Genomic DNA, 60,201 nt, shown 5'->3' with positions numbered 1-60,201 from the left:
GAAAGAATAATAAAAAATACACCATTGCGTTCAGGGGGCATGTCAGCCTTTCATCCCATAAGTTTTCCTAATACTTTTTGTCTCGTGACTGTTTGTTTTAAGTTCCTCCCTTTTACCTCTTGATTTTCCATCATGCTTGCGATGTTTTTTGTGTCTTCTCCTGTGACTTTTTCAAAGTCTATGCCATTTCCTTCTTTCCCATAATTCCTCAGTCTCCTCTAAGGTACCAATGCTTACTTTAGCTATTCTTTTCCGTTTTTATGTATTCGTAGAAGCTTTTACTGTCTATTTTTATACTTCTTGCTACTTTACTATCATAGTCTAATTTCTCCTTCTATTCTTTTTATAGCCGCCCTTGCTGGTTTCTAAAATTTTCCCAATCTTCTGGCCTACTGCTTACCTTTGCAGCATTGTATGCCTTTTCTTTCAATTTGATGTTCTCCTTAACTTCCTTAATTAGCCAGATGGTGCATCTTTCTCAGAATCTTTCTATCTCAATGGAATACATCTTTGTTGAGTGTTATGGAATATCTCCTGAAATGTCTGCCACTGCTTCTCTGTTGTCTTTCCTTTTCACCTATTTTCCCAGTCCACTTTCGCCAACTCTGTCGTCTTATCCTTGTAATTGCTTTTATTTAAGTTTAAGACACTAGTTTCAGACCCAAATTTCTCACCCTCAAACTGAAAGTGAAATTCTGTCATGTTATGATCACTTTTGTCTCGAGGATCTTTTACTCTGAGGTCATTAATTAATCCTATTTAATTGCATGTTACGAGGTCTGAAATAGCCTGCTGCCTGGTTGGTTCCAGAACATATTGTTCCAAAAGACTGTCCTGAATGCACTTTATGAACTCATCCCCAAGGCAAACTTTGCCAATTTGATTTGTCCAATCTATCTGAAGAGTAAAATCGTCCACAATTATTTCAGTATCTTTCTTAAAAGCCCCCATTAATTCTTGATTTGTACTCCGTTCTGCAGTTTAACAACTATTAGGGAAGTGGACTGATAAACTCCTCCAATCAGTGACTTATTTCCTTTGCTTTTTCAGAAGATATTTCTAGGCACTGATATGATGAGCCAAATGAAGAATGCCTTGCATTTTTGTGTGCCTTTCATGACCTTTAATGTCCCAAAGCACTTTACAGGCAATGAAGCACTTTGAAAGTTTTGTGATGTAGAAATGTGTCAGCCAATTTATGCACAGCAAACTTCTACAAACAGCAATGTGGAATGACCAATTTTGTTGTAGTGATATTAATAGAGGGATAGATAATGGCCAGGACATACAGGATAACTCCCCTGCTCCTTTTCAAAATAGTGCCATGGGATCTTTTACGTCCGAGAGAGTAGCTGTGGCCTCGGTTTTATTTCTCATCCAAAAAGTGGATTGCTAAGAGGTTGGAGGCGATTCCATGGAAAGGAGTGAGTAAAGAGGAAAATAAAGGTAGGATACTAACGCGTCAGAGCTGAAAAGAGGGAGAGAATTAAATTTAAAATTCAACTTTCTTTCAAGAAAGGGGAACGGGAACTTTTGAAGTCCCAACAGAATGGTGAAGTCCAAATAGAGTGTGACACAGAGCAAGTTTAAGATTTTGCTTGTAACATCAAGATTTGGCACCGACTTGTAATATATAACACGGATGAAAGACGGAGTTTTTTTTGAGGCTGGGGGGTAGGCTGATTGAGAATGTGTCCTTAGTAAGTGAGAATTGGGAGTTCAGATGTTGCACTTTCCATTTGTTTTTGATTGTATAAAGCTTTTTGACATCGGAAAAGGAGTAGGCCATTTAGCCCCTCTATCAAGTTCCATGGCTGATCTGTATTCTAACTCCATTTACCCGCCTTAATACATTTTTGTTAGCTAGGGATAGGGAGAAATCTGAAAGATTTAAGCCTCCCTGCCACCGAAGAAAGGATGTTAGCCGTGGTGTCTGGTGATCATGCAGTAATAAGAGTTTATACAGGAAAAGTCCTCGGCTCAAGTCCCAGGATAGGCCTAAAATAGGACATTACAGGAGCAGTTATTTAACAATTTAATTTGGGGTGTGTAAGCTCAAAGATCTGTTTGTCTGATAAAAACTTGAAGACAACTGTAAAGAATGCTACCAGGTACTGCGGGCTTTACGACTATATACTAACTATAATACTAATATAGCAAATACCTTGTGGGATTTGTACCTGCAAAAGCTCCATTTCAAAGCCTGTACCCCACCTGGCCATTAAGTTTTCACTAACCTCTCACTCCGGAACTTAATTTATCCTGCAGCTATCCAATATCCAAACCCAAACACTGATCACGCGTGTACAGGTCAATGTCTAACTACGTATAGCCTTAGGTTCAAATCTGAGGACAGTTTTTCTTCAATTTTATTTAATAAGAACTTAATGGTGCTTCAGCAAAATATCAGAATGTTGGAGACTGCAGTCCAAGCACTTCCATGTCAAATACTCAACAATTAACAAATAAAAATAAAAAGAGAAAATGCTGGAAATACGCAGCAAGTTAATGTTTCAGGTCCTTTGTTTTTCTCGTCACACACGCAGCCAGACTTGCTGAGTATTTGCAGCATTTTCTATTTTTATTAAAGATTTCCAGCATCTGCAGTATTTAGCTTTTGTACTCAAAAAAAATTAATGTTTGGAAGTCAGACTTTGTATTCCTATGGCTCTTTCATGACCTGAGGATGTTCCAATACACTTCACATCAAACGAAGTATTTTTGCAATGTTGTGACTTGTCATGAAACTTGGAAGCCATTTTGTGCACAGCAATGCTGTACAAAGAGAAACGTGCTTAGTGATCTGATATTCTGTAAAGCTGTTTGAGGATAACTATTGGCCAGAACACTAGGAGAACTCCCCTGCTCTTCGAATCGAGCTTTTATGTTCACCTGAGAGGAAAATAAGGCCCTTGCTCCTACTTTCATTCAAAAGATGTTAAATGATGTCCCATCTGCTTTCTCAAGTGGTTGACGGATAATATTCATGGTGTGTGAAACTGGATGCTATCACAATGTAGAAGTCGACTGCATCTGCTCCAACTATTTTTCTTCAAAATATCTAGATCAGTAATGGCTTTCTTTTATTAAAAGGAAACCTAGATGGGAATTAGGAATTTAGATTTATGAAAGCTTCATGTACACAGCAAAAGAAGGTTTAACAAGTTAGCACCTCATTTATCATGCATTGTTAATCTTTAAGTGACATGATTTTTAATGTATCCTGTGCTGAACCATGCACTTCAGTGAGAAATCAAATAGTCAGTGTGCTTCTTCATACAAGAGTTCCATCGCAAGTTATCAACCTCTATTTCCTCCCATGTTCTAGCCACAGACCACAGAAAGTTGCTCCATCTCGCCAGATAAATCGGCCTGTAAAACAGAGGCGTTTAGTTTAAATTTGTGTTGCAATTTTTTCGTGCAGCATGGTTTATGGTTGTGTGCTTTGAGCAGTTTGCAATTGAGCAGATCTTCACCTCCATTTTTACTGTGGATTTTTGTTCCATTCTTTAAATCTTCAACCATTTAAAATATTTTATTAAAATACATAATAAATATCCTTGACCTAATTATTTAAATCAAGCTAACCATTATTTTTAGATTTATCCGTTTGATGCAATGTGGCAGAACATGCTTTATATTTCTGACACCCAGAGCGTTGCTGCGCCCCATGGAACCACCATGATGTTGGTTAATCTAATCCCATTTGTCAGCTACATCTTTAATTAATGCAGATGCATTGAAATTTACATATCATACGACAGAGCATCACAGTTTCGCACTCTGAACCACCTAAATATGCTTGAATAATGACTGTTGAGTTTGGAGCACCTTGCAATGTTTCGGCCCATTATCCTAACATTTCTTGGACTTTTTCACCAGCTTTTTCTTGCAACAACCAAGCGCAACCAACCTTGGATTGTTGTGGCAATTCCCCTCGTGCGAGCAAAATGGGCAATAAACTAGGCCCAAATTGCAGCAATTCTGGCTTAGAATCTGAAGTCAACCTGGCATGAGAAAAGGCCATTCAGCTCACAAAGGCCATTTCTCTCTGTCTGTGTGAACTCTGCTCCACCCATTAATCTGAGGGAAAATTCTGCATAAAAAATTCTCAAAGACAATGAGGAAATAATCCAGAAGCTTCTTCCATCTACACATATCATTATTTAACCCTGGTTGACTGTCATCCAGACACTCCCTGTCCCCTCCAGCACTCTTGGGTATTACTCAAATATCTCTCATTGAAAATAATTTGATACCTTCTGTTAATACATCGGAAAACCTAAATGATAACGTTCCTTAAGGTTCCAATTTCATCTATTTCACATTCCACAGTGTCTCCATGCTGCAAAGAAATGCAAATAAAATGAATAGCAGTTTATCCATTGAAATTAGTGACACTTGACAGAGCTGATGAATATTACAAAATTAAACAAACTGACTAATTACGAACATGGATTGTAAAGGTGACGAGTTTGCACATTATCATTATTTTGTAGAATCTGGATAATTTTTTTAACATTAAGGGTCAGTCCCCACTGACCTTTCAATTAGTAATTCCAGACTTCACTATCACCAAACAAATGGCACTGTGATCCTTTCAATAAGCAAATTTGTGAGGACTCATTCCAAACATGCTTTTTCAGAGGCATTTCAGATTGGTCACTGCTGTTTCAGTCACTTACCTTGCTCCTCTCGGCTGATGGAAAGGCTTCTCTGAATAAACTCCAAAGTAAACTGAAATCTTGCTCCATCAGAGTTCATCTTTCACTTACTGGAGGCATAAGTAGGTTTTTCCAGAAACACTCGGTGATATCATCACTTCCTATATATTTACGATGGAAACTCTACCCAACACATCGTTCCTGCACTCACCACCTCAAGCCCCGAGATACTTGTGAATGAAGAGTAAAATGATAGGTCGTATTGATACTCCTCCGCAACAAACCATTTACTCAACTGTTCTTAGATCTTGCTCTGTGTTTCTGCTCGGGTATTTCTTGTGCTTTCGATGTCAGTATTCCACATCCTGGAGCTAAACGTGGGTTTCTGTTTTATATATTACGAGTCTCTTGCCCTGTATGTGGACAACCAGCCAGCTTTCTAAGACTGTACCTTCTTATATCCCATGTGGACAAGTAGTCTCAGGTGTGCTATTTTTAAACAGGGTTTGATGCAGGAGTTCTTAATGGAGGTATTATTAAGAACATAAGAAATGGGAGCAGGAGTAGACCATACGGCCCCTCCAGCCTGCTCCACCATTCAATACAATAATGGCTTGGCCTTAATTGCTTGGCCTTAATTGCACTTTGCTGCCTGCTTCCTCCATCCTTTGATTTCTGGAGAGACCAAAAATGTGTCCATCTCAGCCTTAAAATATATTCAATGATGGAGCATCCACTACCCTCTGCATTAGAGAATTACAAAGATTCACAACCATTAAGTGATGAAATTTCTTCATCTCAGTTCCAAATGATCAGCCCCTTCGCTTGAGATTGTGCCCCCATGTTCTAGATTCCCCAGCCAGGGAAACAGGCTCTCAATGTCGTCCCTCTCAAGTCTCCTCAGAAGCTTGTATGTTTCAAAGAGATCACCTTCTGTTCTAAATTCGAGAGTATAGAACCAGTTTACTGAGCCTCGGATCATTGGACAAGACTCTCATCCCAGCTCCGAATGCAGTGAAACTTCGCTGTACAGGCTCCAATGCAAGTAAATACTTCCTTAAATATGGAGAGCAAAGTTGTGCACAATACTCCAGGTGTGGTCTCACCAAAGCCCTGCAGAATTGCAGCAAGACTTCCAATCCCCTTGGGATAATGGCCAACAAGCCATTTGTCTTCTTAATTGCTTGCTGTATCTGCATGCTAACTTTGTGTTCCTTGTACTGGTATCCCAAGTCATCAACATTTGGAAGTTTCATGCCTTTTAAAGAATATTCTCCTTTCTATTCTTAGTACCAAAATGAATAAGGTCACACTTTCCCACACTGTACTCCATCTGCCACCTTGTTGCCCACTCACTTAGCTTGTCTACAATTCATCTTCAACTTAAGCTGCTTCATCAATGACCCACCCTCCATAATAACGTCTGGAGATCATAGGATCGCATCCTTGTCCACATCCCCTCCAAGTCGCAAAATATACTGACTTGCTGCCCATTCCTTCATTGCGGCTGTACAAAATCCTGATTCCCTGCCTAATAGTTTAATGGGAGCACTATCAACATAAGGACTGGAGCAGTTCAAGGAGAAGGCTCATCACCTCGTTTGGGCAATAAAAGTGTGGCTCTGCATGTGTCAGCTGCATTCGGAGAACAATTTTTTTTTTAAAAAAGGCCAGGGTAGCAAAAGGGCATTATAATTGGCTTCTGCTCTCCTTGGCAAAAGAGAAAAATGTTAGCCAGGGTTTTGAGACTCATCACTTTCCAGGGACACTTGCTGGAAAATGCCCACATGGACATCAGATGAGGATAGAATTGAACTCTGCTGTGTGGCTCCCTTTTGTCAAATATAGCATTGTTATTCAGCTTCAAAGCTCATAGATGATTATTAGTCTTTTGGATGAGACAGCAGAGGTAGTTGGTGCTCGTGGAACATTGTCCACTTTTCACTACATATGTAACAGATTTTATTGGTGTTGAAATGGAGAGATACTTGAATTTGCTCTTGTATTATGCTTCATGGCATTTATCAGAAATGTCTCAAAGCACTTCATGAACAATTAATAACTTAAAGGTGAACTCATTATTGAGGAGAGGCAAGAATCAACACCACTTACTTTTAGGAAAACAGGTGGTTTCCTGAATACTCCGACTCCAGATGGTGTTCCAGTTAAGAAAACATCTCCTGGATACAGGGTCACAAACCTGAAAAAATAATTGGCAACAAGTGGAAACAGAGAAAATGGTGTTCTGGTTACAAAAAAGCAAGACAACGCAATTGGCTTTTTAGCCTTCACTGCTAATAGTGATCAAATCCCATTAGCCAAAACCCACTCTGATAGGGTACATTATTAAACTACAAAAGCAAAATACTGCAGATGCTGGAAAATCTTAAATAAAAGAAGAAAATGCTGGAAACAGTCAACAGGTCTGGCAGCAACTGTGGAGAGACAAACAGTTCACGTTTCAGGTCAGTGACCTATCAGAACTGCGAAAAGTTAGAAATGTAATAGGTTTTGAACAAGTGAGAAAGGGGGTAGGATGGGAAAAACAACAAAAGGAAAAGTCTCTGGTAGGGTGGAGGGAAGAAAAAATTAAATCAGAAAAGGTTTCATGGTACAAAGCCAAAGGAAGTGGTGATGGAGCATAAATGATAGGATAGCAACCGTCCAAATGCAAAGTAAAGAGATTATGAAAGAAATGAGAAAAAAACCGAGCCAGCAAATAAACGTGAAACAAAATGGGGGCAGAGGTTATGATCTAAAATTGTTGAACTCAAGGCAAAGTGGCAAGTTAGATCCAAAATAGGCTAAGGGAAGGAAGCAAATGGTAATGGTCGAGGCGTATTTTGTGAGTGGAAGGCTGTTTCCAGTGGGGTTCTGCAGGACTCAGTCCCTTGCTTTTTGTGGTATTTATCAATGAATTTGACTTGAATATTGTGGGTATGATTAAGAAGTTTGCATACAATATAAAACTGGCCATGAGGTTAATTATGAAAAAGAAAGCTGGAGACTGCAGGAAGATATCAATGGACTAGCCAGGTGGGCAGAACAGTTGCAAATGGAGTTCAATCCGGAGAAATGTGAGGTAATGAATTTGAGAAAGGCGAACAAGGCAAGGGAATACTTGGGGATGCTGAGAAGTAGAGGAACAGAGGGACCTTGGAGTGCATGTCCTCAGAACCCTGAAGGTAGCTGGACAGGTAATTAAGCTGGTCAAGAGGACGTACGGGATACTTTATTAACCAAGGCTGGGATGTTATGCTAGAACTGTAGAAAACACTGGTTAGGCCACAGCTGGAGTACCATGTGCATTTCTGGTCACGGCACGAAAGGAAAGATGTGATTGCAATGGAGAGGTACAGAGGGGATTTACGAGGATGTTAGCTGGACTGGAGAATTTCAGTTATGAAAAAATATTGGATACACTAGGTTTATTTTCTTTGGAACAAAGGAGGTTGAGGGGAGACATAATTGAAGTGTATAATATTAAGAGTGGGTAGGAAAGTCCTATTCCCCTTGGTCGAGGGGTCCATAACCAAAGGGCACAGATTTAGGTTGAAGTACGAGGTTTAGAGGGGATTCAAAGGAAAACTTCTTCACCCAGAGGGTGGTGGGGATCTGGAACTCACTGATTGAAAGGGTGGTAGAGGCAGAAACCCTCATAACATTTAAAAAGAACTTAGATATGGACAAAGAGCTGGAAAGTGGGATGAGGCCGGATGGCTATTTGTCAGCTGGCACGGACACGATGGGCTTCCATGCTGTAAATTTCTATGATTCTGTTACAGATATCTCCAGGATATTTGGTGTTCCTTCAGTGCTCTCACCGCCACAGACAAGCCCTCTGTCCCTGGTTCCAACATGAAGCAAGACTTCTGGATGTTCCCCTTCCCCAAGCAGAATGTTCTGCACCCATTCCTCAGTATGCTTTATCCTGATGCCAGGGAGGCAACACACCAACCAAGACTCAGATTCGCAGTAACAGAAACATCTATCGATCCCCCTAACGATTAAATTTCCACCTTTTTCTGTGCCCACTATGCAGGCACTTGCCACATAATATTATGCATGTGCTCTAGTCTGCTCTCCTTTGCAGTATTGAAAACTGTTTTTTGAGTGCCACATTCACGGAGGATTCCTGCATTGCTTCCGGAAAGACATTCACTTACTATCCTGGATTCTGACTGTAGTGTAACCGCTTCCTAACACATGCAATCCAGAAAGTTGCATATGCCCTGCAATGACTCCAGCCGCATCTCAGGTTCAGAAATGTTGACCTTGAGCTCTTGCAGCTGGAGTCACTTTCTGCACACATGGTTATACAGGGCACATAAGGCTTCCTGGAGTTCCCACATAACAGAAATTGCAGGCAACAGGTCCCAGGTCCCCCGCTATTTTGTGTAGATTTACTGTCTGTTTATCTGAAGTTTAGTTTTTAGGTGATATATTTAGTTTCGTAGTCTCTTAACTCGCATATAGTTAAATATAAAGAAAAATAAATAGATCAGTTTTCCAGCAAATTTTTAACATCATTGGAGGATTGGATATTTATGCCATTCATTGCAAGTGTTGCCAGTGCAGGTTATTTTAGGCCATTATCTGTCACAGGTTTATATCTGCCATATAAATACCGTGGCTACAAGAGCAGGTCAGAGGCTAGGAATCCTGAGGCGAGTAACTCACCTCCTGACTCCCCAAAGCCTGTCCACCATCTACAAGGCACAAGTCAAGAGTGTGATGGAATACTCTCCAATTGCCTGGATGGGTGCAGCTCCAACAACACTCAAGAAGCTCGACACCATCCAGGACAAAGCAGCCCGCTTGATTGGCACCCCATCTACAAACATTCACTCCCTCCACCACCGACGCACAGTGGCAGCAGTGTGTACCATCTACAAGATGCACTGCAGCAATGCACCAAGGCTCCTTGCTGGGTCAAAATCCGAGAACTCCCTTCCTAACAGCACTGTGGGTCAACCTACCCCAAATGGACTGCAGTGGTTCAAGAAGGCAGCTCATCACCACCTTCTCAAGGGCAATTAGCGATAGGCAATAAATGCTGGCCTGGCCAGCATCGCCCACATCCCATGAATGAATTTTAAAAAAAGGTTTCGCTGTACGTCTTTATCTGGTCTCACTGGTGATAGTCTCAGGTACAAAAATTGTTGAAATAAACTTTAAACTGTTGCTTGGGGGAGTTGGTAATGTTTTTCTCTTGCTCAGGCTGGTTGCCTCGAACCTTCCCTCTGCATCCCAATCTTGTCACAAAATTTCTTAGCGGTCTTGATCCCATTATGGTGACTGCTGACTTCATGTTCTTCCCAATCTACCTCTGTAAAAATGTTATGATTTTCCTTTTCTTTCTCATAGGCAGGAAAGGATTTAAGGGATGATGATTCCACTTTCTGAAACTTGTCTATACATCACCACAAGAGAGGCAATACTGGATCACCATGCCCTCTTGCTGTGAGGAGGAAGGCAGGGAACTGTGATCTTTTCACGCATGTGATTGGGGAGAAGTACAGCACCAAATACGTATCAATGTAAGTAGTTCTTTAAAGGTCGATAATATGTTTGTGTTTTATTGGCACATTGATTTTCCCTAGTTTAGCACTCTCTTCATCCTGTACAACTCCATAGTAATGTAGAAGAACTTCGAACTATAAGACTCTGTTTTAGGGCCTGTGGTCTATTCCTTTAGCTCCTCTGGGAGTTTCTCCCAGCACGGGTCCCTCCTCTCTCTTCAACAGCTGCCTAAAAATTCTTCTCTCCAACGGCAACCGTGGTCTTCCCTCTAATTTTTTTTCCCCGTTGGACGTCTACCTTATTCCACCTTGTAAAGTGCTCCAAAATGTTTGCAGTATAAATGCATGTTGTTTTATGTGACATTGAAAGCATGTCTATCAAATCAATTCCAATACATTTTATAATCGTAAATAGGGACATTGCATAATAACACTCACTGTGACACCCAAGCGACAAGTGCTTCCGTTTTAAAGATCAGCTGATTGGTATTGCTGTCTTGCATCACTTCTTTATTCACCCGGCAACGAATCCCCAGGTTGTGGGGGTCTGTAACACAAAGTATTTAGCTGAACTGCAAGATCAAGTTGGACATGAAAGACTACATTTTTCTTTCACCTACCTGAGAATGAGGAAATGTTGGAGAGAATAATACACAGAACTAATTGCAGCAGCACAAAATATTTATTTTCAGTCAGCTTCCTTCACTGACCAGTTATAACTTGCCCAGTCATGGCCTCAACCTAACTATACAATAAAAATAATCCAGCCGCCTGGAATTTTAAGTCCGAATTTTCTGATTCAGTTATGCTTCCAGTTAGAATTCAGTGGGTTGACTTAACCTACGCACCATTCCATTAGTGATGCAGAACTGAAGACCTACTCTCCTATTTTGAATTTATTATCTTGCTTTCAATTTCCCCTGCTTGTTGTTACTTTGTCAGATTTCTATCAAACATCATTTGGATTTTTGAAAAAAACATTTATTCAAGGTAAAGCATAACACAGGGACAAGGAGTAGGTTCAATTCAGGACAGATGTCAGATTAAATTGATTAACATGCTGGCCTTCTGGCTGGTGGAGATGAAAATTTCAGACTCATTCAAGAAATAGTTTGATAAATTATTTCTATGTCCTGGATGAGCTGCAATAGTCACATGGCCCCCTCATTCCCATTTATCTTGTAATCTCATAATGCACTCCTTCTGGTCGGCTCCCTCAGATGGATGAAGCAGGCACTACGCTAGTACATTTCACAGGAAGATGACACTAAAGAAAGAGTTGCATTTATCTCGCGCCTTTCACGACCACCAGGCGTCTCAAAGCGCTTTACCGCTAATGAATTGCTTTTGAAGTGTAGCTCCTGTTGTGATGTAGGTGTCAGGCAAGGAAAGAGCTGTGATGAAATGAACAATGAATTGAAGGAATTATGAAAAATAAGTCAACTGTTGAACTAAACCACAAGAACATGGGCACTTGCACCACAGTCAAAATGAAGTAGTAGTCACGTGACCCCTCCTGTACAGTAAATCAACAAACCTGTCTGCAAAGACGCAACTTATTAACTGCGTCTGAATAGCTCTGGGGAGAATCTACTGAAATTGAAATGAGCACCATTGCATATTGATGACCCCTGTCTACATGAACGAACTAACAAAGGGTTCTGGAGACAAGTCGACTCTCAGCCCAAAACAAAATGTATCGGTGTAGAGTAGCACCATTCTAACAGAATGGTCCCCATTGCGACATCAACAGACATGGTTTGCATATCCTGGCCATGTGTCACCCAACAGAAAATCCAAGGTGATGGAGTTTCACCTTAAAATGTAGCCCTCTGAAGACAGAGGAAAGATCGAGAAAAAAAACAACAAAAGAAAGTCCAGCCAAAGACTGTGAGATCAGACCAGCACCAAGAAGCCCTGTTGTTAATTCTACACTTCAACCTGCCTGCAGCAGAGAACTTAAAGTGATAACCTGTCCAATCTGATATTTTAACCAGCAGAAATCTTCAACATCTCAGCAAGTTCATAACTACAAACATCCAGGCCTGCACCTTTGAAAATACTTGTCCTCCAGAGAAGATACAGCAGGGTTTCTGTTAAATTATGAACTCTTACCTCCCTTTGAACTTAAATTGCAACCTACCTTTTCTCTCACTATCTATCTGTTCTTGTGTATGCATATGTGTGTGAATGTGTGAGTGGGTAATGGTTGTGAAATTAGTTTTTTTTGCTGTTGAAATAAATTTTTTTTTAAAAAACCTACAAGAAAACCTGTTGTTTGTCTGTTTATTTGACCTAAACACACCATTTTTAACAAAGCACGATTGCGGTCAGTTGGGAAGCGAGGCATGGAAGTGACCATACCGCTTACCACCTGTCCGGCACCTAATTTGGGCACAGCAAATACTCACAAACAGCAACATTCTAATGACTAGACAATCTGTTTCTATGATTAAAGCACAATACTGCAGATGCTGGAAATCTGAAATAAAAACAAGAAATGCTGGAACCACTCAGCAGGTCTGGCAGCATCCGTGGAAAGAGAAGCAAAGTTATCGTTTCGGGTCAGTGACCCTTCTTCGGAACTCCGAAAATCTGTTTCTATGATGTTGATTGAGGGATAAATATTCCAGGACACCAAGGATAACTCCCCTGCTCTTCAAAATAGTGCCATGGGGTCTTATGTCCACCTGAGAGCACAGATGGGGCCTTGGTTTAATGTCTCATCCGAAAGATGGCACCTCCGACAGTGTCGCACTCCTCTAGTTCTGTATTGGAGTGTCTGCTGGAAAGATTTGCTTTTATATAACATATTTCAGAACCATATCAAAGTGCTTCATGTGCAATTAAGTATCTAGAAGTCTGGCCACTGCTGTTGTGCAGGTAAACATGGCACTCATTTTTTACACATTCCACAACCAATGATAAGAATAGTAGCATTAGAAAAAAACAAGCAAATGCTAAAAATATGCAATCAGTTAGTCAGCATTTGTAAAGAGAAAAGACAGGTTCTGAGATTTTATCAGAAAAGAGATGGATTATTTGATGAGATTGTAATTGGGTGTAGAGGGGGAAGGAGGTACTAAGTAATGTTAACTGAGGGACAATACCAAGAGTAATACTTTAAGAAAGCACAGAGCAGCAGAGAGGTGAAAGAAATTCATCTCTACACTCTTAGCTTTAACTTGATAAAGGGGCTGATAGCACATACAAGGCAAGGGTAAAATCCAAACCATTTATTTAAATAAAGAAGTAGATCTAACAGGATAAATTTATTAAGCTGCATGGTGGAAAAATAATAACCATTATGGGATTCACTTAGCATGAAAGATAAACAGCTGCTATATAATTAAATAGAAAATAGCAGCACAGGTCATATGTCGGGACTGCAGAGTAGGGGAATTTATGGACAGCAAATCTGTCCCGGCCAACCACGTCAGTAGGAAATAACCCTACCTCTGCCTTGAGTCGCTCTGCCTCGAGTCGCTCTACCTCAGTGTCAGTGAGCTAGAATGTGAATTCGAGACATTCTAACACGTAAAGCGGGGAGAGGACTATCCGGATAGTTCACTCCAGAACTTGTTCACACCATATGGAGAGGTGCAGGATCAGGAATCAGCGTGTTTGACAGTTCGCAGAAATCTAGCTGAGGTAAGGAAAGAGGAAACGCAGAATCTGATCCTGTCAACTGGTATGATGTACTTGCCAAATGTGAGAGGAAAGGCTGTGGGAAGGGCAGCCACAATGTTGTTCAAGGTTCTAAAGAGCAGGAAGCCGTTTGGAATGGTGGTGGGGTGTGGGAGCAGAACAGAAAGGTTGTGGTAAAAACAGGAAGTGCTGGAAACACTCAGCAGGTCAGGCAGCATCTGTGGAGAGAGAAGCAGAGTTAACGTTTCAGGTCTGTGACCTTTGATCAGAATTGGCAAAGGTTAGAAAATAATTAGGTTTTCAGCAAGTGGTGGTGGGGGGTTTGGTGGGGAAGAGAAGAAAATGGAAAGTGTGTGATAGGGCAGAGGGCAGGAGAGATTAAATACAAAGCTGTCATGGGACAAAGGCAAAGAACGTGTTAATGCTTGTGGTGAAAGACAAAGCATTGGTCCAGAGTGAGTGTTCATGGCAGAATAATGAGCAGCTCTGGCTACATGAGAAACAGGTGAAAACATGGTTGAAAAATAAAATAATAAAAAAATGGAAAAATATAAATCAAGGACAGTCATGCTCTGAAATTATTGAACTCAAGGTTGAGTCCGCAAGGCTGTAGAGTGCCGAATCGAAAGATCAGGTGCTGCTCCTCCAGCTTGCGTTGAGGTTCACTGGCACACTGCAGCAGGCCAAGGACAGAAATGTGGGCATGAGAGAAAGAGGGTGTGTTGAAATGGCAAGCAACCGGAAGTTCGGGGTTATGCTTTTGGACAGAGCAGAGGTGTTCCTCAAAGCGGTCACCCAATCTGCGTTTGGACTCCCCGATGTAGAGGAGACCGCATTGTGAGCGGCGAATACAGTATACTAAATTGAAGGAAGTACAAGTAAATTGCTGCTTCACCTGGAAGCAGTGTTTGGGGCTTTGGATTTCAGATTTCCAGCATCTGCAATATTTTGCTTTCATTTATAGCAAGGTTGTAGTTATCGATAATAGGGCATTTGCTAATTTAGGGAGTAGCATCCCCTACATGATTGAGAGTCCTGAAACGTGTTCTGCCTCCCTGATGCTAGAGTTGGGGATATTGCAAAGCAGCTAGAAAAGACCTGAAAAGAGAGGGTGAAGACTGGGAATCATGGTCCATGTTATCGACCACATAGCAATGAACAGGGAGACGATCCTGCTGAGGGAGTATCGGGAACTCGGAATTAAATTACAAAGCGGCACATGAACCGAAATGGACTGAGGTCCTCATGGAAAGAATAAATAAGGCTGTAGATAAGTCTTTAAACAAGACAGACGGAAGAAAGGATATATTGCAAATAATGGCAACTTAAAGGTAAGAGAAATAGGAGATGAGTTTAATGGTCAAACAGAGGAAATTAAAGGAATGAGGGTATCATGAGCAGATAGGGATCAGATAAAGTAATAGAACATAAGTATAAAACTGTTATAACTATATAAACTGTAAAAATAAAGGGAGAAGAATAATTAATAAAAACAAATTAAGTTGCCTGTACAGCATCTGATGCAAAACAGGGGAACAGGTTGCAATAATTTGTAGAATGACCCAGACATAATAGGGATAATTGAAATGTGGCTACATACAGAACAAGTTTGTCAGTTAAATATTACAGTAAACATATTCAGGAAGGATAGATGAGGAAAGCATGATGGAGTATGAATTAAAGATAACAATGGTAGTGGAAAAACAAGATATAACTAAACAGAATCCATTTGGATTGAGATTAAGGACAGGAAGGGATCGATTACTGCAAATAGATGTATACCATCGACCACATAATAGTAGAATGTAAGTTGAGGGAGAAATATGCAGGACAATCTATGTTACTCTATATCTTTTATTTATTTCAGTCATGGGAGATTTCAACTCACTCCAAATCAACTAAGAGGTAGTGAAAGGGAAAAAGGAACTTAAGTTTTTAGGTGTGCACGATCACGATGACTTTCTTAAGTAGTATGTAAAACACAAAAAGAAAGCTACCACTGCTAGATATAGTAATGGAAATGAACCAGAGCAGTTAAGAGTTGTAAGCATAGGGGAGCATCGAGGCAATATCGATATGCTTTAAGACAATGATGAAGAGAGACATAAAGCTTGGAGGAAAAGCCATTTATGTGGATATTTTAGAAGTGGATAGAGCGCAGAAGTACATTCTGTTAAAAATCAAGAAAAAATAACAGACAAGATGGATGGTAAAAGATGATGAAAGAGATAAGGGTAAAATTAATCTAAACAGAAAGGCTTACACTGTACCAACTCAATGAAGGAGAATGACAACAAACGGGAATAGCAACAGCTTAGGAAAGAAGCTAATAAAACAATTACGAAGGCCATGAGGAATTTCAAAATGAAATTATCAAAGAATATAAGAAGAAATGGAAAAGCATACGACATACACATAATTGAAAGGAAAATTAAGATGGGAATAAGGCCACAAAGGGGAGGCACAGGATAAATTCACAGATATGAAATTTCAGAAATATTGAATAGTTACTTTGTCTTAAAATTTATCAGGTAGACTAACAACAACTTGCATTTATAGAACCCCTTTCACATATTAAAAATTAACCAGAATACTTCATAGGAGGATTAAAAAGACAAAAATTGACACGAGTCACAAAAAGAAATATTAGGACAGGTGTCCATAAGTTTGGTTAGCAAAGTAGGTTTAAAGGACAGTCTTAAAAGGAGGGAGGTGGAAAAGCAGAGAGATTTAGGGAGGGAATTCCAGAGCTTACGGTCTCGGCATCTGAAGGCATGGATGCCTGGTGGGGCAAAGGAAATCGGTATACGCAAGAGGCTAGAATTGGAGAAACACAAGAGCTTTCTGAGTTCTGATGAAAAGTCATGTTAACTCTGCTTCTCTCTCCACAGATGCTGCCAGACCTGCTGAGTATTTCAGCACTTTCTGTTTTTATTTCAGATTTCCAGCATCCGCAGTATTTTGCTTTTATTTTAGATCTTGAGGGTTGTAAGGATGGAGGAGGCTAGAGATAGGGGGGACGAGGCCATGTAGAGATCTGAACACAAGGTGGATATGACATTCGAAGAAAAGGTCAAAAATTATAGCAACACATTTGAAATAGAAATAAGGGAGATAGTTAATAAATTAGCTAAATGTAGAGAAGATAAAATCAGGTCCAGATGGATTGCATCCACACAGACTCAAAGAAAATAGGGAAAAGATATCAGGGACATTATTATATATTCGAAAAAACAAGAGAAAAGATTGTAGTGCAGAAGATTGGTGGCCAGCTACTGTTATTCCTATAGTATACAGGAACTTAAAACAGACCAGAGCTGGAGGAATGCAGAGACCTCTGAAGGCTAAAGGGCTGGAGGAGGTTACAGAACTATGTGGAATGAGCTGTAAAGGGGTTTTGAAAACAAGGATGAGAACTTGAAAGTCAAATTGTTTGGTGACTGAGTGCCATTATAGGTTGATGGGTCAGGCAGCAGTTCCGTTCTTATTCCATGGTAGCACTATCTGGTCTCAAATGCAGTGCTTTATTAGTACCTGAGAGAGCATCTCTGGTGACTATGGCTGGTCCCAGTGGACAGAATGTGTCAAACGTTTTACCCAACAGCCACTGCTTGCCATTTCGCTTCATCTGCCAGTCCCGTGCACTGACATCATGTGCTACTGTGAACCCAGCCACATAGTCCATTGCTTCTTCTTTCTGTGAAAAGGGTATGACATATTTATTGCCAGCTTCATATTCAATTCACATTACTCATTGTCTGAATATCCTCAGTCACCAACTGGTCACTTAGGACCTTAGAATCTTGAAATATTGAACTCTAAGGGGACTGGTGATACATGTCGAGGTACTGAAATTTCTGCTCCATGCTGCCCTACTTTGTAGTCACCACTTCATAGCAGAGACTCCCAACCTTTTATGACATTAACTTCTGATGCTTTCCTAAATCTGACCCCAGTTAGTCTGCTTCGCTGTGAATTATGCAGAAGCTGGTTCCCCAAAGTACTCTTCAGAGGTGGTCTGCTATTCTCCTGGCTATTCTCTCTGTCTCACACCCACTGAACGTGCCAAATTTGGAATGGAAACAATCAATGCCATTCTTTTAGTACTCGACTCATTCCTGAATCTAGCAATTAGGGATACAGAGCTGAGAACAGATATTATTGCTGCTTAACTCGCAAATTCGAATGGATGAATTCTAGGCGATAGGAGTACCGTGCTGACCAGGAATTGCAATGAGAAAAGTGGGAAGCGAGAAGACCAGTGCTGGAGGCTTCAAAATTCTCAACTCCTTCATAGAAACGTCAGGTTTTCAAAAGCCAAACTTGGTGCACCTAATTGCGACTCTGATTGAACTCATATTCTCTCCTTGCTCTTTCCACCCTTGCTGGTGTCCTGCATTGAAGCCTTGTCCATTGACTTGGTTGCTGAATATAAAAATGGTTCATTAACACACCAGGTATTGCATTGACGCGCTAAGCTATCTAAGAGGCTCCCATTCTTTTCGGCTCTGTGCTGCACCCACCATTTTCCACCATATCACTGACCTACTGCCTCATTCAGCAGGAGTTCCTGGCCACTACGAACAGCCCTGATAGTGTTCTTTCTTTGTAATCAGAAGCCCAACAATCCAAGCCCCAATGAGCATAACCTCGGCTGACATGCATGCCAATACAATACTGGAAAAAGTGCTGATTCCCTTCAAATGAGAAGTTAGTCAAGATCCCATCTGCCTCTTAAGGGGATATGAAAGATCTCATGCACCATCCAAAGAGTAGCAGGAAGCTCCCAATGTCTTGATTAATCTGTTTTTGGATGAGAAAGGAATGTTAATGGGTCATTCATCTACTTTACTATTTCCAGGATCTTGCTTTGTGCAAATTGACTGCCATATTTGTCTAAATAACAACAGTATAATCATTTAAAAATAATTAATTGGACTTTGCACAGTCTTGAAATACAGCAAAGCATATAGTTGCAATCTTTATTTTTTTCCCACATATGTACAAAGCAACTGTCTAGCTGCTGCATTTCAATTAGAAAGTCCTGCTTCTCCTATGGGCTGCATCCCTACCAGTCCTGCAATGGCTCTTTCCCTCCAACAGTCGTATATCAACTCAGAAGAATATAGCATTGGATTCATTGTGAATTTTGCCAGATCCCAGTGTTCTCTCCTTCCACTAAAGGTAGCATTGGAGAAGGTGAGCATCCATGGTAGAAATTAGTTAGGATAATGATTGTTCCAGGCATTCTTTAGGCTCTGGCTGCTGGCCAGTTTGTATTCTGGGAAGAAAATTAACACATCAATACAGACAAACCTTGATATGCTTCCCTTTCTTTCCAATGACAAATGCGAGTTCCACCTCCCAGTCCACTTCCTACAAGACACAAATGAGAACTATTTTTTTTATTTTTAGAGATACAGCACTGAAACAGGCCCTTCGGCCCACTGAGTCTGTGCCGACCAACAACCACCCATTTATACTAACCCTGCAGTAATCCCATATTCCCTATCACCAACCTATACTAGGGGCAATTTACAATAAATGTATTGTTTATGAATAATGTAATAGGCAAAGAACCACTGCCATTTGACTAATATCTGCAGTCAGCTCCACTCAAATGAAGAGGAACTGAAAATCACAAACCATTTTCTGTCTACATGCACTAAGAAAACAGAACACGCTGCAAATAAGTAACAGCTGGGTCAGCAACTGAAAGAGAAAGACATCTTAACATTTCAGGTGGATCACCAGACTTCAGTCAAGGTTCTGGCATAAATGTAAAGCTATCTATGTCATATGTACCACACCTCAGACTATAAGTACTAATTTTCTGTGAGGGTGCACTCTAAGTGAACCAAGTTTAAAGCAAGAACACTTTCCATCATTGTAAATTATTGATCCTTCTGTAACGTACCCAATAGGGCCTTGACCTCTTCCTCCTATGAAACTCCTTCCAGTCATGTCAGATCCACCCACCACGCCACAACTGCAGAAGAAAAACACTCACATTGCTCTCTGCTGGATGGACGATGTCACTATAGGGCCCCACTATGGAACTACCAAACTTGCTAAATATAACTGGCTCCTTTGGGACTGCCACATTCTGCTCCAGGCAGTGATCCATATAGTTCATCCCAACACACACCACTTTGTCTGGATTAGTTACAGGTGACAGAAGCATTATTTCTGAGTGACACACGGTATGCTTTCCACAATCCAGGGCTCTGTAAACATAAGAACAAAGACTGGAGGGTCACTGTCAAATTATAGGAGTAACAGAGTTATTCACACTGAACAAAAGCAGAATAATTTGTGTGAATATGTCAACATCTATTCACATAGCACCAATACTTAGACAAACAGAACAATTCAAGACATTATCAACACAATGATCGTATACTGACACTCACTACAAACATTTATCTGTTCGATTCATGGAGCGAGGGAGATCACTGCATTCAGGAACTATGTATTTGCACAGTTGTAACTGGAATGAGAAACTCTGACACAGGAGATAGCCAGGTCAGTGTAGTCACTTTATGATTTTATAGAATCATAGAATGGTGACAGCACAGAAGGAGGCAATTCGGCTGCCGTTTCCATGCTGGCTGTCTGCAAGAGCAATTCACCTAGTCCCACTCCTCTGCCTTTTCCCCATAGCCCTGCAAATTTTTTTCTCTTCAGATAATTATTCAGTTCTCTTTTGAAGGCCTCGATTGAATCTGCCTCCATCAAACACTCCCAACTTGGGACAGATACAGATTCAAGTTCCCTCTATTCCAGTGGTGTCAAACTCATTTTATATGATGGGCCTGATCAGGCATCCTGGAACTTGGTAAGAGTCACATTCAGAAAATATTATTAAAATAGAAATAAAGATAAAACATAATAATCCTTAATTGTTTTCACCTAATTTTTCAATTCAGTTTTTCAGATGTAACTCAATATGTTTTGTGTATTTTTTCAGAGCTCTTTGCCTTCTTTTCCCTATTGCATTTGTGCAATATATTTTCTTCCTTAGAACTATTTTAATTATCTACTTTTCCCTTGTGAAGACAGCTTGTATCATTTTTTTTGTCTGTTCAATATTAAAATCAATCCTCCTCTTATGTGGATATCTGTCGTTCCACAGCCACAGTGACACAGTTTTTTTCACATCTCTTATATATACTTCTGATTCGAGCAAAATATTACAGTAGCATGACCATATTTTCTAAATGAAATCCAGGGACACATAACCTGACACTCACCCACACAATCCACCAAACAGGCTCTCATTGGCTCCATACAGTCCAGTTCCAGCCACTGCTCATTCATCCAGTTACCAGTGGGCCCATTACTCAGATGTTTTCACTCTGGGGCCATTTTCCCTTCAATTGACTTTCACAGGAAAATTTCATGCAAGCTGGGGACTACCAGGAATTTGGTGGGAGGTAGGGGGCAGTGGTTGGTGAGGGCAGAGCATGCACACTACAGCCATAGAGAGTGATCGCAACATAAATGAAAGTCCCCCAATGAATCCACCCCTTCTGCTAGTTAAAAACAGGAGATTGACATCCTTCCTACCAATTTGAACCAGGTTCACCGCACAGCCCCACCCACTTTATTGACTGATCACAGGTCATCTCAGTGTCACATGTATCCTGATTTGAATCTGCACAATTGTTCATAGGGTATTCATTTGGGGAAGAGTTTTGTGAACAGAGGACTCTTCTGGGGACATTGTTTGCCCGGGGAAGGTTCCTGGGAAACGGGGACGTATGGCAAATTACAGCTTCTGGAAAAACACAACTTAAATGCAGTGAATTATGTTGGTTACATTTTGCCTTTTTAAATACATACAATGTGTTTTATCTTCTTCCAATTGACCATTTTTGTATTTCTGCTTTTGAAGTTATCGTCTAATTCCCACTTCCTTCAATTTTTAAAAGTTTTAACTTAATCCTGTATTATTATTTTTGGAGGGACAGATCTTAAATCAGTCAACTGTTTTAATAATAAAGAATTATGAAGCTGCTGGTAGAATGTAATAACTTAAATAATTGTTGACTGGGCTTTTAAAGCGATTTCTATGCTGATTTTGCAATGATCGCTACTTATTCATTTAAAAATAAAATGCAGAATTTAAGCTATGTCTTTTTGAAAATGTGTTACAATGTCAATGAGCTATGGACAATATAGTTTGTCAAGAATGGAAAAATTGGATGTTTTTTTATTTGCTATGTTCCTGCCAACCCATGCATCATTACTTTCTGTTCTGAGTGTTATGATCCCCACTGGCTCAATCTACTGCTGCTGTTCCAGATTATTGACGACTGGTTTCTCTTCAGTCTGTGTGTGGATGAAACAGGCCATACGTTTGACACCCCTGCTCTAGACTGCTCCATCAAATACACCCAGGTCAGTTACGGCATGGATTAGATATAGATTCGAGCTCCCCAAGTCTAAACTCAGACTGCCATTAATAGAAACTCAGAGTTACATGTAATCTCCAGCAATTAAACAGGCCATTCAACCCAACCCTCCTTTTAAATGAATCTATACTATTTGCCTCAACTACTCCCTGTGTCGCGGGTAGCGGGTTCCAAATTCTCATCACTCTTTAGGTGAAGATGTTTCTTCTGAATTCGCTATTTGATTTTTTGATGACTGTTACATTGATGGCCTCCATTTTTGCTCTTGCCTACAAGTGGAAATACTCTGTGTCCGTTCTATCAAAAGTTTTCATAAGTTTAAAAATCTCTATGATGTGACCCCTCAGCCGCCTTGCAACAGAAAACAGACTCAGTCCGTTTGTCCCTTCCTTATAGGTATAACGGTGCATTCCTGATATCAGCCTTGTAAATCTCTTTTGCACCTTCTCCAGTGCCTCTATACCTTTTCCTAATCAGGCGACCAGTAATGTACACAGTGTTCCAAGTGTAGTTTAACCAAAGTTCTATATAAATTTAGTATAGCCTCTCTACTTTTCAATTCTCTTAATCTAGAAGAAATCACTGGATTTTCTTTGGCCTTATTAACCTGGTTCACTCCTTTCAGTGATTTGAGTATTTGTACTTACATATCTTTTTGCTCCTCTACCCCAGTTAGATTCTTATTTTCCAAGTTATATCAAATTTCCTTATTTTTCTCACCAAAGTAAAGCTCACACTTCGGTGTTGAAATTCATTTGCAAGTCTATTAATGTCTTGTAATTCGTTGCAGTCCTCGTCAGTATTGACTTCCTCCCACAATTTGCTGTGATCTGTGAATTTACACTGCCATTAACTGACTAGTTGCATATTGCCATGAACACAGGCATTCAAACTTCACGTCCATGAACCAGCAGTAATACTTATTATAATTTAGGAGAGAATACATAAGAGGAGCAGGGTTTACAAAGCTTTCCAGTGGATTTCAGTCCCACACCTGTGATCATAAAAATTAAACATCAAAATGAGCTTATGAGATGCTCCAGTTAATTTTATGACTAAAGTCACAGTTTACAGTGACATGAAAAGTGTATTTACAGATTCAGGTCATTTATGTAACCCAAGTGTTTCCTGAGAACTGAACACAATATTTGTTTTTGTTCTCCCCTTCAGCTTTTAAGTTAATTTGGAAATCAGAAACTTCCTTTCAACCATTTTGACATCAGCAAACATAAGATAGGGAAGTTCTTGTTGACATCACTTCCCAGTATTTACTGTCTGATGTCACCATACAGAAATTACTGGTTATGGTTATTTAGCCAATCATATATCCCATCTTTTGTAAAAAAAAGTGTACAACAGCAAGAGGACTTTTCATCCAACTACTGAATATGATACATATAAAAACAATTTTAACCATTGAATGATGAACAAATGATCAAATACCTTCTTGCAGTTTCCATGGCAGTCTCTCCCTTTTCCAGAAACTCCTTCATGGTTCTGGGTAGAGAGCTGTCAAATAAATTCAGATCAAGAACATTCCCTCCATCCTTCTCCTCTACTCCAATTCTCACTCCATTCGGACCGCCAACAGTCAGGAACTGGACAAGTCTCATCCTGCAACTCTTAGATCCAGACAGATGCCTCACTTGGGAACAGTAATTGTTCTTTGACCAAGTGCTCCAAGGTTTTGCTCGGACCAAGTGTAGAAATGCAGTTGCTTTCGCGAGAGCCTGCATTATAAAACTGAATATGGTAATTTAATCAACTTTGTCAGAACTTCATTACAGAAAAATAGCTCTTTAATAAAGTTTCAGAGTCATTTTTAAGACACTAAGTTAGAGCTGTGCGAGCAATTCCAGATAATAAGAAAGATATCACAGCGATGTATAGGATTTTTTTTTATTCGTTCATGGGATGTGGGTGTCACTGACTCAGACAACATTTATTGCCCATCCCTAATTGCCCTTAACAAGGTAGTGGTGAGCCACCTTCTTGAACTGCTGTGGTCCATGTGGGGTAGGTGCACACACACTGCTGTTAGTTCCAGGATTTTGACCCAATGAAAGTGAAGGAATGGTGATATAGTTCCAAGTCAGGATGCTGTGTGGCTTGGAGGGGAACTTGCAGTAGTGGTGTTCCCATTGCATCTGCTGCCCTTTTCCTAGGTGGCAGAGGTCGCGGGTTTGGAAGGTGCTGTCGAAGGAGCCTTCGTGCGTTGCTACAGTGCATCTTGTAGATGGTACACATTGCCGCCACTGTGTGTTGGTGGTGGAGGGACTCAATGTTTGTGCATGGTGTGCCAATCGAGTGGGAAATATAGGAAAGGTTTGTTTCTGCATTAGAGATTTTTTTTTTATCAATTGGAGTTTATTTTCACCAGGGCGGCACAGTGGCGCAGTGGTTAGCACTGCAGCCTCACAGCTCCAGGGACCCGGGTTCGATTCTGGGTACTGCCTGTGTGGAGTTTGCAAGTTCTCCCTGTGTCTGCGTGGGTTTTCTCCGGGTGCTCCGGTTTCCTCCCACAAGCCAAAAGACTTGCAGGTTGGTAGGTAAATTGGCCGTTATAAATTGTCACTAGTATAGGTAGGTGGTAGGGAAATATAGGGACAGATGGGGATGTTTGGTAGGAATATGGGATTAGTGTAGGATTAGTATAAAATGGGTGGTTGATGGTCGGCACAGACTCGGTGGGCCGAAGGGCCTGTTTCAGTGCTGTATCTCAAAAAAAAAAGAATCTAACTGGAGTTTTCACGCTGAAGTAAGCTGATCACAATCTTGTCTTCCCATTTCACCCAAAGCTAAGCTTCCAACACCACATGCTGTCTTCCACCTACTTCCATCTCTCACATCACCTGCTTTCACCCTACCTGAGTCCATCTGCTGCTAAAACCCTCATCTATGTCTTTGTGGCTTATGGACTTGGCTATTTCAATGCTTTCTTGGTTGGATTCCCAACCTCTACACTCATAACTTAGAAACATAGAATATTTACGGTACAGAAGGAGGCTATCAGCCCATCGCGTCCTCTCATCTGAGGCACTGCAGTCTGTATCCAATTTTCAACAAAGTCCTACTCACACAACACCCCTGTTTCACTGACCCATGTTAGTTCTTTGTCCCCGTCGTTCCATTTCTCTGACTGCAGCTTCTTAGATATCTCTCTACCCTTTGCCTCCTTATCGGTAGTTACTTAAGCCCGACGCTCTGGAGTTCCCTTCTTGAAACCCCTTCACCTCTTCACATCCCATTCATCCTTTAAGACCACCCTTAAAACAAACCTCTAACTGAGTTTAGGGTCATTCCTCCTCATATCTCCATCTGTGGCTCAGTGTCCATTTTTTTGCCTTGACATCTCTGTGAGATACCCTGAACTTTTCTACCGTAAAAGTGCTATTTAAATACATGTTGCTAATCGAAAAAGGCTGTTTTCATTGAATCATAGAGTATACCACAGAAGGAGGTCGTTCGACTCATCGAGTCTGCGCCAGCTCTTTAGAAGAGCAATCTAGTTAGTTCCACTGTCTTGCTCTTTCCCCATATCCTTGCATTTTTTTCTCCTTTGAGGATTTATTCAATTCCCTTTTGAAGGACACTATTGAATCTGTTTTCACTATCCTGTCAGACATTGCATTCTAAATCCTAGCCACTCATTTTGAAAAAATGTTTTTCTGAAGTTACCTCTGGTTCCTTTTCCAGTCACCCTGAATCTGTGCCCTCTGGTTACCAATCCTTCAGACATTGGAAACATTTTGTTTACTCTTATCGAAACCCTTCATTGTTTTGAACACCTCCATCAAATTTCCTCTTGGCCTTCTCTGTTCAAGGAACAACTTCAACTTATCCAGTTTGTCAACATAACTGTCATCCCTCGTCCCTGGAACCATTATGGAAATCTCTTTGCTCTGTCCAAAACCTTCATGTTCTTCTCAAAGTGTGGAGCCTAGAATTGGACACAATGCAGCAGCTGGATGGTCGATTCATAAAATCCAGGATCCAATATGCTTCATTAACTGCTTTGTAAACTTGTCCTACCACATTCAAACAACGCCCAGATTTCCCTATTCTTGCACTCCCTTTAAAATTGTACCATTTAGCAGATATTGTCTGTCCTCATTCTTCCTCACGTATTTCTGCATTGAATCTCATAAGTTATGTGTCCTCCCATTCCACCAGCCTGTCCATGTCCTCTTAAAATCTATTACAATCATCCTTGCTGTTCACTACACTTGCATGTCATCTGCAAATTTCGGAATTGTGCCATGTACCCTCAAGTCTAAGTCATTGTGTATATCAAAAACACCAGTGGTCCTAGTACTGAATATTGAAAAACTCAACTGTATGCCTCGCTCCAGTCCAAACACTAGGTATTCACCACAACTCTCTTTTCTGATCCCTCAGACAATTATGTATGCATGTTGCTACTACCCCTTTTATCCCATGAGCTTATTTCCTTTTTTACTTCTCTGTACTTTTTATATTCAGTCTGATTCTCCCTTGCATTATCAAGCTGTCATATGTCATCTTTTTCTGCTTCATCTTACTCACTAACTCCTTTGTCATCCGGGGAACTCTGTCTTTGGTTGCTCTCCCTTTTCCCTTTGTGTGAATGTACCTAAACTGGACTCGAATCATCTCCGCTTTTAAGGCTGCTCATTGCTCCATTGATATTTTTATCTGCCAGTATTTGACTCCAATTTAACCCAACCCAATTCCTCTTCAATTCTTTTAGATTGCTCCTTGCCCTTCGCCAGACTCATCTAAACTTTACGATACTACTGCGATCACCATTTCTGAGATGCTTCCTGGCTGTAACATTTTGCACTTGAATAATTTCATTTTGCAAGAAAAGATCCAGCAGTGCCTTCTTCCTCATTGGCAGGAAAACACATATTGATGAAGAAAATTCTCCTGAACACATCGAAGAAATGCCTCCCCTACTCTCCCCTTAATCCAGTCATTGTCCCATTCAGTATTGGGGTTGTTGGTCCCCCATTATCACTGCTCTAACAGGTCTTGCACCTTTCAGTAGTTCTGTTGCAAATCTGCACTTCTATCTCCTTCCCACTATTTGGTGGCCTATAAAATACACCACGTCATATAATAGCTCCTTCATTGATTCTTAACTATTCCTATTTTCCTGAAACAAAACTGCAACCCCTCCTCCTTTTTTCCTTTTCTGTCTTTCCTGAATACCCTGGAATATTAAGCATCCGATCCTCTTTTTTTTGAGCCAGATCTCAGTTATTGCCATTATATTATATTCCCATGTAGCTGTTCGTGCCTCCAGTTCACCAACATCATTAACCATACTTAATCCATTTACTGTTTTAACCTTATCAACCATACTTAATTCATATTCACTCCAAATGTCTTTGTATTTTCTATGACCCCACCTAATTCAATGTCAATTCTAATTGGTCCTCCCCGTCCTCTCTGCACCTTCTTTCTATTTTTTAATATGACATCTTAGTGCCCAACCCATTGCTAAATTAGTTTAAACCCTTCCCCACTGCACTCGATATCCTGCCCTTAAGAGTATTTGTCCCAGTTCTGTTCAGATGCAACCATTCATCTTGATCAGGTCTCTCCTACCACAGAGGTGATCCCAGTGTCCCAGGAATCTGAACCTCTCTCTCTTGCACCATGTCTTTAGCCACACTTTAACCTGTCATGTCTTTCTATTTCTACTCTCACCTGTAAGCAGTTAGTCAATCAGTAATAAGGGGGTGCAGACTCAGGACTATCACTCGAAGAGTAAAGGAGGACGTTTGGAGAAATTACTTCCAAGAGTTATTTAGAAGATAGATTTCTGTACTGCAGTATTGACTGAAGCAGAGACTAGAACATCTTTTTAAACAGGTAAGTCTTTGAAAAGAGAGAATTTTTTTTAAAATGGAGAATTGGCAAGGAAATGAAAGACATTTCTAGCTGCAGTTATCACAGACATATTGGATGAATGAACTCCTTCTGTACATTCAATAGGATAGAATGTATTTTGTTGATTTGACTGAATCAACTGGGCTGTTAAATACGAGAAATGCTAGAACATAAAGTTAAAAATAAAAGATGGAGATAAAAACATGTACCCCAAATTAAAATTTTAAATCACTTGACATCTTGTTGCTACTACTTGACCTATTGGAGGTCTTCAAAATTATGAAGGGGTACGTTTCCACTTGTAGCACAGTCCAAAACTAGGAGCTTTTAATACAAGGTAGTCACTCATAAATCCAGTTAGGACTTCAAGAGATACTTCTTTACATAGAGAGTGATTAAAATGTGGAACTTGCTACCACAAGAAGTGGTTGAGGTGAATAGTGTTGATGCATTCAAGGCGAAGCTAGATAACTATGAGGGAGATAGGAATAAAAGATTATGCAGATAGGGTTAGATGACATAGGATGGGAGGAGGCTTGTGTGAAGTATGAATACCAGTTTGGACTAGATGGCCTGAATAACCGGTTTATGTGCTGCACATTCTATGTAATTCTATGAAACTGATATTTATGATCAGCAAGAATGAAACAAGGAAGCTGCCAAATGAAGTAAAAATGTACGGAATTGTGTTTATTTTTAAAAGCAGTGACCACCCTGACGTGGCATTTCAAAAATCTGATAAGTCATTGCCACTCCCAGTAAGTAACAATTCACAGGTTGGTGTCAACTGTAATAATAATAAAACAATGTGCATTTAGATAGTACTCGTTATGTCAGAAAGTTGTTCTGGAGTAAGTTACAGATCAAAATACACTGATCAGGAGGGAAAAATCTTAGGTGGAATGGAGTGAAAGGTTTTCAGCTGGCTTTTAAAAGTAGGAGGAAGCTCCAGAATACAAATTATGGAGGCTGAAAGAGTGGACACCAAAGTTTGAGGGAGTGAGAAGTTGACCTATCACAGAGAAAAAAAAGCGTGCTTGCAGAGGCATAGAGCGAAAGAATGTCACTGATTTCTTTGGGGTGAATGTGTGGGGGCATTTGAAGGTGAGAGTTAAGATCCCCAAATATGAATTAAACAGACATACCAAACCCTTAGAGCCAAGTGAGTACCAAGGTTTTGAGCAGATAAACATTTGGGCGATGTCAATCTGAACAAAGTGGTTGGTTTGGAGAAATCACGACACATGAAGAGTTGTTAGAAGGTACTTCCTGTACCAGAGTGGTGATTGAAGCAGAGGATAAAGCATAATTTGAAAGGGATAAAATAAGTTTTTGAAAAGGAAAAACATGGAGAAATGGCATTAGAGAATTAGTGTTTATCTTCAGCTGAGGGACTATCACTGGCACAGGCACATTGGGATGAATGAACTCCTTCTGTGCTGTACTTGATTTTTTCATAAGTTGGTATGAACCATAATAATTTAAAAATGTGCATTACGATAGCACTTGGCATGTCAAAAAGATGTTCAGCATTTTACAGATCAAAAGACACAGATCAGGCGAAAAAATTTTCAGGTGGAATACAATTAAGTGGGGTTGAAAAGTCATCAGTGTCTTTTAAAAGCAAAGGGAGTGAGAGAAGGCAAGTGTACGGTGGCTGAAAGAATGGACAGCAGTAGTGGACCAGAGGATAGGAAGTGAGGACGAGACCCTCGAGAAAAAAGGATATGTGCAAAGGTATAGGGCTGACAAAGGCTATTGAGTTTGAGTGGGGTGAGGCTTTCAGGGTCTTTTCAAAACGAAATTAAACCAATAGGCGTGATAATGTTTTTGTACCCATATTCCAGAACAAAAACAGAAGTTGGTTGTGATGTGTCCTAGGGCACCACTGATAAAGTAAACAAAAAGCTCAATTAAAATAGCATGCTTCAGAAAGCAATGGAAAAAAGCTAGAAATTACTAAACATTTAAATTATATTATTGGTGACTAAATGACATTTTATACCCTGCAGGAAGGCCTCAAATTGGTGGATATTGCATGCTCCCTCTCCAAGGCCACATGGACTCAGACAACACTGTGGAACAAAGGCAGGTTATTTAAGGTAAGCATCAGAATTTTAAATTTTATATTTTATTAATACCTGTTGGGCAGTGAAGATAATGATTGACTCTGACCCAAGCTGTGGCCTATCTCGAGATGCTTGATGTTGAGCAAAATTCACTCTTTTCCCCTTAACCCAGTCCCCACAAATCCAATGTCGTGGATTGATGACCCGCATTATGAAGGCTGCAGATTCGAGTTAAGAAGAAGCTCGTGATATGACTGCTGCAAAAATACATTATTTCTCAGTGAGCTATGAGACTCTGGTGAGCACCAGGAGAACGGTGGTGTGAGGTTTTGAACAGGTAAGGATTTGCACAATGTCATTCTTAATGAGTTGCAGTTGGTGGAAGGTTAGTGAAGGCTCAGCAAGCAAGCGTGAGCAAAGTTGGAGCTGTGAGGATCCCGGATCAAAGTCCCAAAATGATTGTGGAAAGAGGTCGGGCTGAGATGTTCATCAAGTAAGTTTTTTGGGGTTAAGGGTAGATACCTCTCGAATCTGTTGGGAGCCAAAAAATGGATGTCTTTACATTGGCCAACATTAAACTAGATTGATTTTGATTCTCCAAGATTGTGGTCAAAGTTCAACAGTGCTGTTGTTGTCAGCAAATATTGAACATGAAGTTTATTTTAAGTGGTTGCCGCTTCAGGCAATTTGCTCGTTTTGTTCCCCCAAGAATTGCCTTTGGCGCTTCATTGACTTCAGAAATTGAACCAAATTTATATTCTCTTCAGCACAAACCCTTTGAAGCAAATTAAAATGTGACTGGAAACGCTGCTGAAGTCGGAATCACAACTTCCTGTCATTTCAACTCTAATACACAGCAATTTAAAAAACAATTTACCTCCGTCTGCAGACGTCCTGCATTCACTCGGCAGTTTATCCTGAAGCTTGTGATTGACAGCAAGGGGTGCGGGGAACGCAGGCCAATGACGAGAGGATATGGTTCAGCTCTAGCCAATCATAAGGGAGTAGAGGCGGGATCGATGCAGCTGTAGCCAATAATGGGGGAGCGGCGAACGGAGAAAGTAACCAGTCAGAGTGGAGGGCCAGGCGCTGCAGCAGCCAATCAAAGTGGAGTGTCGGCGGGCTCCACTGGTGTTCGCGGCGGCTGCCGTTTTCACTGTCATTTGGAGCGCGAGATGATGGCAAGCGCGAGCAGTGAGCTGAGGTGAGTGCGGCCAGAGTTTTCCTCAGTGACAGTCCGTGTCTCGGTGGAGTGTCAGGGCCTTTGCTCCTTGAATTACCTGTCTATGGTTTGCCGTTGTGAAGAGAGAATGTTCTGGAGCGAGATGTTGCCCAGACTCGGGTCACTGAATTTGACTATTGGTGATCCTCGAGTGGCTGCTGACTTCCTGTCATGCAGGAGTGTGCACAGTTCATACTGAGGTAAAAATTTGTCTCCCAGCAACCGATATCACAGAAACACAATATTACATTGCTGTTTGTGGGAGCTTGCTGTGTGCAAATTGGAAGCCGAGTTTCCTACATTCCAAAGTACTTCATTGGATGGAAAGTGCTTTGGGATGGCTTGAGATTGTGTCAGGTGCTATATAAATGCAAGTCTGTCTTTCTGACTGACCTACTTACCTGTACTCCAATAATGTAAAAGCAAAATACTGCGGATGCTGGAAATCTGAAACAAAAACAAGAAATGCTGGACTCACTTAGCAGGTCTGGCAGCATCTGTGGAAAGAGAAGCAGAGTTAACGTTTCGGGTCAGTGACCCTTCTTCGGAACTGACAAATATTAGAAAAGTCACAGATTAAAAACAAGTGAGGTGGGGGTTGGGCAAGAGATAACAAAGGAGAAGGTGCAGATTGGACCAGGCCACATAGCTGACCAAAAGGTCACGGAGCAAAGGCAAACAATATGTTAATGGTGTGTTGAAAGACAAAGCATTAGTACAGATTAGGTGTGAATATACTGAATATTGAACAGCAGCAAGTGCAAACCTGAAGAAAAACAACCTGAAAAAAACAGTGGGTAAGCAAACTGAACAAACTAAGATGAAATAAATGCAAAAAAAGATTGTAAAAAATGTAAAAAGGAATGTAAAAAAAGGAAGAAAAAATAACTAAAAATGAAAGTAAAGTTGGGGGCTGTCATGCTCTGAAATTATTGAACTCAATGTTCAGTCCGGCAGGCTGTAGTGTGCCTAATCGGTAGATGAGATGCTGTTCCTCGAGCTTGTACTCCAATGTTTTGAAGAGTAGGTTGACAGGTACATGAATCTGCTGAAGGAGTTTACAATGAAGCTTGCTTTTGTTTAGTATTTTCAACTTGTTGAGGGATTGGGATGATCTTCAAGTTGTCTTCATGATTTAATAAGTGCTTAAGATTTCAAATGCGGGCCAAGAATGTTTTATGCAATTTTAAGGACGAGGAGAAACTGTCTTCCTTGTGTGGAATTGAACAGACAATAATGTGAACTTCACAAAAAGTTAATTTGTCTATTTTTTCCACAGGTGCTATGTTTCCAACTTTATTTGTTTTTATTTCAGTTCTTGAACAAAAGTGCTTTATTGACCGAAAATTATTTGGGATTTTTGATAGCTTCTTTAAGTAAACTGGTTAATTTGTTCAATGGTGTCTTTGTAATTTTTCAAAATTCTTTCACAGGATGTGGACGTCTCTGGCTCGGTCACCATTTATTGCCCATCCCTAATTGCCCTTCAGAAGGTGGTGGTGAGCTGCCTTTTTGAACCGCTGTAGTCCATGTAGTATAGGTACACCCACAGTGCTATTAGAAAAGGAGTTCCAGGACTTTGACCCAGCTACAGTGAAACAATGGCGATGTAGTTCCAAGTCAGAATGGTTTGCATCTTGGAGTGTTGTCGTTTCCAGTGTCTTGGTTAATGCTGGGTGGTCCGTCCAGTTTCATTCCTTTTCAACTTTTCTGTCATGGTTTGAGACAACTGAATGGCTTACTAGGCCATTTCAGAGAGCAATTAAGAGTCAACCAAAAAGGACATTAGTGAACCAGATGGGTTTTTATGACAATTGACAGTGGTTTTATGATCACCATTACTGAGACTAGCTTTTTTTCATTCCAGATTTATTAGTTGCATTTAATTTCCACCAGCTGCCATCGTGGGCTATGAACCTATGTCTCTGGAGCATCTGGTTTGCTAGTCCAGTGACATTACCACTACGCCATCACCTCCTCCTTAAATGCTCTTAAAGGAGTGGGGAGAGAGAGGAGATTGCAAAAGTGATTCTTTGAAGTCTGACTTTATTTTGCAATCTCAGTATTGGAGAATTGCAAACACAGATTTTCAAATTTGAAACTAACCTTTGTAAGTAAATACTGTTGAGGTTTCGTTTGCATGTCCCCCATTCCCAATCTATCACCATTCAGATAATCTGCTTTTCTGTTTTTACAACCAAAGTGGATAACCCCACATTTATCCACGTTATACTGCATCTGCCATGCATTTGCCCACTCACCCTACTTGTCCAAATCACATTGGATCCTCTTTGCATCCTCCTCACAGCTCACATTTCCACCCCCCCCCCCCCCCCCCCAGCTTTGTGTCGTCTGAAAACTTGGAAATGTTACATTTAGTTCCCTCAGCCAAGTCATTAATATATATTGTGAATAGTTGGGGCCCAAGCACTGATCCCTGCGGTACCCCACTAGTCACTGCCTACCACCTGGAAAATGGCCCGTTTATTCCTCCTCTCTGTTTCCCGACTGTCAACCAATTCTCAATCCATGCCAGCATATTACCCCCAATCCCATGTACTTCACTAACCTCTTCTGAGGGACCTTATCAAAAGCCTTCTGAAAATCCAGATACACCACGTCCACTGGTTCTCCCTAATCTATTCTCCTAGTTACATCCTTAAAAAAAAACTCCAATAGATTTGTTAAGCATGATTTCCTTTAACCCATGCTGACTTTTACCAATCCCGTTTATGCTTTCCACATGTACTGCTATCACATCCTTTAGAATAGACTAAAGCATTTTCCCCACTACCGATTTAAGGCTAACTGGTCTGCAATTCCCTGTTTTTCCTCTCACACCTTTTTTAAATAGTGGGGTTACATTTGCTGCTCTCCAATCTGTAGGAACTGCTCCAGAGTCTGCAGAATTTTGGAAGATGAGCACCAATGCATCCACTATTTCCAGGGCCACTTGCTTCAGTACTCTGGGATGTAGATTATCAGGCCCTGGGGATTTGTCAGCCTTTAACCTCATTAATTTCCCGAGCACTATATTTTTACTAATACTGATTTGCTTCTGTTCCTCCCTCTCATTAGACCTTTGGTTCCCTAACGTTTCTGGGAGGTTATTTGTGTCCTCCTTTGTGAAGACAGAACCCAAGTATGTGTTTAATTGTTCTGCCATTTCTTTGTTACCCATTATAATTTCCTCCGTTCTGACTGTAAGGGACCTACATTTGGCTTCACTAATCTTTTTCTCTTCACATATTTATAGAAGCTTTTACGGTAATTTTTTTTATGTTGCCTGCAAGTTTACTCATACTTTATTTCCCCCTGCTTAATCAACCTCTTTGTCCTCCTTTGTTGAATTCTAAACTGCTCCCAATCCTCAGACTTGTTTTTTCTGACAATTTTATATGCCTCCTCTTTGGATCTAATACAATCTCTAATTTCTTTTGTAAGCCACAGTAGAGCCACCTTTCCGGTTTTATTTTTGCGCCAGACAGGAATGAATAATTGTTGTAATTCATGCACACTTTCTTTAAATATTATCCATTGCCTATCTACCGTCAACCCTTTCAGTAAAGTTCCCCAATCAACTATAGGCAACTCGCGCCTCATAGCTTCATAGTTTCCTTTATTTAGATTCAGGACCCAAGTTTCGGATTTAGCTACTTCACTCTCCATCTTAACGACGAATTCTATAATGTTATGGTCGCTCCTCCCCAAGGAACCCTGCACAGCCAGATTATGAATTGATCCTTTCTCATAGCACAATACCCAGTCTAGGATAGCCTGTTCTCCAGTTGGTTCCTCAACGTATTGGCCTAAAAAAGTCACATACACATTCCAGGAAATTCTCCTCCACAGTATTATTGCTAATTTGGTTTGACCAATCTATATGTCGATTAAAGTCACCCATGATTACAATTGTACCCTTATTGCATGCATCTCTAATTTTCTGTTTAATGCCATCCCTGACATCTCCACTACTGTTTGGGGGCCTATAGACAACCCCTACCAACGTTTTCTGCCTCTTGGTGTTTCTTAGCTCCACCCATACAGATTCCACATCATGATTTTGCGAGCCAATATCCTTCCTCACTATTGCATTGATTTCCTCCTTCACTAACAACGCTACCCCACCTCCATTCCCTTTTTGCCTGTCCTTCCTAAATATTGAATACCCCTGGATGTGTGTGTGTGTGTGTGTGTTTGCCTCAGGGCCTGGGTTGTGCTGTGTATCTGTGTGTGTGTGCATCTCTCACTCAGTGCCTGGGTTCTGATGTGCTGTGTGTTTATTTGTGTGTCTGGGTGTCTCAGGTCCTGGATTGTGCTGTGTATCTGTGTGTGTTTGTATGTATGGGTGTGTGTCTGAGTGATGTGTTGTGCTGTGTATGTGTTTGTGTGTGTGTGTGGTTATCGCAGGGCCTGGGTTGTGCTGTATGTCTGTCTCTGTCATGGCCTGGCTTGTGTTGTGTGTGTGTGTGTGTGTCTCTCTCTCTGTGTATCTGTGTCTGTGTGTCTCTCTCTCGGGGCCTGTGTTTTGCTGTGTGCCTGTGTGTGTGTGTCTCACGGCCTGGGCCGTGCTGTGTTTGTGTGTGGGTGGGTGTGTGTGTTTGTGTGTGCATGTATGTGTGTCTCAGGGCCTGGGTTGTGCTTTGTGCTCTGTGTGTATGTGTGTGTTTGCGTGTTTTCCCAACCCTACATTCCAGTTTTCAGTACCTTGTTCTAAACCTGTTCTGACATAAAATAAAAATATGCATGCCATGTTCCTGTATCTCTTAATTTCCCTCTTTCCTTCAGTTATTTATCTAACCTATTCTTAAAAAATTGATATGGTACTAATTCCAGTAGTTCATCCCGCAGTAACCCTCTTATTTTTAAAATCTACTTTCATCCCTACATTTTTTTGTTTTAATTTTTTAGTCCCCACAAAAAGCAACAACCTTGCACAGAATTTGAAAGCAGGATGATCGTTGTAGTGCATTTTACCTCGTGTTAATTCTAGGATGCAAACAATTCAGTTGACAGTAGGGTGGGCAGACAGGACAAATAGTTGCAGGTTCAAGAGTACTCAAGTTCAGAAAGCAAGCAAGCTTTACAACCAGAAACAGTCTATTTCTGCCTATGCTATCATATCCCTTCATATTGTACACTTGCATCACTCTACAATCTCCTTTGTTCTAACAGAAACAGGAAGGACTCTGATGGTATAACAAACTTTAGGAAATGTTGAAGCAACTTCAGCTGGCTTTTAAGTACTTCAAGGGCCAATGGTGTGCTGAGACTCTTTTTTTTTAGAGATACAGCACTGAAACAGGCCCTTCGGCCCACCGAGTCTGTGCCAACCATCAACCACCCACTTATACTAATCCTACCCCAATTCCATATTCCTACCACATCCTCACCTGTCCCTATATTTCCCTACCACCTACCTATACTAGGGGCAATTTATAATGGCCAATTTACCTATCAACCTGCAAGTCTTTGGTATGTGGGAGGAAACCGGAGCACCCGGAGGAAACCCACGCAGACACAGGGAGAACTTGCAAGCTCCACACAGGTAGTAGCCAGAATTGAACCCGGGTCACTGGAGCTGTGAGGCTGCGGTGCTAACCACTGTGCCGCCCGATTTATCCAGTTCGAATTAGATCTGCTTCCACCACATTTTCAGCCAGTGCATTCCAAATCAAAACTCGCTGCATCAATTTTCTCATTTTTCACGTCGCCACTGGTTCTTCTGTCAGTTACCTGGGTGATGTATTGAATGGTGGGACTTCAGGGGTTTTAGGTTTTGACATTACTTTTTTTAAAACAGCAGAAATGGATAAACCTGCCTTCATTGACAGATGTTAAGTAGCTTATGTGTTTTTAATTATGTCTTGGTTAAAGGCTCACACTGTGCTTGAGCTGCTTTCACATAGCTCTGAATTCTGATTTTGATAGCTGACACCCGGCACTTGGGCGGATGAATGTGTTTTTCATACAGAACAAGGTTAATAAATTGATTTTTAACAATAAATGCTTGGAGCCATTTTCAAGAAGGCAATGAAGAATGTTAAGTCTTTATAGTAAATACAAATAAAGAGGTGAATGAACCTGTGCACCATCTTGAGAATTTTTTTATTCCTTCAATGCCAAAAGCCAGTTCAAATTGTTGGTCTTTCTTTTGCCAGGTATCAATCATCAGTGATGTAACAACACTGGAAGAGGAATACCCATGCTTAGCAGCAGTCAATCGCTGTGCCAAAGGTAAGTTGGTGCATAGGCTGAACTGAGTGTCTCACTTTTTGCATTAAAAATGAGTTGTGATGCTGTCCACTTATTTCACGCACTGGAAACCGCTTGAACCAAAATAAATTCCACCGATGAATGCTCATCTACTTTCACCCTGAGGTTCTGGGGTCTCCAGAATATTCAGAACTTAATACAACTCCAAAAAATTCTGGAATCATCTTCCCAGAAATTCCAAATCAAATTGCTATTTTCTTAATCTGTTACATATGTGTAACATTAAATTAGAATTGTGATGTCTATTGAAATAAGCTCTCGACAGTCCTTTTGCTGACTGTGTGTTGCAGTGAGTGGGTGAATGCTGACAAACTGCTTGCTTGATTCCAATGTCACATTCATTGCTATGTACTATGTTTATTAAAACAGCATCCAGCTCTGCCATTATTTCCAGTTTCAAGTGAACTTGGTATATGACTCATTTGAAAGGATCAGATTCATCAGCAGACATTGATCCCTGCTCTTGATCAGTTGCTATCCAATGTATTTAACAAAAAAAATCGCTCATTCAAATGGTCGAGGGTTTTAAATTCACTCTTGCGTACTCAAATGTATGCAGCAGACAAAATTTGTTAAGGATCTTTCATTTTAATTATCCTTCCAAAGGTGGTTTTCTGGGCAGTTGAAGTGATTTATGACTTGAACCCCTTATAGGGACTAGACCAAATCAGGCGTCCATCCCCATGAATCTCCCTTAATTAAGTTCAAACCAGACAAATTCTTACAGACACTTATTTGGGTCCACAGAATTGAACTAGTTTTCCCTCAAAGAAAGAAAACGAACAAAGAATATGGCCATCTTTCGATAGCCTATTTTCAAAATAATTATGGCTAAGTCAAAAATATCCCAGATATTGTGTCGGTCTGGGAAACTCTTCAATACGTATCTCTTCACTTAAAGAGACAGAGAGGGGTTCTTGTAGTTGTATACAGAATGCTGCATGAGACAGTTTCTTTTCTTTGAGATATTAAAGAATTGAACATGCAAAACACTTTAAGTGGATAAGTATATCACAATATTAAATATTACTAAAAGATGTAACACATAATCTTAGTTCTAAAATAGAATCCAAAAGTTCAACCTTGATATTGTTACAGCAAAATATCTTAGAATATCCATCAAAATTTAAAGTAAACTTTTTCCATCAATTCCCCGAGTAAGCCATGGGTTGAGAAGCATTGATGAGGAATTCAATACTTGTAATTTTTTTGCTTCAAAAACTCTCCTGTTTATTCTGTTTCCAAACTATCAAACCTTTTTGCATATAGGTGTCACCTTTCTGTGTGTGTTTTTCCTGCTTTTAAGATTCATATATGGTAATATCATTGACCAACCTCTCCACATAATGTTTTACTGGAATTCCCCTGCTCTTGGAGTTGTGAGCATTTATCTGGTCAAAATTTTTATAATTGTGTTTACTTGGCATCTGTTCTTGTCAGTACTATTATATTTTATTCTCTATAATTGTGTTTTTATGGTTCTGTTAACTGTTCTTTTGAGTCAATCTGTCTATTTTTTACCAACACTATCAATTAATTAAGTTTATTGCTACCTCTTGCTGATGTCACACAGGATGTTTCAATGTGTGTTTATCCTCCAATTCCCTGGCAACAGAAACACCGAAATGGATTTTCCAACTTAAAAGGTGTTTCTGACTCACATTTTTTTGTAATCAGGACCTTGAAACACCTTAGAATTATTAACCCAACCGTCTTAAAGGGGAATGTCTCATAGGTATAATATAGTATATATTAACTACATCTAAATTCTATCTAATTAAGCCTATTCTACCTGTGTTTCATAACACAGTAATTTCATTTAATTTGACTTGTCTACCTGTATGATTGTTCTAACCTGGGAATGGGAGGTGATTGCTATTTTACGTGTATTTTATATGTATCATCGTGCAAAGAATGGAGTTCCATCTTGATCCACGTGACTTATGGTAGTGAGCTGTGGTTCACTTGCACCAGTAGCTTTGACTAATGCATGTGAAACTGTCACTGTAATTAACCCTTAATTTTTCACTTTGCCCAGAAAGTTTAGGATTTGGTAGAGCTGTCAAGTCCTTCAGTTCCAGGATGTAAATGTGGCATACATTGTCATGTATGATAAATGATGAAAAGTGCTGTACTTATACCCTCCTCTATTTTTGAGCTAAAGGATTTGTCCAGATCCAAATTAATCTGAAGCCTCGATAACAAAAATTGAGAAAGCTGGAAATGCTCAGCAGGTTGGGCAGTGTCCGTGGAAGATCAATGTTTTGGATACAAGGACTGCTCCGATCTGAGGACTGGTCTTTGGACCTGACTTCTGTTTCTCCAGATATTCCCTGACCTGCTGACTAACATTCATGCCACACAATTGCCAGGTAATGGTGCTCTCCAGCAAGAGAGAGTCTAACCATCTCCCCTTGACGTTCATTGGCATTATCATCACTGAATTCCCCCACCACTAACATCCTGGGAGTTACCATTGACCAGAAACTTAACTGGACCAGCCACATAAATGTTGTGGCTACAAGAGTAGGTAAGAGGCTGTGAATTCTGTTGGAAGTAACTCGCCTGACTCTCCCGAGCCTGTTCCCTACAAGGCTCAAGTCAGGAGTGTGATGGTATAGTGTTGACTTGCCTGGATGAGTGCAGCTCCAACAACATTCAGGAAGCTCGGCACCATCCAGAGCAAAGGAGCCCACTTGATCAGTATTCCATCCATTACCTACAATATTCACTCGCTGCAGCATCAGTGCACAGTGGAAGCAGTGTATACCTTCTACAAGATGCACTGCAGAACCTTCCAAACCTGCAACCTTGACCACTGAGAAGAACAAAGGGAGCAGACACATAAGAACTGCACCAGCTGCAAGTTACCCACAAAGCCACACCATCCTGACTTGAAACTATATCATTTCTTCACTGCTGCCGAGTCAACATCTTGGAACTCCCTTTCTAACAGCACTGTGGCTGTACCTACTCCAGATGGACTGCAGTGGTTCAAGAAGATAGCTCACCAACTGTTTGCAAGAACACTTAGGGATAGGCAACAAATGCTGGCCTTGGCAGCAGTGCCCACATCCCATGAAAGAATGTAACATTTAAAAAAAAAAATCCAACTTTCTGTTTTTGTTTTCAGATTTTTAGCATCAGATTTTTTTTCCATATTGTAAATAGCCCTCGAGACTTGCTAACGTTTTGAAGGGGTAACCAGTCATAGTGAGATGGTGTGCACTGTTTTTTGAGAAGCTTCAGTAATACGAATTTGCAGCTGCTTTCTCTCCCCAAAAGAAAATTTTTAAAGCAAGGCAACTGGCATCAGACAATATTGCAATTCAACAATAATTACCTCAGTCCAACATTTAACTTGTTCACATCCCTCCCCACCCCAACACAATTTTCTTCCATTGTTGTGCATGGCAAACTTTTGCTCACCTCTCGCATTAATCACCTATTCTTCCAGTGTAGCACCCCACCTCTCCAACTGTGATAATTCGTCACTGGGCAGGAATCAAGCCTGAGATCTTCGAGTGTGTAGAACAAGTATTTACTGTCTCGGCAATATTTTCCATTACTCACCAACTGGTGCAATTTCTAGAGCAAAAGAAATGTCATTCCAGCACTCGAGTCATGTGCATTTAGGCAAGACTTCTGTCCAAAAGTACTTAGCAATTCTGCTGCCCCCCCCCCCAACCCTGAGTTAAATGAAGTGTACACCATATGACAAACTAAATGCTGATATTTCCCCATTAAATCCATACAGATGTGGAACGTCATCAGGCACGTGTTATTGAGCTGCAATATACTGGACAAGGTGCAAATGACAAAACCCTCATGCTTGTTGGCAAGGTAAGGGTATACTGATGAAGCTGCAGAATGGCTTTTTTAAATTGTATCAAGGATGGGGAAAATACAATGTGATTGGTCGTTATAACCTGATCTTAGTACTAACTCTCTGTATTTTGGAGAGTTTACATGCGCATAAGGGCCTGAACTTTACACATACGCCACGGGCGGCGGAGGGGAGAAGGAGGCGTAAAATCATGTGGGGGGGGAGACGCAGTGCCCGTCACCTGACCGCCCCCATTGCTATTTCACCAGCGGTGGGGGAGGTGGCAAATGGCCCGCTCGCCCCAGACCAATTGAGGGCATTAAGTGGCCAATAATTGCCTCTTAAGGGTCTCCTCCTGCCGCCGCTTGTATCCTACCAGTGGTGGATGGGCACTTCAGCACCTGAGGAGGCGCTCCAGTAATACTTGGCAGCCTCCTTGTGGGCTCTGGTTGGGGGCCCCTCCTGATCAGGGACCCTGTGCTCCACCAATGGTTTCCCCCCCACCCCACTCCAGGAGCAGAGCCACCCCTACTAAAACTAGGTCCACTGTCCTCTTCTTGTTGGATGCAGTCCAAGCAGTGACTACCGCTGCCAGTTGCGCTGCTGTGATCGAAGAGCTGCCCGCTCTCAGATTGGCCAGCAGATCTTGGAGACCGGACCTAATGCCTCAGAGGGGCAGTGGTCCCAAATCAGGCCAATTAAGATCCTTAACAGTCCAAAATTGCTGTGTTGCTTCCAGGCTCACTGGAGGTGGGATCTTGCCTAACTGGTGGGTGGGGCCATTGCCTCAACGTCTTCTATTTTTTTAACATGGAATTAAAATTGAAAGGCGTACATGTGTTAGACCAAATGCTTAAATAGTGTCGAGCAGCAATCAACAAAGCCACTGGAATGTCGACCTACATTTGTCTTATCGTAAAATTCATGATGAACCCACACTCTGTTTTGGTCAGTTCTGCACCTTAAGTACTATGTGCAGTTTAGATCAGCAAGACATTGAAGTACTGAAGACTATGCAGTTCATGGGGGACAAATGTTAGCAGGTATGGATAAAGTAATTCTGAAAATTATACTGTAATCGAGGGCAAGTGAAGATGGGTTCATGCTAATAAAAAGCACGTTTAGGGCTGTTAGATTTTTTTTCTTTACTGAATAATACCTTGCATGGACTTTTGAGATTGTGTACTGCTGGAGAAAACATGACAATCATTTTAGGAATAGTTGGTAGGTTGGGGTGTTGTGTGGATTGATTAAGCCATCCCAGGAGCATCAGGCAACTTTATTGAATAAGAATACTTGCAGAATGGTTACTTTTAACTTGCAGCATTTGCTTTGGCCATAACAGCTCTTGTGTAGGTAGCAGTCAGTTAATTGTTCTAATAGCTTTTTTTTGTCTTCAGGGGGTAACTTACGATACTGGTGGTGCAGATATTAAAGCTGGTGGTATAATGGCAGGAATGCACAGAGACAAATGTGGAGCTGCTGCTGTTGCAGGCTTCTTCCAGGTATGATACATTTTCTCCAAGTGAATTTTCCCCCCATTTAGTGCAAGTCTGTTCATTTGTGTTTAAAATTGGTCTGTAGCTCAGCTCAGCCTTGTTTCTTCACATTTTGTCCCTAGCTGTTATGAGCACTGTGCAGTAACTGGGTGCTGGCTGTCTCTCTAGAAAGAAGCTGGTCAACTCCGTTCCTCCAGGAAAGTGCATTGCTGGCTATGCACAAATAATGTTGACGACTGTTGGAAATACCACTGCTCAGACAAGCCCACCCTTGGTGTAGGAGTTACTGTGGAGTGCTAAAGTCTAAAAGTTGAAGCTGTGAATTCCTGAAAATTATCCTTTTTAAAGCTTGGTTGTTCTACTGTGTTCAGCTATATCCTACAGCACCTGAATCTAATGCGTGAATCCACTGTTGGTAGCATGCTCTTTTTTTTCTCTTTCATGGGATGTGAGTGTTGCAAGCGAGACCAGCATTTGTTGCCTATCCCTAATTGCCCTTGAGAAGGTGGTGGTGAGCCACCTTCTTGAACTGCTGCAGTCCTTGGGGTGTAGGTACACCCACAATGCTGTTAGGAAGGGAGTTACAGGATTTTGATCCAGCAACGGTGAAGGAACAGCAATCTAGTTCCAAGTCAGGATGGTGTGTGGCTTGGAGGGGAACCTGCATTTAGTAGTGTTCCCATGCGTCTGTTTCCTTTGTTCTTCTCAGTGGTAAAGGTCATGGGTTTGGAAGATGCTGTCTAAGGAGCCTTGATGAGTTGCTGCAGTGCATCCTGTAGATGGTACACACTGCTGCCACTGTGTGCTGGTGGTGGAGGAAGTCAATGTTTAACGTGGTGCATGGTGTGCTGATGAAGTAAGCCGCTTTGTCCTGGATGGTGTTGAGTTTCTTGAGTGACGTTGGAACCGCACTCATCGAGGCAAGTGCAGAATATTGCATCACACTCTTGACTTGCATTTTGTAGATGGTGGACAGGCTTTGGGGTGTCAGGAGGTGAGTTACTTGCCTCAGATTTCCCAGCCTGTGAATTGCTCTTGAGCTGCAGTATTTATGTGGCTTGTCCAGTTAAGCTTTTGGTCAGTGGTAACTCCCAGGATGCAGTTGGTGGGGATTTCAATGATGGTCATGCTGTTGAACATTAAGGGGAGATGGTTAAATTCTGTCTTGGTGGTGATAATAATTGCCTGGCACTTGCGTGGCGCGAATGTTAGTTGCCACTTAACAGCCCAAGCCTAATTTGTTGTCCAGGTCTTGCTGCATATGGGCATAGACTGCTTCAGTATCTAAGGAGTTGCGAATGGTACTGAACAATGCAATCATCTCCACTTCTGACCTTATGATGGAGGCAAGGTCATTGATAAAGCACCTTAAGATCGTTGGGCCTAGGACACTTACCGAGCGAAATCCTGCAGCGATGTCCTGGGGCTTAGGTGTTTGGCCTCCAACCATCTTTCTTTGTGTTAGATATGACTCCAACCAGTGAACAGTTTTCCCCCAGTTCCCCTTGACTTAAACCTTGCGAGGAATCCTTGATGCCACGTTCAATCAATGCCACCTTGATGGCCTTACCTCGCCTCTGGAATTCAGTTCTTTTGTGCATGTTTGGACCAAGGCTGTCATGAAATTTGGAGCCGAGTGGCCCTGGCGGAACTCAAACTGAACATCACTGAGCAGATTATTGCTGTGTCAGTGCTGCTTGATAGCACTGTTGATGACTTCTTCCAAAACTTGGCTGCTGTTGAGAGTTATTGGCCAGATTGGATTTGTCGTGCTTTTTGTGGCCCGAACATAATTGGGCATTTTTCTCCCTTGCTGTGTAGATGCCAGTGTTGCAGCTGTACTGGAACAGCTTGGCTAGGGGCATCGCTTATGTGATTATCTGTACATCCTCATGGCTTTTAATCTTAACATTTTATAATCACTATTTCCAAATTCAAACAGTGTAGCCTAAACTTGAATTCAGTTGATCAAACATAGCTGCAACTTTCTTCAAATTTAGTCTAATTTTTACAATTGGTGTTAGTTCATGTGCAGCATTTCTATTGGAGGGATGATGTACCCTTTTTGCTACTGTACATGCTTGCTGTCTGACAGCCATTCATGTTGCAAGACTAAGATCAGCTAGGTCTCTGGAATTTTTCCTCTGTTTAATTGAACAAGGCCTCTTGATCATGCTTTGGATTGAGTCTCAGTTGCATCCCACTATTTAAGAAAGGAGAGAGAGAGAAAACGGGGAACATCAGACCTGTTAGTTTAACATCAGTCGGGAAAATGTTAGAATCTATTAGAAAAGATGTGATAACCAGACACTTCATAAAATCATGATTTGATTGGGCAGAGTAAATATGGATTTATGAAAGGGAAATCATGTTTAACAAACTTGTTGGAGTTTTTTTGAGGGTGTTACTTGGAGAATAGATAAAGGAGAACCAGTGGATGTGGTGGATTTGGATTTTCAGAAGGCTTTTGTTAAGGTCCAACACAGGAGGTTGGTCAATAAAATGAGAGCATGTGGGTTTGGTGTCAATATACTGGTATTGATTGAGAATTGGTTAACAGACAGAAAGCAGAGAGTAGGCATAAATGGGTCAAACTCAGGATGGTAGGCTGTTAAGTCTTGGATCAGTGCTGGGGCTACAGCTGTTAAAAATATGCATATAAGGTTTGGATATGGGCATCATTTGTAATATTTCCAAATTTGCTGATGGAACAAAACTAGGTGGAAATGTTAGTTGTACAAAGGATGCAAGGAGGCTTCAAGGGTACTTGGACAAGCTAAGTAAATGGGCAAGAGCATGGTGATGAAATATCATGTGAATAAGTGTGAAGTTATCCACTTAGGTAGAAAAAACAGAAAGATAGAGTATTTCTTAAATGGTGAGAGGTTGGGAAGTGTTGATGTCCAAAGGGACCTGGGTGTCCTTGTTCATGAGTCACTAAAGGCTAAAAGGCAACAATCAATTAGGAAGGCAAATGGTATGTTGGCCTTCATTGCAAGGGATTTGAGTACAGGAGTAAGGTGTATTGTTGCAATTTTTATTTTTTTTTATTTAGAGATGCAGCACTGAAACAGGCCCTTCGGCCCACCGAGGCTGTGCCGACCAACAACCACACTAGGGGCAATTTACAATGGCCAATTGACCTGTCAACCTGCAAGTCTTTGGCTGTGGGAGGAAACCGGAGCACCCGGCGAAAACCCACGCGGTCACAGGGAGAACTTGCAAACTCCGCACAGGCAGTACCCCGAATTGAACCCGGGTCTCTGGAGCTGTGAGGCTGTAGTGCTAACCACTGCACCACTGTGCTGCCCTATAAAGCCTTGGTGAGACTGCACCTGGAGTATTGTGTACAGTTTTGGTCTCCTTATCTAAGGTAGGATATGCTTGCCATGGAGGGAGTGCAATGTAGGTTCACCTGACTAATCCCTGGGATGGCATGATTGTCTTATGAGAAGAGATTGCAGAAACTGGGCCAGTGTTCTCAGGAGTTTTGAAGAATGAGAGGTGATCTCATTGAAATTTAGAATTTCTTACCAAGTGTGACACGGTGGTTGTAGATAGGATGTTTCCCCTGGCTGGTGAGTCTAGAACCAGGGGACGTCATTTCAGAATAAGGGGGTAGGCCATTTAAGACTGAGATGAGGAGGAATTTCTTTACTCAGAGGGTGGTGAATCTTTGGAATTCTCTAACCCAGAGGGCTGTGTAGCTCAATCATTGAGCATATTCAAGACAGAAGTCGATCGATATCTGGATGCTAATGACATCATGGAATGTGGGGATAGTGCAGGAAACTGGCGTTGAGGTAGATGATCCCATGATCGAATTGAATGGTGGAGCAGGATCGACAAGCTGAATGGCCTACTCCTGCTCTTATGTTTAGATGAGTGCAAATTTTTCCTGAAGCAAATTGGAATTTTTTATTCTTTTATGTTGCATAAATGCATGTTGAATTCATATCTGCAGTTGTACTGATTGAATTACTTTCTGCTACAGGTGCTGTCCATCCTGAAACCCAAAGGAATCAAAGTAATTGGTGCAATGACAATGGTCAGGAACAGTGTTGGCTCAGGTAATGTGCATCTGAAAAGCTTGGTGTGTACAAGCATATGAGTTCTAGAACACTTATGTTATCTTTGTTGCTCTTTATCTGGACTGCAAGGTGTGTTAGGTTCACATGTAGGAGTATCAATAATTCCTGACCACTCAAATAAACTGGAGTGCAGTTTGTACGACTGGATTGACATTGAAGTAAACAGAGCACAGTTCTTGTCGTGGAAACAACTCTGCAAGGTTGCAAAGATGGTGGTGCTTTGTATTTATTCAAATCGAATAACAGTTGAACTGCAGCCAAAACAAAATGCTAGCTCGCATTGGTATCTATTTTCTATTTAGCATCTGCATTTCGAGCCCAGTGAACCATTTTGAGTCTCGTTTCTGTGCCTTTATTGGCAGCTGCCGCTGTTAAATCTATCTCTAGTATAAACTGCATGTAATGGTATTTTGCTATCTGAACCTTGTGGTTTTGTATTTTTTTTTGTCTAGATTGTTATGTGGCAGATGAGCTTATCACATCTCGTGCTCAGAAAAGAATTCGGGTTGGAAATACGGATGCAGAGGGACGGATGGCAATGGTGGACCTGCTGTGTTACATGAAGGAAAAGGTGTTTTTGCCCTTTGTAGTTCTAGTTGGCAAACAGATCTTGGTTTATTCTTTTTTAAGTTCAAAAGCAAGCAAGGAGAGCTTTCACATGGTTACTACAGAATACCGTTGATATGTTTTGTTCCTTGGACAAGGCAGATGACGTGTGACGGGGAGATTTTTCTCTTCAAACTTGTGGTTTTCTGGAAGAATGTTATCCAATTTTAAGCATATAGGCAAGGATGGAGGGAGAAGAGAGGAGGAGAAATGTATTGTTTTATAATGTGAGCCTCATCTATTAAAACATTTCTTCATTACATAGATGTTTTCTATAAGTTCAAGGAGGTAGCTAAGTTAAACTTCAACCATTTCAGTTTTGTGTCATTGAAGCCCAGTTTGACCGTTAAAGCTGAATCATAATTTGTTCAGCTGAGGAGTATATGTAACATACCATGATTTGGTGTTCTCGAAAGACCGCTGGATCAGTGTATTTACATTAAAACTTAATACCTGATCGATACATAAACAATTACACCTGTAAGATAAATGCAAAATACCTGCTTAATTACTTATAAACTTGTCTTAAACAATTCTCTGGTTCTTTGAACATCTCAACCAGCTTAGCATTTGGTTTGTTAACTTGGGAGCTCCATGCATCATTTGGCTGCGGAGATTGTAGTTGCATTAGGTGTAATTTTCCAAAATCCCCTAGATTCTGGGGAGATCTCATCAGATTGGAAAATACCAAATATCGCTCCTCTATTCAAGAGAACAGGAAGACAAAGCAGGAAACTGCAAGTCGGTGAACCGTATTTCTGTCATCGGGAAAAAGCTTGAATCTATTATTAAGCAGGATACTTAGCATTAAGATTTTCGATCAGTCAGAGTCAACATGGTTTTCTGAAATAAAATTTAAAAAGTGCTGGAAATACTCAGCAGGTCTGGCAGCACCTGTGGAGCAATAAGCAGCATTAACATTTCAGGTCTCTGATCTTTGATTAGAACTGGCAAAGATTAGAAAAAAATTCAGTTTTAGGCAAGTGAAGGGGAGGGGGGTGGGGAACAGAACAATGGGGAAGGTGTTTGATAGGGCAGAGCGTGATTGAATAACAAAGCTGTCCTGGGACAAATGCAAATACTGTTCATATTTTTGTTCCCCCTTCCCCTCCTGTCTCCTCTCCCCTCCCCCACTCTCTCTTGTCTAACCTCCCCCCAAGTGTGTCTCTTCTCTTCAACCCCCGCCCCCACCAGTGTGTGGTGTTCCGTTCTCCTCATTCCCCCCCCCGCCCCCCTCCCCAGTGTGTCTCTCTCCCTCTCCTACCCCGTGTGGCAGCCCCCACTCTCTGTGTAGCGTCCCCCTCTCTTTCTCGCTGTTTTTTTCTCCCTCTCCTCCCCTCCTTCTCCCTCTCCTCCCCTCCTTCTCCCTCTCCTCCCCTCCTTCTCCCTCTCCTCCCCTCCTTCTCCCTCTCCTCCGCTCCTTCTCCCTCTCCTCCCCTCCTTCTCCCTCTCCTCCCCTCCTTCTCCCTCTCCTCCCCTCCTTCTCCCTCTCCTCCCCTCCTTCTCCCTCTCCTCCCCTCCTTCTCCCTCTCCTCCCCTCCTTCTCCCTCTCCTCCCCTCCTTCTCCCTCTCCTCCCCTCCTTCTCCCTCTCCTCCCCTCCTTCTCCCTCTCCTCCCCTCCTTCTCCCTCTCCTCCCCTCCTTCTCCCTCTCCTCCCCTCCTTCTCCCTCTCCTCCCCTCCTTCTCCCTCTCCTCCCCTCCTTCTCCCTCTCCTCCCCTCCTTCTCCCTCTCCTCCCCTCCTTCTCCCTCTCCTCCCCTCCTTCTCCCTCTCCTCCCCTCCTCCTGTGTAACTTTCATCCTTGGTATCAATCCACTAAAATCTCTGCTGCACCCTCTAAAGGCAATGATATCCTTCCTAAAGTGTCTGGAATTGGCTGAAACGCTAGAGTTGGGCTTAACTGGTGTTTAATAAATCTTTAGGATAACTTTTTTTGCTTTTGTTGTTTATAACTGTATTGATAAAACAAATGATCCAATGTGCCTATTAAACAGTCTTCCCAATTTATTCTGCCACCCTTCAAAGGCTTGTGTACCTGCACGCATGGAAATATGCCATTCAGCCCTTGAAGCCTTAGTTAGATCGCGAGTGATTTGTCATTCAACTCTACTTTGCTTCCTATCCATTAATACCCTTGCCTATAAAAAAAAAATCTACCCATTCTCAATCTGGAAAACTCCAATTTTCTCTGCATTCACAGTCTGAAAAGAAGAAAATTCCAGTTTTCTGCTACATTTGTGAACAGCTTATTGCACCAAGGAATCGTACAAGAGTAGGGGAATTTAATAATAGAACAAACTTAAAGGCTTGTTTCTGAATGCACAAAGTATTTGGAATAAAATAAATGAGTTAACAGCACAAAGAGACAAATGGGTATGATTTAGTGGTGATTACTGAAACCAGGTTTGGGAATTGAATTCCCAAGGATCTTCAGTATTTTGGAAGGATAGACAGGAAGGAAAAGGAGGTGGTGTAGCTTTGTTAGTGAAGGAAGAGATCAGAGCTGTCGTGAGAAATGATATAAGCACTGGAGATCAGGACATAGAATCAGTCTGGGTAGAAATAAGAAATAGCAAGGGAAAGAAGTCACTTGTGGGAGTAATCCATAGGTCCCCAAACAGTAGTTCCGCAGTGGGGCACAGTATAAACCAGGAAATACTGGGGGCTTGTAGGAAAGGTACGGCAATAATCCTGAGTGATTTTGATATGCATATAGACTGTATTAGTCAAATTGGCAAGGGTAGCCTCGAGGGAGAGTTCATTTGAATGTATTAGAGATTGTTTTTTGGGGCAATATGTTGTGGAACCAACCAGGGAGCAGGCTATTCTAGATTTAGTGTGTCTTGAGCTGGGATTAATAAATGATCTCATTGTGAAGGATCCTCTACGGACAAGTGATCACAGCATGTTAGAATTTCAAATTCATTTTGAGGGTGAGAAGCTGGAGTCCCACACGAGCGTTCTGGAGTTAAACAAAGGTAATTATATAGGCATGAGGACAGATTTGGCACTAGTGGACTGGGCAGGAAGACTGGAAGGTAGGATAGTTGATGAGCAGTGGCAGATGTTTAAGGAGATATTCAATTTATCCCAACTAAAATATATTCCAGAGATGAAGAAAGATTTTAGAAGGGGGGAAAAGCATCCGTGGCTAAGCAAGGAAGTCAAGGATAACATAAAGACAAAAACTAAGGCGTACCATATTGCAAAGGCCAGTGGCAGGCTGGAAGATTGGGAAACTTTTAAAGATTAACAAATGGTTACGAAAAAAGGAATGAAAACAGCAAAGGTAAATTATGAGAGAAAACTAGCGCAAAATATAAAAACGGATAGCAAAAGCTTCTAAAAGTATATAAAAGGGAAGAGAGTAGCTAAAGTGAATGTTGGTCCTTTGGAGGATGAGACTGGAGAGTTAATAGAGGGGAACACAGAAATGGCAGAGACACTAAATCAGTATTTTGCTTCTTTCACGGTGGAGGACACGAGTACCATCCCAATAGTACCAGGTAATGCAGAGGTTATAGAAAGGGAGGAACTTCGAACAATCATCATCACGAGGGAAAAAGTACTGAGCAAATTATTGGGGTTGAAGGTAGACAAGTCCCCGGGGCCTGATGACCTCCATGCTAGGGTCTTAAAGGAAGTGGCAGCGGAGATTGTGGATCCATTAGTTATAATATTCCACAATTCTCTGGATACGGGAAAGGTTTCAGTGGATTGGAAAAAAGCTAATTTAATGCCCTTCGTCAAAAAGGGAGGGAGGCAGAAAGTAGGAAACTTTAGACCAGTTAGTTTAACATCTGTCATTGGAAAATTGTTAGAATCCATTATTAAGGAAGTAATAACAGGACATTTAGAAAGTCAAAACGCAATCCATCAGAGTCAGCATGGTTTTATGTCGGGTAAATCGTGATTGACTAATTTGCCAGAGTTCTTCGAAGCTGTGACAAGCAAAGTGGATAATGGAGATCCTGAAGATGTAGTTTATCTGGACTTCCAGAAGGCATTTGATAAGGTGCCGCACAAAAGGTTAATACACAAGGTAAGTTCACATGGGGTTAGGGGCAATTTATTAGCTTGGATAGAGGATTGGCTAACCAACAGAAAACAGACAGTCGGGATAAATGGGTCTTTTTCTGGTTGGCAAGATGTAACTAGTGGGGTGCCACAGGGTTCGGTCCTCGGGGCCCCAACTATTTACAATCTATATTAATGACTTGGATGCAGGGATAGAAGGTACTATAGCCAAATTTGCAGATGACACTGAAATAGGTGGGATAGTAAGCTGCAATAAAGAAATAAGAAATCTACAAATGAATGTGGATAGATTAGATTAATGGGCCAAAATTTGGCTGATGGATTTTAACGTGGATAAGTGTGAGGTTATCCATTTTGGTCGGAAGAATAGAAAGGCAAATTATTATCTAAATGGAGAGAAACTTCAGAGTGCTTTGGTGCAGAGGGATCTGGGTGTCCTCATACATGAATTGCAGAAAACTAGTTTGCAGGTACAGCAGGTGATAAGGAAGGCAAATGGAATTTTGGCATTTATTGCTAAAGGAAAAGAGTATAACAGAAGGGAAGTGTTGCTGCAACTGTATAAGGCATTAGTGAGACCGCACCTGGAGTATTGCGTACAGGTTTGGTCCCCTTACTTGAGAAAGGATGTAGTTGCGTTGGAGGCAGTTCAGAGGAGGTTCACCAGATTGATTCCAGAAATGAGGGGGCTTGTCTTATGAAGAGAGATTGAGCAGTTTAGGCCTTTACTCTCTGGAGTTTAGGAGAATGAGAGGAGATCTATAAAAGATGATTATGGGGATTGACAAAGTAGACATAGAAAGGATGTTTCCTCTTGTGGGGCAATCTAGAACGAGAGGTCATAGTTTTAGGATAAGGGGTAGCAGATTTAAAACAGAGATGAGGAGAAATTACTTCTCTCAAAGGACATTGGGTAGATTTTATATTAGAAATGAGTTGAAGGGTTATGAAGAACGGATAGGAAAGTGGAGTTGAGGCCAAGATGATATCAGCCATGATCGTATTGGATGGCGGCGCAGGCTTGAGGGGCTGAATTGCCTACTCCTGCTCCTAGTTCTTATGTTCTTATTTTGTGGGGAAAAAATGCGACTTAATTTTCCTCATAACTCAAATTAAGATTTTGCATTCCCTTATTCTTGATTTCCATCACCAGAGGAAATAGTGTTTCTGTGTCTACCTTATTGAATTTCTTAAGATGTATTTTTAACTCCCTCCAAAGAAAAATAAGAGAACAATTTTAAAGGGAATACAGGTACACAAGCCTTAGAAAGGTGGCAGGATAAGTTGGGAAGACTGTTGAAAAGACTTTTGGGATCCTTTGCTTTGACCATCCTTCGGTCTTCTATACTCAAGGGAATCTAAACCAAATTGATGCAACCTGTCTATGTAATTTAATGCTCCAGGCCCCTTTGTCACCTATCTAAATGGCAAATACCAAAAAATCTTCAAAACACAGCTCTGCAGAGGATTTAATTGAGGTGGGAGCTGGAAGAAATATCCAGCTGCCAAGAATTGTGGATCTTGAGCAGATAGCGACTTGAAGTTGGGCTAACTACGTTTCACACAGCCTTGTGTATTGGCCACAGACTGTTTGGGACCAGACAACAGATACTTTTTTGCTAATGTGCCAGACCTAGGGCTGAATTTTACAGTCCACCCCACCCCCACCACTAGTGTTGGGGATCGTGGTGAGGGGGGGGGGTCTGAAAATGCCTCCGGGAGAGGCCCACCATGGACCTCAATGCCGAGAAGCCACCTATTGTTGTTGCTGGCGAGGCCTCGTGGCGGCACCACACCCCCCACCCCGGCCACTCGGCGACGGGAACCCAATTTCATTGTGTAAATCAATTTATATACCTGAATTAGTGACTGTCGCCCGACCGCTGTCTGTCCCGGAGCAATATTGGTGCCAGTGGCCGGTAGTCCCATGCCTTTGGTTCCCCGTCCGGGGATCCAAGGCAGAATGCTTGTGGGGAGCAGTTAAGTTTTTCAGTGTAGGTTGTGGGGTGGTGGGAGCAGGATCCGACTCATTTCATTGGGCTGCAGAATGGTGAAAAGGGGTAAGGTTTAAGTTTTTGAAGTTTGTGGGTGTGGAAGGTCAGGTGCACAAGCTAAGTCTTTTGGTGGGGGGTAGATGGGGCAGGTAATCCAATCTATGCCTGTTAGAGAGAGAGTCAGGAACAATTTTATTTTTTCAAACACTATCTTTGAATAAGTAAAGTTAATGTTAGGGCTCAAAGCCCTTTAAAAATGGCATCGCCACCTGCGCAAAGGCTTCTGACGCCATTGCTGGGGATGGATCACCCGCCCCCTCCACGTCAACAGGGTGGGTGGTCCGCCCCAGCTATTTAAATGACCCGTCGAGCTTAATATTGCAGCGGCTCTGCAAAGTGCAACCTGTGCGTGCGGGCTGCCATTGTTCACGTCCGCCGCCGAATACGAAATACAGCGCCGAGTTTTAGCGAAAGCTATGGATTTACACTTAATTAATATCATAAAACCAGAAACAACAACAACAGAACTGGATATTAGTTGTTAATGTAATTTTCACCTTGTGTTGCATGATAATCCGTAGCTGTTAGCATAATATGGATGCACATCCATTCATTGACAGATTGTGGTCTTTATGAAGCTTATGAATTAGTCTGCATATTTTTATGACTTGGAGCTGTCAGTGAACCTAGGATAATATTGTACCTAATGGTACTGTTCCAAATTTGAGGTACCATTCTGAACATTTACTGGTAATGTTTTGAATATAGTGAGTTCTTAATTCTTTTCTGCAGGCTATCGAAGAATATGATCCGAACCATTTTGAATTGTTCACTATTGCCACACTGACTGGCCATGCGATTAGAGCTGTTGGTTTTAACTACTCGGTAAGTTCAATTTAGCATATGTTGTGCCAACATCTTGTAAATGGCTTGATACTGGAACAAAGAAGCTCAGGTACCTTTCAGTCCTTTGGCTGTTGAAGGAGGAGATGCTTTATGCCAAGATGGTGTCCTTTCTTTATTAGATGTACAATGTGGCAATAGAATCTGCTGCTGTGTCGTTTGGTTACTTTTGAAAGTTCAAATCAACTCTCAACAGTCAGGAATGTTGCTGCTGCCACAAACATGGATTGTGTAGAGTTGAACAATATTTCTTTTCTTGGTTCGACAGAAAAGGGAATGCTGATAAATGTGCCACTCCTGAGATTTAAACATACATATCTGATCTGATATTTCTGAGGGAATGCTGCACTGTCAGACCTGTTGCCTTTTTGATGAAATGAAAATCAAGGTGTTGTCCTTTTTTTTTAATACATTCATAGGATGTGGGCATCTCTGGCCAAGCCAGCATTTATTGCCCATCCCTAATTGGTCGAGGTAATCTTGGTCATCCCTGATAAGTGGCACAAAACAAGACTATCTGGTCTCTCATCTATTTCTGTTTGCGGGACCTGAATGTGTACAAATTGACTGACTTTCCCGATATTGTAACAGGAATTGCACTTCAAAAGTACTTGATTGGCTATGAAGCATTTTGGGATGTTATGAAAGGAGCTACATAAATGCGAGCTTTCTCTCAAACTTTTGTGAATTGCTTCAAAACTTGAACAGTCAGTGCAGTATTTTGTTTTTATTGAAACTTAAGTTAGCTTCAAATGGATGTGCTCCTGTACAGTCTTAAGGTTTGAGAAGGAACTCCACTCTATTTGTTCTGTGTTCTGATGAAACATTAACTCTGCTTCTCTCTCCACAGATGCTGCCAGACCTGTTGAGTATTTCTAGAATTTTTTTGTTTTTATTTGAGTTCCAGCAGCTGCACTATTTTGCTTTTATTCCACTCTAAATGCTGTCCAGCTAAACTGAAAGGTATCTGGTTCAGCTGCTTCAAACACAGACCGCAGCATTGTCCTGAGCTCTAATCATTAGTTTTTCTCTTAAATGTTTTTAACTTTTTTTTGGTACAGATTATTATGGATAATGGCCCTGCCCAAAGGGCCAAGACTGCTCAAGAACTTCAAGCAGGTAAGAGCCAGTTGTCCTTCTTACCTCCTAGGCGTTCGTACATTGGTTGATGTGAATTCGATTTCCAGCAATTGAAGCTGTTGACTGTCTGTCTGAAAGACTTGCTTGCCGTGTCATTCCTGATTGTGGGATGTTTTAAGCAGCAATGTGTGCTTTGGTTATGTACATCAATTCTCTTGGTAATCTGATACATAAAATACACCTGTTTGTGTGACAGACTCGTAGCATTTGCTTTGTTTTTTTGTGTTTTTAATCCAAGTCATTGGTGGATTATATGTCTGATCATTGGGGACTTGCTCTTCACATTTTATAACTTGAGTGATGGACTATATGGCTTGCATTTATATTCCTCCTTCACTAAAATCCCTAAACACCTCAGGTGACCAAAGTCATAAAAGGAGAATGAAGGTATGATCACAGTTAGATCTTGAAAAAGGGGTTGCAAAGTTAGAGTGAGGATCAAGATGAACCAAAAATAGACCAGGGTTTAGTGGAAGGAGGCAGGTTGGGAATGAGCTCAAAGCACAGGATATGTGCTGGCATTTAGGACTGGAAAAGGTTGCAGTGGTAAAGAAGGGTGAGGCCATAATAGTTCGAGAAAATACAAACCAAGGATACTGCTTTCATTGCTATGTGTCTGGTGTCCAGGTGATTGGGGAGTGGGATCCTCTGGAGAATAATGTATGTAGAGCAAGGTAGAATTCTGGTTACAATCAGTACTGAAGCCTAGAGTTTCTTGGTGTGCAGTGGGAACAGAGGTGTGCAATCTTGATGCTTGCTTTGAACACCACTGATCCCATTTAGAAAATGGTTGTTCACATTCTGTGTGTGTGGGTGTGTGTCTGGCGCGCACTCTCTCTCTCTGGCTCTCTCTCTGTCTGTCCCCACCCACCCCTTGCTCCGTGCATTGGGCCTCTTTCTCCCTCTCGTTTGTCTCTCTGATTGGTTTACATCTGTTTTCAGGTCTGTTTGGTGACCATGGCGTTAAGGCATGTGCCCAGGAGGGGTTACTCATTATTATTGAAGCAACAGTTTATCACAATACAATATTTTTTTAACCCAAGAAAAATGTTTCAAATTTGATCATGAACAAAATATAAACTACTGTTCATTTAATAGTGTATTTTTCCTGTTAGCTGGTGATGAAGTGGCTGATCCTTTTGAAATTTCCACCATTCGGCGTGACGATTATGATTTTCACAAAGGGAAGTCAGAGTATGAAGAGATTCTGCAGTGCAACAACCAGCCATCTAGTGCCACACCCCGTGGACATCAGTCACCTGCAGCTTTCCTCATCATGGCTTCCGGCCTAGATAAGGTAGAATTCCTTGCTACTTGAAGATGCTAATTGTGTTTGTTAGCTTTCAAAATGTATGTTGTAGGAAAGTGACCAGTTAAATTGCACTTTGTTTAAATTGATTTTTTTTTAAAATCCCCCATCCTTATTTTATGAGCTCAACAGTCAACCATTGGGAGAAATCCATAAGTTAGTCATGTTTTACCATACCTTTGTACAGTTTAATCAACAATAGCTCCTGTCCAAAACATCCTACTCTTAATCCAAAACTTTACGACTACTACTTGACAGTACTGAAGATATATAAAGGATGCAAAATTGCTGTGTTTAACTTGGATTGCATGAAGACGTCAGCAACATGCATTAGCCACTATGTCTGAAGCCTTGATGGTCCTGGTGCCATAGAGCTGTCTCATTGTTCAGTTGGGTGGAGTGAGAGTTAGAACAACAGAGCAGAACCTAATTATTGAGCCTACTTGACAACGTTAGTTGATGCAGTGGATTCTTTGTTAATATGATAGAGTTTTGTGGTATGGAGTTCCTTTTGTCGTGTACTTGAAAGCCATTTGTACTAAATCAGTACTTCTCTTTTTCAGCATGGAATAGATTCTGAAAAACCTCTTCGCTATTCTCATATTGATATAGCCGGATCCTCTGGCCCATTTCCTGGGATACCGACTGGATCACCAGTGGTTGCCTTGGCAGCAAAATATGTGCTGAATCGTATTTGAACAGCTGATGTAAAGAATATAGTCCAATCCAGCACTTTTGAGAAGGTTTCTGTAATCAACACTCTTAGACAAAGCAACATCATAGGAGGTGTATTGGAGTGGACTATCTGTCTTCACCTTGATTCTGCAGCAAACATGAAGTTAAAGATTAAATTTGGTGTAGGTCAGTCAGTGCAGCCTTCCTAGAACTGGCTGCAGGCGGTTTAATCAGTCCTCCAAACTTTCTCAGGTAGGCTAATGAATGGGTTACTGTCTTTAAATTCAAATTTCTTTTTTTTTGTTATACTTGTGCAATCAAAATACACCGACATCTAGAAAAACTCCAAATTTTAGTTTGAGCTTAGCTGGAAAAATATTGTTGAAAAAGCAGGGGTGTCAAAACATCAGGTGCAGGAAATGGGAGATAATACACTTTTAACTGACTGGAATTGTAATGCTCAAAAGTAAATATATACTGCAAAGGTGCCCATGTGTTTGGGAGGATTTTATTTCTAAGGCTTATGCCAATAAGTATACATGAAACCACTGTTCACTTGACATCCTTGACCTTTGACAGTGGTTCCAGTTGCATTAGTAAAAGGAATGTAATCATTTGCCATTCAACTCTCATTTTAATCCATGTTTGAGATGCCAGCAAGCAATATTTTCCAAACTGCTGTCTGGGCACTGAAGGAATGGTTATCACTGAACAGTGAGAGGACTGAGATGAACTTAAGGGCTAAGTCAAATGATGTTCTACCATTCACCTGAGGTTTTCTGTCCAGAATTATTTTTGGTAATGTAACACTTGGGTTATGGAGCATTACTTGAGCCCATTATTAATGGAATGCAGGTATTGAAATGGTGGTCTGAGTATAACAGTAGTGCAAGACATGATCTTTCTGGGCTCTGGTTAAGTATCAGATTTTCAATATACAACAACAATTTGCTTTTATGTTGTGCCTTTAACATCACAAAAGGTTCTCAGATGCATTGCAATTGTGCTCCTCTTGAAGTAAAATTTTATAACAAAATCTTCTGGGGGTAGGTTGGGATGGGAGGAGGGGGTTGATTTCAACCAAAATCCCTTGGTTTACCTTTTGAGCTGGTTTTTAAAAAAATTTGTTTTGTGGGATGTGGGTGTCGCTGACTAGGCTGTCATTTATTGCCCATCCCTAATTGCTCTTCAGCTGGGTGGCTTGCTTGGCCATTTCAGAGTCAACCACATTGCTGTGCATCTGGAGTCACACATCAGCCAGACCAAGTAAGGACTGCAGATTTCCTTCCCCAAAGGACATTCGTAAACCAGATGGGTTTTTACAACAATCGACAATGGTTTCAAGGTCACCATTAGATGAGCTTTTAATTCCAGATATATTAACTGAATTCAAATTACACCATCTACCAAGGTGGGATTCAAATCCGTACCCCCATAGCATGAGCCTGGGCTCTGTATTATTCGTCCAGTGACATCACCACTGCGCCACTGCCTCCGCTGATGTGGCATTGTGTTCATCCATTGAGTGCACACTGCTTTGAGTGCTGAGAGCAGATAGATAAATTCCTATCGCCTCAGTCAGAAGGCTCTGGGTTAAGTACAATATCTGCTGAAAACTGTCCCAAACTAAGGCATGCTGCTTCATTAGTTTTTCACTTGGCACTCAATTGAAACAAATCGGCAACTGTATTGATCACCCAATAAATTCCCATGAGTAGCCCCTTTTGAATAGTTAAGTTACGCAAAACATATCAAGCTTAACACTTTTATGATCAGTTTGTAATCGTGGTTCTTAAAATCTGATACCAGTATATTTGTACCATCCATTGACATGGGTGTAAGCTGGTCACCACTTCTGAGGGACTGGAACTATTGTGATATTTAATTGCAAACCGAAACCATCGTAAGACATTGACTTGAAATTCATAATGAGGTGTCTTGGGTATTATGGAGCGGGTACAATGCCAGCTGCAGGAAAAAAGTAAGGCAGCAATGAGGACACACTCTCCTCCCATACTCTTTTACCCCCCCCCCCCCCCCCCACAAAAAAAACTGCAACCCATGTCGATTGAGAGTGAAGAGTATTGTATGAGAAGAGTATGTTTCACCAAACAAGGAAGCTGTGACCTGTTTGACACCAAGAGCTGCAGCTCGGGGCATTAACCTGGATAGCTTAACTTCTGTTGCAAGCTATCCAGGCATTTATTTAAGCAGAGCTTTCTGTGTTCTCCAGTGTATGGCTCAATAGCTGGCTGCAGCATTACAAGCTCCTTCAGTAAACCAAGTTTCTGCATAGAAAAGTTATTGTTAATTTGTCCAGGTTGTGTGTGACAAGATGCATAGAATTCTTTGACAACTTCCAAATGTGGCACTGTCATGATGCTTTTGTTCTGCGAGCTCTTCAAAGACAGCTGGTTGGTAATAGT

The 60,201-nt window shown here is 41.3% G+C and overlaps 2 protein-coding genes across 4 annotated transcripts; one reads left to right on the top strand and one right to left on the bottom strand.

Annotated features, from left to right (window-relative positions):
- Positions 1-3,109: 3,109 nt before the first annotated feature.
- fahd2a (fumarylacetoacetate hydrolase domain containing 2A) lies at positions 3,110-31,145 on the bottom strand. Of its 3 annotated transcripts, none has more exons than XM_068022959.1 (9): positions 31,075-31,145; positions 23,695-23,994; positions 19,845-20,061; positions 19,151-19,210; positions 17,369-17,531; positions 10,625-10,733; positions 6,777-6,864; positions 4,260-4,345; positions 3,110-3,372 (listed from the first exon to the last, which is right to left on the bottom strand). In XM_068022959.1, exons 1-8 carry the CDS (start codon positions 31,095-31,097, stop codon positions 4,283-4,285), a joined length of 1,023 nt encoding a protein of 340 aa, XP_067879060.1. In that variant the 5' UTR covers positions 31,098-31,145; the 3' UTR covers positions 3,110-3,372; positions 4,260-4,282. The 3 variants fall into 3 exon arrangements, with proteins under 3 accessions (XP_067879060.1, XP_067879061.1, XP_067879059.1); XM_068022960.1 differs by having other exon boundaries at positions 23,695-23,981; positions 31,075-31,140; XM_068022958.1 differs by lacking the exon at positions 31,075-31,145 and adding an exon at positions 30,270-30,422 and having other exon boundaries at positions 23,695-23,981.
- A 153-nt stretch (positions 31,146-31,298) lies between these two features.
- zgc:152830 (uncharacterized protein LOC767682 homolog) lies at positions 31,299-59,808 on the top strand. The gene is made up of 10 exons (XM_068023003.1): positions 31,299-31,401; positions 37,581-37,656; positions 41,453-41,538; positions 42,922-43,026; positions 47,015-47,090; positions 47,564-47,682; positions 54,541-54,633; positions 55,713-55,770; positions 56,907-57,088; positions 57,664-59,808. The coding sequence occupies exons 3-10, from the start codon at positions 41,524-41,526 to the stop codon at positions 57,796-57,798; spliced, it is 783 nt and encodes a 260-aa protein (XP_067879104.1). The 5' UTR covers positions 31,299-31,401; positions 37,581-37,656; positions 41,453-41,523; the 3' UTR covers positions 57,799-59,808.
- Positions 59,809-60,201: the final 393 nt, after the last annotated feature.

Source organism: Heterodontus francisci, chromosome 47 (genome assembly GCF_036365525.1).
Source record: "Heterodontus francisci isolate sHetFra1 chromosome 47, sHetFra1.hap1, whole genome shotgun sequence".
In the NCBI taxonomy this organism is placed as follows: Eukaryota; Metazoa; Chordata; class Chondrichthyes; order Heterodontiformes; family Heterodontidae; genus Heterodontus; species Heterodontus francisci.
This window is presented reverse-complemented; position numbering and strand designations above follow the sequence as displayed.

Bases quoted from the DNA above. Each gene is read 5' to 3' on its own strand.
- fahd2a (XM_068022958.1), bottom strand. From the start codon at position 30,407: ATGCGGGTCATCAATCCACGACATTGGATTTGTGGGGACTGGGTTAAG. The intron at 23,982-30,269 runs GTATTAATAAAA...TTTATAATGCAG, and splicing joins TTATCTTCACTGCCCAACAG to GCTCTCGCGAAAGCAACTGC. The intron at 4,346-6,776 runs GTAAGTGGTGTT...ATTTCTTTGCAG, and splicing joins AACCACCTGTTTTCCTAAAA to CATGGAGACACTGTGGAATG.
- zgc:152830 (XM_068023003.1), top strand. The intron at 43,027-47,014 runs GTATGATACATT...TTTCTGCTACAG, and splicing joins CTGTTGCAGGCTTCTTCCAG to GTGCTGTCCATCCTGAAACC. The intron at 57,089-57,663 runs GTAGAATTCCTT...TCTCTTTTTCAG, and splicing joins TGGCTTCCGGCCTAGATAAG to CATGGAATAGATTCTGAAAA.